Raw genomic sequence first — 72,089 nt, 5'->3', positions numbered from 1 at the left:
CACCACTGCCTTTCCCAGCACTGCTTGTGCATTTTTTAATCAAATGTCATCTGCTAAAAAAGCATCAGAAGCAGCAGTAAGAACTCAGGCCAACCCTTCTCCCAGAGAAGCAGCTTCATGGCCACAGTCTCAGATGCCTTCTTGTTTATTAGTCACTCCCTTTGGCTCCTAAAGTCCTGAGTCTCTTCAGCTCTGAATCCCCAGTCATGCCGAGCACTTTGTTTGCCCACCCTATACAATTTTGTCATGAAGGCTTGGCTAGGCACTTTCAAATTTGCTGATATCCTGTAGCAAATAAATCAGAGCCAGAGTGGAATGGGAATCTGTGGAGATAAGTCATATAAAATGCAATTTTCTAGTAGGTCTCAAGCCACCTCTAAAAAAAGGCAAGTAAGATGAATGCAAACTCTTTTGAGACTAAGGAGTGTAAATGTATAGCATCAGATAGGGGGGCTAGAGCAATTTGCAGCACATTAGACTTCTGTGCTGAGTCTCTATTCTGCAGTCAGCAGCAGTCAGTCAGAGGTAAACACTGTGCCCTTAGCATTAGCATGCTCTGAAAACAGAGATTAAATGCAGTGGTGTTAGAACCAAGCACTGACCTGGGTTTCAAACTGTTCAGCAGACCAAAAGCACCAGCCACCCATGAGGGTTTCTCATGGGGAATCAGAAACTGCCTTAATGCAGGGTCCAAAGATCACAGTCTTGAAAAAAATGCAGTTTTTCCTTGTCCAAGTCATATGTAGAAAAGACAAAAAAGAAAGGAAAAAGAGGAGGGAAGTGCAGTTTTGTGGCACTTGGTTATCATAGATCAGATGACATAATGAGATTATTCATTGATGCCTGTCCAAAATATAGGATGCTACTCTGAGAACCCTGGTCTAGTGGAAGATGTCCCTGCCCACCAATGACCTTTAAAGCCCTTCCAGCCCAGAACATTCTATGATTCTATGATCTGAACTGGGTTGCTGGCATGTCCAATGCCTTCTGGAAAATACTGAGGGAATCCCAATGTGTCAAGAAGATTTCATCTAAGGGGATTTTGAGGGTTACACTTTTCATGTAGACTAAGCAGATTTAGTGGCTTTGGTAAGTGAAAGCAGCCATGAATTCAGAGATAACTTTCATGTGTGTCACATGAAACACTAAAGCATGTTTTGAAACTGGTGATTCTGGGGCAGAGAGCTTTTACTTATATCATAACCCTGCTCACTGAGGCTACCCAGCACAGCAGATTAAAGCATTCATTTGAGAGCCTCTCTGAGCTTCCCACAGCCTCCTGTCTGCCAGGGTGGTGTGCAAGGCAAAGGCTCTGGAAGGCTTGAGGGCAGATGTTTCTGCCTGCTCCTTGCCATCCCACAAAGTGAGAGCCTGGGAGCAGGAAAGGGGAAAGCAAGTGTGCCTTTCTTTGCCCCATTGTCTCCCACAGGGAAGTGAGGCTGCATCCTGAAACCCTGCCTCAGTGACCCACTAAAACATTCAGGGTTTTAATCTGTAATTTAATCTGTGTAGAGTTTAGCAATGCAGCCAGGCAGTAGGGTGTCTCTGCCTTGAGCCATGATGCGCAACAAAGCAATTCCTGCTTTGGGTGAGAGGAATTGTTTTTATGACTGCCTCCATCAGATAGAAGAAAGAAATGGTCTTGCCTGGTCTCTGGGATGGTCAAGTAATTGTGAGCAAGCCTTGACATGATGATGAGCAAATAAAATAAGTAGGAACAGGTTTGTGTTCACCCAAATGAGGATTGCACAAAGCTTCCTTTTTCCTGCTCAGTTATCCTGGTCTTTGCAACTAAAGGAAGTGGAAGCATAAAGTCTGAGGGAGCATGAACTTGGTTCAGTTTTTAATCCTAACAGAACCTGCCTTTTAAATTACAAACGAAATCCATGTTTTATCAATCTATGCTTCACAGTCTTGCTGAGATTTTTCACATTCCTTTGCTAGCCAGTTTAATTAGAATTTTAAGGCTTTCATGTTCAAGGTGTCCACTTTGAACCGATTGGGTCAGGAGAGTTCAAAGAAAAGGATGAAAAACTTCCAAAGTCTCAAACAGAAACAAATCCCAAGCCCTATCCCAGCTTCAAAAATGCTGAGAAAGTTTGGATTTGTAGGCAGAGATTTCAGTTTGAGTTTGTTGGCAGAAATGAGAGTTATGCCCCCATGGGGCATCCCCACATGTTGTGAGGCTGATCAACCTTCCCACAAATCCTGAGCCAAAAGGGCTACTCCAGAGATATTTAGGGTGGAAAAAAGAATATGCCCACTATGCTTAGACTTCCACTAGTCTGAAGACTTACACCTGGAGAGCTGTTATCACTACTGAGGTACAAAGATTTATGAGGTCACATCAGGCATCATATGTGAGAAATGTCAGTGCAATCTCTTTTTTGGAATTGTAACTTGCCACAATTCCCAACAAAACAAAAACAGTAAAAGTCTAAGAAACCATTGATAAATAAAATACAAATTTAAAATTACCTTCTACAATGTAGTGCATGTTCAGTGACCTGTCTGCACATACATATCCAAATTGTTACAAGTTGCATGTCTGGTTTTGAAATTCCTAATGTTTATAGAGTAACAACGGACATGACAAAATTGAGTGACAGGATTTCTAGTATTATTCAAAGAACAGAATATAAAGAATTATTCCTACCCACTAGTGCAGAAACACAGAGCTAAATGAATAGAAGAATGAATACACACCCTGTACAATCATTCCTCCCTCCAGGCGAGATTAGATGTCTGGTTAAACTGTTCTGCATGAAGTCTCTCATGCATAGCTGTGCACATTCTGCAAAGACAACAGTCTCCCTGTCCCAGCAAAGATGGGGCTGAGCCCTACCAACAGCGTCACCACTCCAGACAGTCAGGCTTGGGAGTTTTTACCCATTCCCAATTTACAATTCCCTGCCAGCTAAAAGGGGATATACCTTGTAATTACCCTGAACCCAGTCAGTAGCAGATGTTACAGTGGAAGGGTACACCTCAGGCCTGGGGTCAGAGCCAGTCTAGCCAGCATCATTGTGGGGATGCTCAGAGTTTTCAGCTTTTCCTGGTAGAGCTGTATCTGCCTGATGTTGCTGACACAGATGGACATAGGACTGTGTCCTTGCTTAAAACAGGGGAGCAGCTGTGTTAATAACTTCTGTTTTGTGGAGAACACCCAGAAAGTTCAGTACAACTACTGTCATTCCTCATCAAAGGCTGTATAAACTCTTCTGCTTTGTGAGAAGGAGGACACTCAAAGGAATGCACCTCTTGGCTCTGAAAACACACAGCAGCCAAAGCCCAAGGAAAGCAATCAAAACTCTAAGGAAAGATGCTGATTGAAAGAAATATTGAGGAATATTTGAAACAGTGCAACACTGGAAGAAGGGAAAGTAGAAAAACTCTTGTTACAATCCAGACCATAGAATCACAGAATAATAGAATCATTTAGGTTGCAAAAGGACTTTTAAGTCCAGCCACTAACCCAGTACTGCCAAGGCCCCAGTAAACTATATCCCTTAGTACCCTGTCTACATGACTTTTAAATACCTCCAGGAATGGTGACTCCACCACTTCTCTGGGCAGCCGACTCCAGAGAACATTTTGACAAATGTTTCAGTGAAAAAATAATTCCTAATATCCAATCTAAATCTGCCCTGGTGCAACTTGAGGCCATTTCTTTTTGTCTTCAATTGCTTGTTTCATGTGACCAGCCCTCACATTGCTACAGCTGCCTTTCAGGGACTTTTGAAGAGTGACGTGGTCTCCCCTGAGCCTTCTTTTGTCCAAACTAGGCAACCCCAGTTTCCTCAGATGTTCCTCATCAGGCTTGTGCTCCAGACCTTCCCCAGCTCCCCTGCCCTGCTCTGTACACTCTCCAGCCCCTCAATGTCTTTCTGGTAGTGAGGGCCCAGAACTGAGCACAGGAATTGAGGAGTGGCCTCATCAGTGCTGAGTACAGGGGGACAATCATTGTCCTCATCCTGCTGGACACACTATTGTGACACAGGCCAGGATGCCCTTGGCTTCTTGGCCTCCTAAACTTTTTTGGCCACACAGCCAGCTCATGTTCACCCTCAGGTCCTTTTCTGCCAGGCAGCTTTCCAGCCACTTTTCCCCAAGGCTGTAGTGATGCATGGGATTGATGTGACCCAAATGCAGTACCCAGCATTTGGTCACATAAGATCAGTAAAAGGAACAGATGTAAATGGTATGGGGGAAAGGACTGCAGTTTTCTTCCTTTGAATCTATTATTCTCCTCCTCCTCTCTATTCTCCTTTATTTTTCCCCCTTTTATTTCTTTTATCAAGAGAGTAATGTTGGGATGCAATGACACAGATATAAATTTAAATAAAATGTCAAATCTAAACATGGTATCAGTAACTGTAGAGCTGGTCTATCCTATTCTGTGGAGAAGGCCACAATAAGTTGCCCCCTAAGAATATTACCAACTATTTCACTATCACAAGCATTGGCTGATCAATGGGAACTTTGAGGAGTCTTTTGCAGGTGTTTGTGTATGAGAACATGCACATAAGAGAGACAAAGAGCAGGAATGTGCTGCTGTTAAATACCTCAGTGTGTCCTGATAAATCCAACATGTGAACTTGCACTTACTCTGCACCACAGAAGGCATGCTGCCTTATTCCTCTGGTACAATTGTTTTGGTCCCCTTATCAGAGTATACATTAATAGCTTTATGCTACTTACATTGAGAGCTGGAAATTGCTAAGACTTGCAAAGCTTTATCAGGGAGGAAATAAGAATGGTAGAAGCCACAGAAACACCCTACAGAGAGATTTAGCTCCTGGCTGCATTTTCACCTTTAGTCTGTTTTTACAGGCACTTGCTGTTTTGCTTCAACCTGCAGAGACATCTATTTTCAGCAACTTTGCTTAGTGCAGGAAAAAAAATGCTATTCATGTTCACCTACATTAATTAACTGAGAATTAAATCTGCTTCTGAAATCACATCAAATTTGTAGAGCAGAATAGCAGATTAGCCTGAACACATCAAAGTGCTGAATGAAGCTGCTCAGCTTCTGTAGTAAAGCAACTTATATGATTGCTTTGTAAATCAAAACAAAGAAAAAAAGTGATTCGTTCAGTTCTTTTGGCAGCTTTTCTGTTTTCTCTCATATATTTCACCTCTTGATTCCTTAGCCACAGAATACTCTATTCAAATTATTGAAGCCTTTAGAATAATGAAATATGTATCAGGAAATATCAGTAAACATAATTTAAAACTACACAGTTAATTAGGACACTTTCTTGGAGAATTAATGCAATAGTGGGATCTGCAATGGCATATTTCTGCTTTTTCATTCTTCTTGATACACTGCAAAAATCATCCCCAGAAGGACAAGAAAAAGCTTCTTCCAAAACTGGTGACTTAGTGAGACTCAGAAATTTCACAGTCATGTGTTTAGAAACACAGTACCATCTAACAATGTTTGAGGACCTAATATGGAAAAAAAATCAGTTAATGATCCCAGTTCTGCCAGTTTTCCTGGTAGAAGAAACTGGGGCAATATGAATTCTGTGCAGCTGTGACTGCACTGGACAAAACCTGCATGAATTACCTCTACTTAGTGCAGGGAAGATTTAGTTATATCAGGACCAGGTAGCCCCAGGTCTCTGCTCCCTTAGTTGTCCTCCATAAGCTACTGCTTTTTGAAGGCATGGGGGAGAAAAAATCCATCCTGTTGGAAGGCAAAAATAGGGTGAATTGCCATCTCTGCTGAGTTCATGTTATTTTACCAGAAACCTTTGACCAGGGTCAGCAGCAAGAGCAGTTTGTCCTCCTTTAGGAAATGTCAACACAGACTATCAAATCCAGACAGCTGTGTCTTTGATTTGTTGTCCACATTATTTGGCACAAGAAAAAAAAGGCCACATCACAGTGTTACAGCAGATGGATGGGTAATGAGTGAAAAGAAGAGGGTTGGAGACATGCCATCAGGTAAATCTGCACCTGAATACTAATCTCCACCTATGGAAAATCCCCATGTCCTCCATACTCAGTAGCATAAATCCATTACTTCTCTGCATTTTGGAAGTTCCATGCAATTGCAAGCCATCTTTCTGAAAAATTAAGAAGTACCCCAGGAAATGCTTGCAGAATGAAGACAGGGAGTGGCAAAGGTTTGGAAAGGCTGCTCTTCAACAGGGAAGTAAGTTGTCTGTGGCATCTTGTTCTGGGAAGGGAGCAGAAGAGTATGACATGAGCCTTAGGAGACAAAATTGTCTGGGAGGATTGAAGAATTGTTGTAAGTGTTGTTATATTGTTGTAATACAGAATCTGTCTGTCTTCCAAACAAGTGGGGATTCTTTGGTTTTTCTGGAATTCTTTCAGGTGGCACATAATTAAATTATGGGCCTTTTGGCTGTTGCAGGAAGGTAGAAAGCCAAAAATAGACATATCTTCAAAGCCAACTTTGCAGACCTGCAGAAGGAAAATCTTTTGTGTTACCCAGAGGCAAGCCAGCACCTTTGAGCCCAGCAGACCTCAGCCCACTGCCACAGAAGGCATAAAGCTGAGGAGCATTCATCACACTCTGCTTGTTCTGACACCCTCCCCTCATCACCAGGTACTGACCCATGCCAGACACAGGGTGGGGAACCTCTCAGACCTGTCCCAGCAGAGATTGTTCCTGAATCCTTACATGAGACATCTTTGTAGTGCATGAGCTAAAACCCAGCAGGAACCTCTATCAATAAACTCAATAAATCACCAAGAGACATGGCTATATTTAAAAAAAACCCAGTTATTTGGCTCCCACAGGCAGTTTGTGAAGTAGTCACAGCAAAGCAAGTGGAAGGATATATGCAGGAGCCATCAAATTCCATTTTGAGGAGGGAAGATTTCAAAGAGAGTTTGGACTAGGGAGAGCTACAGCTTGGAAATTGTAAATAATTTCTTTAACTACTCCCTTTTTTGTGAGTTGGGGAGTTCATTTTGTTGAACTGGCATATTTTCAATCAGTATTGATACCACTATCACTAAGAAAACAGGACCAAATCCTCAGAACATGGAATTCATCACCAACACATTGGCTAATTTAAGTCCACTTAAAGCCTTTCTTCATCAATTACCCCACCTGCAAAAATAAAAGAATTATTAATCCTCACTGTGACACTTCTAAATGCTTTAACTAATTTTGAGATTTATTTGTTTATCAGCATTGAAAAAGCTTCATATAAGTGTAAAACAACTAGGACAAATGAGAGTTCAGAACTTTAGAAAAGAATATATACTTTATTTTGTCCTAATAAATACCTTGATAGATTTCACATAAAAAATACCTTAGTAATCTCCCTGCTCAGTTCAATTTTCTCCTAAATTAAAAAGCACCAGAATACAGCTGAGAAAATAAGCTCTGGCTAGTTGTATTTTGTTTACATTTTATTTCTGTGGATCAGCTGCAAAACAGTGTTAATGCTATTCCTCTTTAATGAACTTTTATACTAAGGACAGGCAGTTTATGAAGACTAAACCCTCTGAATAATATTGGACTTCACAATAAGTCAGCACAGTAGGACTAAAATGCTTTATTGGATCTTATTCACAAGAGGTTTATACTGTACTGCTGATATCTTCCATTCCACTTAATCACTTTTATGAACACAAGCCAAGTCCCTGCTGCAAATTGCCACCAGAGAGCTTAGGAGTCTAAATGATACTCCACTGAAGCTCCAGAAAGTCTCTTTGTTCTGGAGAAAACATACTAAATCATAGCAACCTAACCCTCTTATTTGCTTTAGAAGGTATTTGTGTCCACTCTTCTTTGGTGGGATCATGAACAACATCATTACTGAAATGCACCTGACATTTACCTGTATTGCCACAGCCTGCACTGTCTGTAGGTAGCTCAGTAAGCAGAAGGACATTTATTTGCATTTCCTCAGGGCAAGAAGTTTAGTAACAAGGTTTTGTAGCCTAGGTGACTGTATTAGCAATTTTATTACATTACTGCTCTGTTCTGTAGACATCATCATGCTACTAGTGACTGTCACAAATGTCAGTAGTTATCTCCCAATTTATGACAGCAGTTACACTTTTAAACTAGTTTTTACTTACCCAAGCACTCCTTTACATCAGTAGCAACCTGAATCCTTGTGTAGCAGAGGTCTGAGGGATGTGACAGGACACCATGCCTGTGGTAAGGAATTACACATGCCACGAGCTGTACTCTGGCATCCAGATCAAGTGCTGTAACTGATTGTGTCCATAAAGCTCCCAGGCTGTTCCCAGTGACTGGAGGAGTGCCAGCTGATTTAGGACAGAGTGGGGCAGGAAGCACCCCAGCAACCCAGCAGGACCAGCATCCTTACAAAGACATCCACTTTGGCTGTCAGACCCTGTGCTGCAGCTCTGCCAGGGATACTGGCACTTTGCTGGGCTGTTTTGAGATGCTGAGGATGGTAAGATGCTCAGACACAACATTAATGGGAAGAGGCATCAGTGGCATAGAGATACCAAAAGGTAAGATGTTTTTCCATACTGACAATGGATTTTCTGAGCATAGTAAAAGTAATTGAGAATATCAATACTGTCAGCTTAGAGCTTCTGGGTAGTGCAATGAAAACATCAGCATGTTTTCATTTGCATGAGGATGCAGGAATGCATCTCTAAGAAGCTACAGTGCATTCAGATCACAAAGGGAATGCCCCATGCAGTGCACCACTAAAGAGATTTCATTCCCTCTGGAAGGGCAAGGAGGGAAAAAAGTCTACACTCCCATGAAGAGAACCTTCTTCACAAAAGTATACATTTTAATTGGCTTTTTTGTAGTCATCATCTTCAAACAACACTGAAAGTCTCTTCTGACAGTAGCAAAACTGCTCCTGCCTTTATTAATTGATGAGAGTAAAAGAGAAAGTAATTAAAAATTCCATGAAGCCATTCATTCTGACTGTCCCATGTGTAGTAAGACATTCTGTCCCACTGTGCTAAAATTAACTGTTTCAGGGAAACATGTAAACAATATGAACTACAATCAATAACATCTGTCAGCAGCATTGCAGAGTGACAGTGAATCTTGCCAGATTATTTTCAGTTCTGGTGATCAATACAACCATTTAACACACACCTCCTGCTTTGCTCAGGCACTGAAAGGGCAGGCTGAAACCAGTTTGCTGCACAGAGCTCTCTCATCACCAGATTTATTTGGTCATGAGCATACAAGAACTTCCCAAGTTTGATCCCCACATTCCTCAGATTTTACAGAGAAATAGTTGGTGAATTGTCTAAAAATATAATCTGTTTGATGAGTGTTATTATCACATATTCCCAAAGCCTGATGTCTTCTTTTATGGGCCATGTGAGTAACTTTCTTAATCTTTCTTTCTTTTGTTCTTTCATTCTTTCTTTTTTCTTTCTCTCCTTACTTATTTATTTATTTACTTAAAGAGCAATCCCATTACCTTTTCTACTGATCAGGTCAGTCTGAGTCTGCCCAGCTTATTAGCTATTATTATGTCAAAATACTTAGTAATCCTCTCTGATCTCTTCTTAGCAGTGCTGCCAGGACTACAATACTCTCATTTGAATATGCTCAAACATGCAGAACAGCACAGCTTGCTTGCCAGTTTTCGATTTTAATTTCTTTATGTCCAGAACCAAGGCAAGTCTAGAAGATATTATTCACTGCTTCTGACCTTCCACAGGGGCCAGGCACACAGTGAGGCTGCTCCAGAGCTACCTGGGGCAGGAGGAGAAGGGACTCAATGCTCCCTAACTCTGATCCTCAGCTGCCCACAGTTCTTTCCCTAGTAACAAATGGGAGATGCTACCCATTCATGGGTTCCCTTGGGACAGGACTGGGGTCCTGCTCTTGGATCTTAGGTGTGAGAGGCAACCTCTGATTCCCCAATCCTCAGTGTTTATATTTCCTGTGCTTCTGTGCCTCAGACTAAGCACAATAGCAGCTGCCCTCCTGGAAGTTACTGATGGGTAGCTGCTTCCTGGGTTTTAGCCACAAGAGAAGATCTAAGAGCAGGGGACGAAAACAAACAGAAATTAATATTAAATCTAGGAAGACAAAAACACTGCAGTGCCAAATTCTCCTTTGGTAACCCAGTACAGATTCATTGTTTACATCAGCTAAGCAGAAGAATGGAAGCTGCTGACAGAATGGGAGCTCAGGGGCATGTGAGTCACCACTCATTGAATTTCCATACTCTCCTGACCTAGTAATGTTGTTGGGGCATTCAGCACAAGATGCTGCTTAAGATGCTTTTTCGACCCAATAAATGAATTTTTGCTGCATACGAGAGATTTCCAGAAAGCTTTTCTAACAGTGGAGTACTCAATTCAGAGTATCAGCTTGAAATCAGTCAGCCCAGATCTGAGGCAAGAACCACTTGCCAGGGAGACTGGCTGGGGTAAAACAGCCTCCTAAGGGAAGCAGTGGAAATTCCATATCTTGACACATCACAAGCTACCCTGACAAAGCACTAGCACATGCATAAGAAGAAGCAATCCTGCTTTTCACAGAGAGATAAGTTTAAAGATTGAGCTGCTGAGATATTTTAGAGACAAGTGTGATGTGAGGTCTAAAATAAACAGAGCACTTCATTGCACTATCAGTAATGAACTGTAGAGAAGTATCCTGGTTGTTGCATTTTGCTAAGAGGCTCTATCCTGTAAAACACTAAACACCATAAATTCTTGTTAGAGAGAACATACAGTTTTTTCTAGGGGAAAAGGAGAAATAACTCTGCAATTATTTTTTAAAAATATACAATAAAACAAAACAAAAAACAAGCAAAAAACAAAAACAAACTAACAAAAAATCACTTATTTATGTGTGTTCCCACTTTGGAAAGATAACTAAAGAGGTGAATGGAAAATCCACCACCTAAACAGTGTGTTACTCTAAAAGACACTTTTCTTCAGCGTACATTTCAGTTGTCTCCATATATGCAATGCAAATACCTTTGGTTTCAGCATGCTATTCAAATGTGAATTATGGAGAGAATTAATTTATTTCAATAGCTAACCTTAACTGATTCATAATAATTCTTTTGGTGTGAAAAAAAATTTAGTCTGCACTTGGCTCAGCATACACCAAGTTTGTTTGGTCTAACTCTAAATACTTCAATAAAAACTTTTTCTGATGTAGAAGTTGGAATAAACATCCCAGCCATTAAAAAAAAAAAATAAATAAGAGAATAGAACTTGAAGGTAGAATATTGGATTGGTTCCTGGAGTACTTACCCATAGTTTGCATAATTTGTGAATGTAAAGCATTTATCCTAAAATCCAGGAATCCATACCAAGTCATCTTATTTTCTAATTCTTCAGTAATACCTGTGGTTGCCTGAAACACCTTTCAGGGGACATGGGGAAGACAAAACAACATAACTTTTCCTGTAATTAAATGGGAAATCAGGAAATATTGTGGTAATATATCACGTGGGAGAGAAATCTCTTTCCATTTGTTCTGTTTAGTCAAGATTTTTCTTCATATAAGTGAAACATTTATTACCAAAAAAATCTACCAACAGGTCTTTATTTAAACTTATATTTCACCTCATAGACTTGGGCACATACAAAGCATATTTTTCCACTTTAAAGTTACAATAACTTTGGGCTAAATCTCATTATTCCCCTGGTTGTGTCTGCCCAACTTTTTCTGTGATGACATAGTGCTGCAGTTGCATCAGTAGCATATGGACAAGAAGTACCAGCAACAGTCTTGTATTTACATGACTTTGAGGAATCCTTGGCCACATAAAAAAAACAAACAAAAACCAACCAACCAACTAAATACACAAACCAAAAAGAAACTCCAAGGAAACAAAGAAAAAAATCGTCCCCAACATAAAAACTAAAACAACAAACTTTCAAGGAAGTTTTAATTGAATTTTTAATCAAAAAAACCAACTGATATAGTGTTTGCAGTACATGAAGCCTTTTCAAAAAAGATGCATAATTCTAGCTAGACACAAAATTGCAAAGTAAGTTTTTATTTACCATCACAATCCAGTGACCTATTGGCATTGGAGTGGATGAAAATATTTCTGATGTCTTTGCAGGAATAAAAATGTTATTTATTGTATTTTCATGTTTCTTGCTGTAAATATTTTCCTCATTTTTTTGGAATCACATTAGTCTGATTTTTGTGATCTGCTCCATTTCTATGCAGTTCTTGAACTGACAGAGACACCTCTGTATATGTTGTGATGTGTTTTATGGTAATCACTACTATCTGATCCATGCAAAATCATTTCTCTCCACCTTCCACAAAGTTTTCTGCCTTTTAGTGGGTATTTCCCCACCTCTGGCCAGAATATGGCCACTGAGTCTGTGGTCAGTCATAGTCCACAGAGACTGTGATAAATCAGCCAACTGAAAATACAGAAATTGTGCCTCAGTGCAGCCTCAGGTCCCTGACACTTTTATCTGTTTTGCATTGCACAGGACCAGTTTGTCTCAGATAATACAGACTGTGCAGTGAGTGCTGTTCCCATACAGCAAGTTTTAGCCTTTGTTAGACACAGAGAAAGTGGCAAACTCCACATACCAAAAGCTGAGATTAGAGAAGAATGTAGTCACAGTTCTCCTGACCACTAAATTTCTAGTTTAACTTTTCATACTTCAGCAATGCTTTGATAATTTCTGTATACAGTCTGTAAAGAAATGTAACAGGTTTTGGTTTTAGAGGAGTTATGTAGGATCCAAATTGCTTCTGGCTTTATCAAGATATAGACCTTGATTTCAAGCCATAATGTGTCTCTGATAAATGAAATGTCATTCAGAAAAAGTAACTTAGATCAAATCCCTCAAATGTTGCTCTGGGTGAGTGAGCAATCCTGGTGTCTTCCTGACTTACTCTCTGTTCCCCACCCTGAAGAACCAGACCCTTCAGCCTTTGAACAGCAGGTCAGCGTGGAAAGTGGGGGCACACACAGTGTTATGCCTGTCCTCTGTCAGCCTGCCTGGGACACTGCCTGGAGCTGCAGGGGAGGCTGTTCCTCCACACAGCTCCAGACTCAGCAAGGAGCTGCAGCTCTGCTCTAGCCACAAGCTGCTGAGCCAGCTGAAGACTTCCAGCAAAGACCTGCTCTTAAAATATCTCAGCTCTGACAGAAGAATCTGTCTGGACTCCACATGTCAAACCATAGCTTCTACCCAGTACTCACTGACCCTCACATACCTGAGAGCATCACACATTCGCTCTTTTTATAGCAATCAACTTTTTTCCATATGTTTCCTTGTTTGCATAAAATTTTTTGTATGGCTTGCAAAGCAGAGCTGTGAAGAATTATTGTGTTTTGAGTAGCAATCTCGACCAGGAAGCCAAATCCAAGATTATTTTTTTCAAAGCATTCAATTCAGTGTAATCTCCAGGCAACACAAAAAGAAGAGTCTTATTTCTCCCAGGCTTGGCAGTTACTCTTTGTTAAAGGATTTATCTAGTCTGAATTTTGCACTTAAAGCTACATTTAATCAACACTTACATTGCTTAATATTGCACTATGAACAGTTGACTGGCTAATCCAATCTTCTCTTTCTCTGTGCAGCACTAAAATGAGAGGCCTCTTTTAGAATGGGGGTGGCTCATCACCTGAAGGGCTGGGTTTAGGAGAAAAGGCCAGTCTCTGTACAGAAAAAAACAGTGGCCATGTAAGAGGCTCAGCTGGAGCTCTGGAGGGCATTACACATGAAGAAGACACAATGTCCCCGTGGCACAAGCTGGTACTCATTTAATGTCTGTGACACTCCTTTAATGTCTGAAAATAATTTTGAGTTCATGAGGAGCAAGGACAGTTTAAGCCTAACAATATATCTACACAAATCTCTATCTAACACTTCAAATCAACTTATTTAGATGTTACATTTAATGCTAGTGTCCATGTAATTTACAGTTAAACAATTCAACTTCACTGACTCTAGAATTTCTTTTACCCAGGCAATGAATCAGAGGAGCACTAAGAAGTGTTTTGAAAAGCTGACAGACTCCCTTAGTCACACCTCTGTACAGGCACACAATTACAGAATCCCAGACGTAGGAAGGGATTTCTGCAGATCATCCAGTCCAAACCTCTGAGCTTTGAATACCTACAAGGACGGATTTTGCAGTCACCAGGATCCTCCCCCAGCTGCCATGATTTCTCAAAGTTGACAGAGAGGGACCTCAAAATGACACCAAAGAGCTCCACAGCATCCTTGTCTTCTCCCTGTCTGGTCCCATGGACTCATGTATGTCCAATTGCCTTAAAGGTTCTCTGACTGTATCTTGCTTTGTATTTTACTCCTGTAGACTCTGCAAAGAAAGGAAACAAATGTTTATTCATTATTCCTTATAACATAAAATTGGGAGGACAGAGCTGTGAATGGGTTCAAAAAGAAATTAAATAAAGTAATGAAATAAAAATCCATCAGGATGCTGATAGCACTACCTGATACCAGGCAGTCAGACACCAAACACAGGAAACCTCATAATATGATAACCACATTGCTTTCCTTTTCCTTGTGTCTGGTCACTATTCTTGTTGGCTCACACTGGAAAAGAAGAGATCTGACAGACTTCCACACTACCAGACAAGTTCTGGACTAAAGAAATTTTGCTTCCACTCAGTAAATTCTTGTTCAGTGTGTTTAATATTTTTTCTCTGCAATTTAAAATGTGAGTTTTATATTACAAGCACTCCAGTGATGCAGGTCCCAATGTGAATGCCTGGTCATTCAAATGAACAATTCTGTGAAAAAAAATGCTTTCATTTCTGTAGCTGTCCACCAGCACAAGCATCATGCTCACTGGAATGTAGCAGCAGAGAGCTGAAAGCACTCTAAAAATAGGTTTTAAACAGCCAACATAAACTGCACTTTCAGCACTGACAAGCACTGAAGCTGTCTGGGGTTAGCTGCAGCTCTGCTGATGATTTCTCCCACTCCAGCAAGGCTTCTCAAGTAAGTCTTATGAGCCATTTCATGCTGGGTAATTACAGGGTGATCTTGAGTCTTTAAGGCAATTTGTTGATTCCTGACCTTAACAAAACTACACAAGATTTAAATCTGTCTCCACTTTAAAATATTGTCATGCCCTCAAGCAACAAGTGGGGGACTGCTCATCTCAAAGCTAGTGTTTTCATGAGGATGGCAGAAAGCATAATATGAGGTTGTGGTTCCTACAGATCATTTTATGAAGTCATAGAGACCTTTCTTGAAAGCAGTGCTGAAGAATAGAAAAGCATTATACAAACTGCATCCTTAAGAGAAAGCAGAGGTGCACAAAGGCATCAAATTTAACTTAATACAGATAGATCCTGTCACAAGGGGGACTGCTACTATTAAATAAATAGATCACTCCACTGAGTTATTTTTATCTCTAAATTTTTGCCTCAGTAGTAATTTTCAAACAAAGCAAAAATACCTATTACTTCTGATTTTCAGCATTTTTTAATGTGTGTGTTTAAAATCTCATGAATATTCTGAGGGCTGTGCATGTGGAGGTCAGCAAGGGACTATGCTGGCACTGCCCTCTTTAATATGTATATTAGCCACTGGTGGTTGGGGAGATTGCTAAGTGTGCAGCATAAGCAATTTGCCAAAGCCACAACTCTCTGCTTCCCTGCCATTGAACATAGATAAAACAGGATTTTTCTTTATTCTACAAACTAGATTCTTGCCAAGACTGGAAGTCAATTCAGCTACAGGACAGGTATTAGAAAGAAGCAAAGAAAAAGAGAGTGAAATAAGCAAAATAAAGAAGAAGAACAGTGCTGATGTTAGTTAGCTATATGTTATTTATTCTCATCAGTATAGGTTTCATGGCAACATTGATGGAATACAAATTGACGCAAAATTCATGTAAATTTATGTAAATGCATATATAAATGAGTTGCAGCCCTCAGGGTCCTGGCAAGTTGCCACAGTGGCTCTGAGCAGAGCAGAGACTTTGCACCACTGTAGTACTCTGAGAGGTGTTATTGTGAATTGGAGTGTGGTTTTCTGGGAGACATTAGCAGTTTTATCAGTTTCTACATGGAGTTTGCCAGAGGCAAAAGAAATACCACTTTGTGAACTTCTGGCTTCCTATCTGAGCTAGTAATAGTACTGAGCCTACAAATAGCTCATGTGTGACCATTAGAGACCCTTTCACTTTCTCAGCAGAGTTTATAGGCTCTGTGAGACAGAAACACGCAGCTCATGAACATGATGAACTTCACCAGCATTTCTCTGAGATCTGTAATAGCCATGAACTCAGAAATAGCTGCTTCATGACCATTATAAACTCCTTTGGCTTCTCAGTGGACCTTTCTAATAGCCATGAGCACAGAAATAGCTGGTTCACAACCATTAAGACCTTTGTCAACATGCCCATTGGGAATATAATGGTTGTAAGTCCAGGAAAGCTAGTTCTCAGTTTTTGTACTTTTTATTTTTTACTTCACCATACTGAAAGACAAGCCATGTAGCCAATATTTTGCCAGAAACAAATAATGCCATCATGCAGGCTTACTTAGCCATTCAGGAATAATGCAACAGAATAAAATACAATACATTAGGGTAAATGGCAGAACTGGATTTAGATAGGTTTCCAAAGCCTGTGGCTTATAACTGATGAATTCCTATTTATCTGCCATGGTATTTAGCCCCATTGGATTGGCATTTATAGAATCCAATCACATCCCCATTCACAAGGGCAAGGGACACTGCACAGGAGATGTCAGAGAAAATACCAGGAGCAAGGATAGGGTACTAACCTGAAAGTGTGATGGGCTGTTCTGGGAAGCAGCTCTTCTTATTTTCCCATAAAAACATCTCAGGATGAATTGGACACCTCTATGTCCTGTCTAGGTAGGAAGTCTCTCCTTATAAAGGACTGAGTGGGGGCAAAAAAAGCAAAAAGGTACTGGTGGCACAGGGGGAAGCATTTAAGTGTTGATATGCTCTTCTCCCTAATGCTTTGGGGAATTTATTATTTCTTTTCATAAGGAGTGTTTGTGCAAATCAGCCCCTCTGGGGCCTTGTAGTTGTCATCTTGGGACCCAGTTCTGCTCCCACTGAAGTCAGTGGCCAAATCTCTATTGAGTTGAAATGAAGCAGCCCTAGGCTTGTCAGTGTTTTCTCCATATTTCCCAATAAGAAGTTTTTCTTGTTAAAGCTCTGACATCACATGATGCAACCCACTGTAAAAATTATGCTCTCATTGTGTACAGATGTTCAGAATTAGAGAAGTGATTTTTAAGTGATAATAATATTTCTCTGTGGCACATGAGCTGAACATTTCAGGATAGAAAGCCTCTGGAGAAAGCAAGTACTAACACATCAGGCTTCAGAGCAGAGATCATGTTCCAGCAATTAAACATAACAGAAATCAACTCTTAAATAATTTTACCTTAGCTTTCACTGTTTAAAAACCCCCACCTTTGGATTTGGTAAAAGGACAGATGGGACTTTCAAGAAAGCTAAGGGATTAAATGAAAGATTGAATGGGCAAACAGGCAGGAAAACAATATGAGAAAGAGATGCTGAGGAGTGTTGTTGTGGTGGTGCTGGGAAAGGACATTAGTTCCAAGAGAAGAGATGATCAAGGGCCTGATCGTGCAAATCTTGATTTGCTTATGTGAATGATCTCACTGGTTTTAGCTGGACTCCACACCTGGGGAACTATCTGTGGAATCAGATCCCAGTGTTAGAGAGCAAGCACCACCTCATCCACTGCCTGCCTGCCCTGCAAACATTCAGCTAGAGGCACAGATCAGGGTTAGAGGGAGGTGAAAGAGGAGGAGGAGGACGGCATGCCAGAGTAAGAAGTGACAGTAACACAGTAGGACAGGTTTCACTGGTGTTAGCAGTGATGACATTGATGCCACCTTTTCACCTCTGGGTCTAAAAGCAAGAGCAGACCCAGGTATTTGAAAGCCACACAGATGGGGACATGGTTCAGTGGTGGACTTGGCAATGCTGGATTAATGCTTGGAGCTGATCATCTTAGAGGTCTTCTTGGGAGTTTACTTAAGAATGTATTTTAAAAATTAAAAGCAGTTCCTGGATTGATGTTTACCCCTCCCAAGGCTTAGACCAACACTGCTAAAAATATGAAATAAACGTGTCAAAGGAATAAATGTGTCAAAGTAAGAATTTAATGTTAAATACTCATTTCTTGCATGTCCTTTGTACTCCTTACAGTATCTGTACAATATCACAATTTAAAAATGTCTTTGAATGCTGATTTCTACTGAAACTAGGAGTAGGAGTTAAGCACCTAAATGTCTGACAGCCTAAGTTCTAGTTCACTAATATTATAAATGTAACAGTGATCTATCTGTTTTCTCCTGATTATGCTTCATCTAGTTTCTCATTGTTTATGTTGTTCCACAGCAAAGCTACCACATTAATAACAGGTATTTATATACAGGAGCTATCAAAAATGTTTTCCATTAAAAGATTTTCATTTCCAAAAGCTTTGGACTAAGTAATAAGTTTCACACACATTAGTTAGTGCAAAAAGTTGTGTTTACTGCAGCTGTATTTTCCCTAAGACCACAAATCTATATTTATTATAGGTGCTAAGGTGCTCCTGTCCTTGATAGAATAAAAGGTTACTTTACCAGCCCTTAGAAAAAAGGCAAAACAGTAGATGTCTTTTATTCTATTGCATAACCTGCTGCTAATCACAGAGCAGCTTAATTGCTGCTGTGAGAAAGATAATGCTTTTTGTTCTAACATTATAGACACTGGTGTTTTTCAGAAAAGCTTAAGAAAAGGATTTTTAAAAATCTAAAGCAAGAATAAAATTATACAGGTAAATTGCTTATTTTAATAAGATCTACTGTGCAAAAATCTGTGAATGGTAAAACAATTGCAATCACTTGCTGACATGCAATCAGAAGAAAGTCAGGCAGAACAAAACTATCATCTATTAACACTTTTGGGAAATGGGGACTATTTGATGCTAATCCTTTATGTGTTGTAGGTGGTGAGAAGGTAGGGAAAAAACCCAACATGAAAACACAGTGAGGTGACAACAGAGATATCTTTTAAGGTTCTCAGCAGCATAGACTAAAGTATCCTTTTCTCCTGCATGTATAAATATATTTTTCCCCTGCATTTAAGTTTAGTTTCAGAGAGAAATATCTCAATAATGACATTGTGCCAGAGAAATCTGTCCTTTCACCACCTGAAGTTTAGTTTAATCTGTCTGAGGCTGTAAGAATCAGATCTATTCTTAGTAAACATAATGCTAAAAAGCTTTCTTTGGTTTAATTGAGCTCATTTGACTAATCACTAAAGATAGGAGATCAAGGCATAATTCCTTAAAAAATATGATAAATTGAAATAAATGAAATAAATATTGACAATATTGGCAATATTTTCTACAGTGGAGAAGTATGATATTATTGATTCTGATCTCTCCCTCAATTTGAATGAATATAAATGTTATTCCATGGCCACACTAAAGTTTCTCCACGTTTACACCAGTATCAGTAAAATCAAGAGCAGACTATTTATTCATCATCCTGAAGAAAACACCTAGCTTTTCACAATGGCAGATTATTTTGTAACCAAGTTTTTTATGACCAGACTTCTTTCACAAAATATCAAGGGTAATACTGGGAAGTGAAAAGTGAAACCCTGAGACCCACTAAGTGAAGACAACAGTCCTCACTAAGATTCCAGACCTAGAATCATATATAAGGATCATATTACTTGTGATCAGCAAGAGTCTCTATCTTAAACTAAAAATTCTCTGTGCTGTATAAATCTGATGTGTATTTTTGAAATACCTAATATGTGTCACTGCCAGTGGAAGTTTAAAATGTAAACAGGCATAAGAACATTTGGCAGATAACCCAAATTACAGCCTTGCCACTGCAATTTCATTATAAAGGAGATATATTAGAAAACTAATATATTAGGAAACTAATCCACTAGGTGTGGAACAAACTGAAAATTGCCTTTAAGCTCTAACAATGCCTGAGTTATAGAATTTATTATTATTATTATTATTATTATTATTATTACTATTATTCTTTTAAAATATTTAAAGTCAATCAAGTGCATATCTGAACTCTAGAATGAATTATTATCACTGTGTCACTGAATTGAAATATGTTAATTATGTAGGAAGGATCCATTTGCAGAATTTCTGTGTAGATAGAGATGTACCATATACCTGATCTGAAGATGTTCACCTGTCATTTAAAATCAGATTAATCTCTTGAATTTCAATACATGAGTGCAGAACCATGAATCCAAATGAAAATACTCTAAGGCAAACTCAGAATCATTTAAATTCCAGTTTCTTTTCCTTAAGGGATCTACAAGTCCTTGGGACATTATCCACTAAGGAAAGAGAGGAAATCTTCTACTTGACAGTGGAATGTAGGACACTCAACAGGCTAAATATATTCAAGGTGAAATTTTGACTTCAGTCAAGGCAGCAGCAGAACTCCCTAAGACTTTCAAAGGCCAAGATTTTCCCTTATGTCATTATAAGTGTCTTTGAGCCCAGCTTTGTAAGATGATGAACACTCAGAAGTGATGACTATTCACAGTGACTGCCAGAATTATTAGCTTCACTTCAGGCATATCTGAAATGTATCCTCTCACCCTGTAGGAGATGTTCTGTACATGTGGGAACAGGTCCTTCATAAACCAGCAGTAAAGCCTGTCTTCCATATCAGAGTATTGTTTAGGGATGCAGAAAGTGGAACAAAGGTTCAAAGCAAGAAAAATCCCCTGCACTCATTTCTTCCAACCATCCTCCTCCTACCCAGGAGTAATGAAAGAAGTCCTTTGTGTTACCTCCACAAAGAAATTTTTCTAAGAAGCAGTATTTTCAATTTTCCTTACAACATATATTTTGAATTTTCCTTTAGTAGAAAAGTAGAAGAGGAAACAACAAGACCATTTACAAGTTGGTTACTAGCCTCCCAATTAAAAATCAAATAAAAATAAAAATCACAGGACAGCAGCACAGTAAGGAACAAGGAAATAAAGCAGAAAGGAAAACAAGCAATAAAACTTTCCTATTGATTTTGTACAACAGTACGGATTGTTCTTGGAACCTGATTCAGGGTCAATTGTGAGTTATGGGAAAGGAAAAAAGGACAAAGTACTAGTAACAGATAGAAAACTGTTTCAAACATGCTCTTTAGACCTTGGGAGGAAAAAAAACCAACAGCAAACTGAGGAATCATGCTTTTTATTTAAAGGGAAAATATGATGGATCATTGTTTACATCCCTGGATTAAGACAGAAGTATCCTATTAGTTAAAAAACACACAGAACCCAATTTCAAAATCCATATATATTTTTTTTTTTTTAGTAAAAAATTAATTAGCAACACTGTAATTTCCTGCTAACTCTCTCCTGAACAACTTCTTCAGGAAGATATCTAAATGGACTACAATTTTTCTGTATTCCTACTCTCACCTCTACATCTGATCTTATTTCCTGGATGTTCAGTCTTGTCTCTATTTGCTAAATCTTCTTATCCCTATCTCATCTGGGGATTTATGGTCACAAACTCAAAAACTTTCACCTTAACAAGGTGTCTAACAGGGAATATTTATAAACACAGGAAGATGTCAGCTAGAACAAGTCATAAAGCTGTAGTAGAACACATTCTGACCAGTCAGCAGCAAAACACATTCCCCAGCCACCAACATTCTAGCAGCACCTCTTCTGCAAAACCACCTCCAGTTACACACCTTGCTGAAACCCTGTAGTAAATTAGGTATCACCCAAAGTAACTAGCAGGGTATCCATGTGGTTAGTATGGTACCTGCCTTGCAGGAAAATGTTGATTTTGCTCCATTTCTGTTGCATTTCTACTCAGAGCTGGTAATTCTGTGGCAGAAACTCTCTCCCTCAGTGGCTCCAGCCTTAGTGTTTTGTATCCTCTCCTTGTCAAAACAGAAGCATTAGGAAAATAAACGTCCTGTGAACTCCACACTTGCACCTGCTTTTTGTTCCTCCTTGCTTTGAAGTTTTGGTAGCACATACTTTATACATTTGTTAGCTTTTGGTGATGACTTGACTTTTTTGAGGCTTGAAAAATAAGTCTTCATGACCCTGGAATGCCTACAACAGTTCAAAGTGGCAGACTGCACACATCTTTGGAAACAGACAAAGAAATTCTTCCAAAAAACATCTAAGACAGATGAAATAGCCTCATAGACACTCATTTTCTGAGTTCTACCTACATAACATTGACCCTAAGGCAAGTATGTATAATGTCACTTCTGTGGGTCTATCAATCAAAAAAATCATAAACCTTATTGTAACTGTTTGGAAGCTCTTGTTTTCTACAAGAAAGAGCTAGACAGACCTGTTCAAACATAAAAAGGCTTTTAAACTTCACAGAAACTTTCCAAAAGGATTTTGCTGAGGTTCAGATCAAAAATTCAATCTTGATGCTTGTAATCGGCCTTAGTATATTGAATAGTGTAAGATAGAATCACAGAACCAGAGCATTAGAAAGAGTCTGAGATAACATTGGTGCCAGCTTAGCAAAGCATGAGCAGCAATTGTAAACAGCCTGTGCCTAGCTTAGCTTTAGTCATGGTAACAAGAAATGAGAACCCTGGAAAGCATCAGTAGTGAGAACATTCATATTTTTAAAGCTGAATGAGAGCTTTCAATGGCTGAAGGTCAGAAAGCTGCTCTGGTTGTAAACAAAGGACACTTCTATCCCCTCTGGCACTGAACCTGCATTCCTGATTAGAATCCCATCTGCACAGGCCCTAAAACCTTCTTGAAACTCTGAGGCTGAACCAAGGTTAAGTTAGGTAGAATGCATCCTAAATATCATGCACCTGCAGCAACATCTACAACAATTGTCCTTCCTTTTTGTTCCCTATTCACACAATTACAAATCTGATATGTTCCATATCACTGTAATAGAAGCTAATAACAGCTGGCCTGTGCTGCATTGCTCTTTATTTGCTTGTTCTTATTTAATTCATTTGAGATTAAAAAAAAAAATTATTCTCCTACTATGAGACTATGATTCATCTGTGATCCAGTTCTTTGAAATATTTTTTTTTTTCCAAGTTACATCTAAAGTTCAGCACAAACACTCTCTTATATCAATGAAAGACTTTGAAATACTGGTTGACACTGCTTATTGAAAGTGATTTTATTTGATAGTGGTGTTCTATACTTCAAATAATTTTTATTAATTAGGGAAGCAACATTAACTTTTCAGTTCTCCAAAATAAGTTAAATGTGGCAGTGACACAAAAAAGAAACAAACAATCCAGGATTTAAGGATCATCACATCCATAAGAAAAAATGCCTTGGTGTTTTTAGTTACCCTTGAATCAACTTCATCCCAAGACAGACTTAAAAAATAGGTACAGAAATAGATGCAGAAAATTATGGAAAACAGTTGTTTACTGTGGTTCAGATAGAGGCACATTGATTACTTGGTTTAGATTCAAATTTCAATCAATAAATTAGAGAATAATAATTATGTGTCTGTACATTAGAGCTATTCAAAGACATTTCACCTCTGTTTCAAATACTAAAATGCTCCCATGCACACTCTTAGGATGAAACCATTGTCTTTTGGTCTTAGTAAAAAATATTGTTGAATTTAGGCCACTGTTGAGCTCTCATTCAAGCTCAAACCTTTACCCTATCACAGACACCTGTGATCTGTAATTGAATCAGACTGATAATTGTGACACTGAGGAGTTAATTGCCCTCCCCATTTAACTTGGGGAGTTAATAGGGTCCCTTTCAGGTGAAGTCCCCTCCCCATAAACAGAAACTTGCTAGGGACTATGTACTTAATATAAACAAGTCATTAACATCCTGGGGAGACAATGTTCCCTCGTGCCTGGTATTCAAAGAACTCAGTTCTCATTGTAAACATTCTTTAAACCAAAAATTCTGTATCCCATGTAAACATCTAAGATGACGGTGGTATTTTATACAAGCCATAAATTACAGCTATAAATTGCAGCATGAGGTGCTCGTTACATATTGTTGATTGAGGCTGGACATAAAACTAGACAAAGATCTACTGGGAAATAGGAGGTTTCCTTAACCTGGACTTTGGAGAATATTATACTGTATTTCACATTCTCCTATGCCAAGCAATCACAGCCATGATGATGATGAGCATTTCTTTCATTCCAAACCTACAAAATGTTCTTTAATATATATATATATATATATATATATGCATAAAGTATAGGTCAGTCAGGTGTAAGAAACAAGACCCACAAGCTCCCACAGTAAAACTGCTTCTTTGTTAAAGCTGGATCCCAGGGAAAGCTGACCTATTCCCAGCTGGCTCCAGTTCTCAATTTATATGATCAAAGCTGAAAACACAGCTGTCACCTTGATGTCCTTATCCTTTTGTTTTCACTGTAAAAATTTATACTTACATCAGTGGTTAGAAGTTCTGCTTCATCTGCTGCTGAACATTACCTGGTTGTGTTCCCTGCAGGCTTTACTGGAAACAAAACCTAAATCCACGTAACTTAGACATTTGTTTTCTCTAATGTCAAAACAGTAAAGTACTTTCTTGCTTCCCTGTTCCTGGACATTTGGTTCCCTTCTTTGCAAATCCACCTGGTTCCCAGCTGCAGCTCGGTGCCCTCCCAGCTCTGCTGACTAAAGGGCTGCAGGGCTGCCTTGGGCTCTTTCAGCTGCACTCACAATCACCAGAACCAGCAGAGGTGGTTTCTTTAAAAAAAAAAACAAAAAACCAAAAAAAAAAAAAAAAAAAAACTTCTGAAAAGGAATTTTGATCATTTCATTGGTCCAGTTTGCAACACATCTCTACAAATAGTTGTATCAGCACAGCTAAGAAATGAATAGGAGAAACATTGCACAGAGGAATAGGAAAATCAGAACCTCTTAAACTGATTTTGATAATAGAAAAATATTACTGGAGAATGTCACTGGGATGAAGTTTTTGGAGGCTTTGAAGGCTTTGTTGGCTTTGTTCCACAGGATGAGCCAAATATCTGTTTTGTTACAGGAAAAGAGAAAGCCTACACACCTTTGTCATGGTGCACTGGACACATGTGTCTGTCACTTGTGCCAGATGTGCTGGCTGTCTTGCAGCACAGAGGGACAACCAAGAAGTTTAGTGAATCCTATTCATCAAAATTATATGAATTCTCAGTGGAAACAGAAATGTGGTGTTGTGGGTCTGGGATTATCTTCCCCAAATGATAGTTAGCTTAAAGAGGAAGGGAAGGGAATTATGCTTGTGAGTGGGAAAAGAAATGAGATGTGTGGAAGAATCAGGGCTAGAAAATACAAGTGGAAAAGGACAATTATGGAATTCATTCCTTCAAGGGTAGCAGGCTCAACTGTGTCAAGAAAATTTGCTATTATTCTTTTAAAAAAAGGAGCACTAATAAATTAACCATTGCAACCAATAACAGTTATTCTCCTGCAGTCAGGTTTCTTGTATATGAGATGGAAATGGTAAGCAAAACTCCTCTGTGTGATGTTATTTTTACAGATGTGTTTCTGTTCTACTGGCACTTCAACAGGTGAGGACAAGGGGCTGCACCCCAACCTTGCCAGGCTGGACTTCAGAGCAAGCAATGCAATGAAGCTGTAAATATGCCCATTGTCTGACATAATTTTTAAAACTGTCTGAGAGGCAACTTTTTGAAATTGAACCATCCTTTAGGGGCTCCTCTTCCCTCCAGAACCTCCAGCACACAACATGCACTTCCTTCAACTCCTCTTAAACTATATTTAACCAAACAGTACTTGTTGCACATGGCTCTAAAGCAAGAAAAAATAACAGGATGCCATTGCCAAAAGTCACTGCAGTGCTGCTGTTGAGGCAGATTTTGTCTTCTTTGCAATACCTACATGATTCAAAATAAGGATACACCAGTTTTTTTCAAGAGTAATAGACTTAAAAAGAAAAAAGGAGTAAGAACCCTAAAATCAGCTGCTCCAGTGACAGAATGTTATCATTGATAAGTTACTAAAATCTCTGTCTGTTACACACTTGAAAATATAGTTCTGATTTTTTGTCATTTTCATAGAAGAGACTTTGGTTTTCAATGGCATGCTCAATTTTTTACTCCATTGCACTGGAGTTAACGCTTGATGGAGCAAACAGCAGTCAAGCACACAGTAATTTAGCCTGGAAAATCCAAAATAGATACAGAATCCGGGCAGCCTGAGAAACAAACCAGAGTTCTATTTTCATGAATAAGCAAGGTAAACAGCAGCAGTGCCAGAAAATTGCTTTAATGTGATTATGCAAAAAATGTTTACCTATTTACAAAATTGTGAGTGAATCCAGAGTTCCTCACCTACAGCTTATTAATGATAAAACAGGGAGACATTCTCCAAAGCACTGTCTCATCCTCCCATTGGGCTGGATTCTGAGAGCATTACCTGATTTTCTACTGATCTCTTTGAATTTAGAGTGATCAGTAGTTTTCTGAAAAGGGCCAAAAGCTGAGTAGCTTCAATGGTTTTGCTGCAAACAACTTTGCCTTCTGATTCATTATTAGTAGTAGTAGTAGTATCACACACCCTTTTAAAATTATCTTTTTCCCTCTGTAAAAAGTAAATAAACACCAATAATTTCCCATTAGGAAAATTTTTTTCAGTTTTTCAGTCTCTTTTGTCAGCACACATCTGAGTACTGCTGCTGTGTCTGACACTGATAGCCTTTGCTCTGCTTACTTTAAAGAATAAAATACTGCTGTTTGATTTAGTTTTTCATTTTTAATGTGTAAGCCCTCTCTTGATCCTGCATTAAGAGAAAAGGAACGGAAGTTACTTTAAATATCATGCAAGGTGCCTCTGAAGCCAGAGTTGTAGATGTAAATCCCTCTAGCAAATTTAGATAACTGAGATTTATTGGGGAAAAAAGAACAATAACAACAAAACATCATGTGAGCACCGAGTTGTTCTGGCAGCATTAACACAACAGGTGTACCTTAGCCCAGCCAGTCACTTTTTATTTACTGTCAGAACACTTGTTTTAGTGCTTCTATCTGCATTGCACCACTAGAGCTTTTGATTCTAAAGGTCAGCCACCCACACCAAAGTTCAAACAGGCATTTAATGCAAACAAAAAATCAACTCAAAGGTGGCTTTCATCAGACCTGGCTTGAAATAGCCAGGCAGGATAAAGTGCATTAACATGCAGGTTCCAAATTTTAAAGCAAAAAAAATATTGTCAGGGCCATATGAATTGCAAAATGAGTAAGCTATAAACATCTGTGTTCTTCCTTAAGTTTGTATTTGTTTAAAGTGCTAAAGCTATCAGAGTTACCCAAGGAGGGATTTGTACACGGAAGGAAAAAAAATTAACAGAAAAACGTAAACATTTCATTCTTCAGGAAGAAATATGGACCCTGATGCTCTCTCAGGAAACTGAAGCTGTGATATCCACTCAGCATTTATTATCAAAAGAGAGATTGTCAATCCAGAGCCCTGCTATTGGAGGCTGCCCCTTCCCTGTATCCCCAAAAGAGGCAGAAAATGAGCTGCTGTGGGTATGTTGGTTGTCTGTACACAGCTCATACACACAAAAATAGGACAACAAATCCCTTCATCTCTCCCTTCTTTTCTCAACTCTGGAAGGCAGCAGAGGAAGCACAACAGCACTTTTCAAAACCTGGTGGTCCCACTAGGCAGGAGTATTCCTTCCCTGACCAAATGCCTGGGCATTATGCTGATAGATGAACAAACCCACCAATAAGTCCAAGAAGACTCCAAATATGGTAAGAAATGTGAAATTAAAAAGGTTTTGGGTTTGTACAGGACCAAAGCACAGCAACAGGTGCTCAAGATGTAAAATCAGTCCCCTTCAACATGGAAACAATTTCTGTGGGTTGTTTGAATTGGCTGATCCTCAGCAAGGGGAAGATGATGTTTATATAAATCCTACCCTTGATCCCAGATAACCACACAGTGACATCTTAGTCCAAATGAAATGGGGCCTGATCTTTCAGACTCTTCGTGTGAAGACTTCCTGATTAATTCCCTGCATCAGAAACAGGTTATTTATCTATTTTCAAGTGCATTTGTCTGATGCAAGTATTTACAGTTCTTTATTAGGCAGGTCCATTCCTTGGACATTTTATAGGATTTCAAGATGCTCTAATCTACATGGGGATGTTGGAAGCACCTCTAGGGATGTACAGCAATCCCTGACACATACCTGACTGTGCCAAGCAAAAAGGAATAGATATTTTAGGTGGGCTTTCCAGTACTTTACAGCTTACACAGTCATTTACAAACCCAGAGAGCAGGGATTGCAAACTCCCTTTCCAAAGAAGAGAACAATCTGAACAAACCTGAATGTCAAATTCAATCATGCTGAACATGGGGAAGTGGAGTCTGACTCAGGAGTCACCATATCTAATCTTCAAAACTTTCAGGCTGGTTTATATACAACAAAGCAGGAGAGAAAGACAGACAAAACTCACCATATTTTTTTCTCTTCATTTTTTATGTTATTTTTGAAATTCAGACCTAGGGCAAATGGTCTTAGTTTTTAGCTTCCTGAGTTTGAAAAAAAAAAAAAAAAAAAAAAAAAAAAAAGAGTCCAGCTAAAATTTGTGTAATTTTGCATGTTTTGTGATAATTTTAAAAAACAATAATTATTCCCATTGGAGGCTTGGCTTTTTTGTTGTTTTTCTTCTTGTGAAAAGTCAAATGATTTTGCTATCAATGGAAATGAAATTTCAAGTGAAAAACAACTTTTAGTGTAAAATCTTCATCAGTTCACTTTTGAATGCAAATTATGCAAATGTTTGTACAACAACATTTCAAGGTACATTCATACTTCCTTCAATGAGGATATTCAGAGGCTTAACTTTCAGGGTTTGTTCAAGTATTTTGCTGCAGAGGAGCCCTGATGCAGAAGGCATTGTTGTGGTGATTTCAGACCTCCATGCAGGAAGGAAATTGCACATGTGGCATCTTGCAAAGGACAGAAAATAACACTGGCTTTTTCAAAAAAATGAAATAGTGGGTTTTTCCTTGGATACTAAATGGACAAATTAGTAGTCATTGACAAAGGCAAGGAGAGAAGAAAAATTGTAAAGAAAATGAACAGTGGAAGAATAAATGTCTTTCTCCTCACAAGCTTTGAAATGCTTTCAAACAAATGCCTTTGGATCAAGAATTTCTGGATTATTTTGCAAAACAAAGTAGAACTACAAATGAAAGCAATACTGACAATAAAGGAAATGTTTCCCAACACATAGTAAAACAAAAGATTGGGGGACCAGAGGGGAAATGGGAAGGAGGAAGAAAGGCATTACCCTATAAAAGAAAACAAACAGAAAGAGGGTTTTAAAGGGGTGGAAAAGGCTATTAAGAAGGGAACGCACTTTTTCTTCCTGATGTTTCAGTGGTACTTATATATTCTCAGCCCTTCACAACCACAATATTGATCAGTGTGTTTGATAAAAGAACTTGTATTTTTATCCTGCTATGCCACTGTTTTTGCATATCAATAGAAGTGTTTCACTCCAGCCTTAAATATCCATATGTTGGTCTTATTTAACAAGAACAAAGGACAAAAGCAGTCTCCCATTGCTGTACAGTCCACCTAGAGCTGTCTACAGGACTCCAGCCAAGATCATTAGCCTTGTAACCTACCTCCTCCAGACCTGAGATGCCTGTGCTTCAGCTGAGCTGCACCAGACCACCAAAACCAGCCTGGTTTTGTTGGGGGCTGTCTGCCACCTACCCTTGGCACCCTTGTGACTGGAGACTCCCTTTGCTACTTTCTGAAGCCCTTACACAGCCCATAAAACCCATAGTCCCTCCCTAAATCTAGGGTGTCTGGATGGATTTTTTAAAATTGGTATTTCTGAGTGTGAGAGATTGTGCAATGTTTGAAGACTTCAGTTTTTGTGCTGAACTGCACATATTTTCACTGAGGACTGCTGGTCATGCTGGACCTTGCTCCACACATGGTTACCTCACTCAGACTCATTATGCAAACAGCTGTAGTCTAAGTATGGGGCAAAAGCTGTCCTTACACTCATAAATGCCTCTGGTAGAGCCAGAGACTGCCTGAGACATCCCCACACAATACCTGCAAAAATGTCTTCTGTTGCAGACTGTTACATTAACCTCATCTGCTTTTTGGGTTGGAAGGCTGCAGGAAGAAGCAGCAGCCAGATCACCTTTTTTTTTCAGATCACCATTCCTACTGCTCTCTGGCTGTCTCCTGTTAACTACACACACGCAAGAACACTTCAGTGTAGGCTTCATGCCTTAAAGCACTCAGGACCCCATCAGGGACTGCTCAAGGGCACTATTGTCACAGACACAATGAAGGCCCCCCAAAAATGCAAAAATGTGTCAGTCCCTAATATCTCTGTTTAGAGTGCAAGCAAAGGGAGAACAACCTATCTCAGACTGGAAAAGACTTGCTGCAGTCAAGCATCAATATATAAAGTTACACCAAAAAAACCCCAGTAAAATATAAATAGATTTATTGCCTGTATTCCAGGAGCCTGATGAAATGGATGCTGCTTACCGTTGACCAGAGAAAATTCTCAGACAGAATACAATTTTATTCATGATTTAACCATTCAGAGACATTAATTTCACGAATGCTTTGGTCCAACACTGAGGCCAAAAGATGCAATCTCATTTTTTTCTGATTCATCATTGCCCTCTCCCTTTATGTGGCATTCCAAAGGTGCATGTTGCTGCAGTGGACCAGAGTGGACCCACATTTGAGCTATCCAAGCTCCTTTTCCTGACTCAACTTTCTCATGGGTGGGTTTCCTGCCTAGCACACTGTGCAGCTGGCATGAAAACCTCAGGTGGCACCAGGGATTGCACAAGCTCAAGGGGGAAACCCATGGCAGGGTGTTGGAGCAAGATGATCTTTCATGTTCCTTCCAATACAAACCCTTCCATGACTCTAAATGTGCACAGCAGCAAAGAGAATGCACATCTGCCTGTTCCAGTGGCAGTGCTAGTTTAACTTGGCTGGGGATGACTGAGCCATCAGAGTCTTTCCTTCTGGCTGTAGCCTCCAAATTCACTAACCTGTTTTGGAAGTACATCCTCCACAGCAACGAGCTGTAAACGTGTTAAGAGACTGTTACTTACACAGGATATTTATAAAAGTGATGGCATAAAGATTACACAAAGAAAATATACAGAACATGCAGCACACATATATTACATGAGTTTATAAATGTTTTTAGCTATGTTAATGCTGAGTGTCCATTAGGTATCTACTATTACTCAAAAGGATACATTTTACAAACACTGGATAACAACACATGATCCTAAACAGGGAAGGGATCTAGGTTAGGACCCTCACAATCTCTGGCTGAAAAAGACCAAGTGAAAATAAATACCAAAAGAATTAATCTGATTTTAATAAACAGTTTAAATAAATAAAGCTGAGTTCTGGGTAGTTTTTAATAAGGGGAAAAAAATCCAATATTTTTCTGGGACCAAAAAGCAGCAAGACTGCCGGTAGAGTACCTGGAAGAAGAATGAGGAGTTAGGCTGTGCTATTTTAAAAGGCTGCTTTCATTGACTATGAACTACTATTGGGCTGCAGCACCTTAACACTAGGAGGGTATTTTACATCTTTTTCAATTCCTACAACTTTCATATTTCCTAGTACCATTCAGACCAAATATTAAGTATTTCCTGTGTGATGCTGATAGTTCTTTCTTTTCCCAGGATGGACTGATCTATTGACAAGCAACTACCTGGATTGGACTGCTTGTATTTACACATTGCCATTTGAATCCCCTCCCTAAACCCTCTGGCCACACTGCTTTGGGTGCAGCCCAGCACACAATTGGCTGTCTGGGCTTTGTGAGCACATTTTTAGTTCATTTCCAGGTTTTCATCTATGTGAACCCCCAAGTTCTTCTTTCACAGAGCTGTTTTCAATGACTTCTCCCAGTCTGTGCTCATGTCTGTGATTGCCCCAACCCAGGGGCAGCACATTGCACTAAATATTTAACACGTCTATTTTCCAGACAACAGGACTTTCCCAGCAGACCACTCTGGAGCAGAGATAAGGAAAGGAGCAGCATGAGACCTGCACCAGCACCTTCTCTTCTTCCTGTCTCCTCCTCTTTTATGTCTAGAACTATTTTTTACTCTCAGCCCATGCCTTATTGAGCTCCTCCCTTCCAACCTGGCTTTCTGCCTTTCTCCTTTTTCTGGAAACATGGCTTACCTTATCCCTACCAGTCTCTGTATCCCTGTAAACAGGGGATGGGGTAGAAATGTTGCTCTTGTTTGGAATTTTTCCTGTATTCTGACTGGTTGTTATCTTCCCTTGTAGTGAGCAAGTGGAGTCGTTTCTGTACAACATAAGGCTGACTATTAACTGACAAGCAGGCACACTACATCTGCTTCTTGTCCCCTCAGGCAGTGGTCCCTAATTCTTGGCTCAGAGATGACATGTTGAGCACCAAATTCCTCAGTGTTACTTGCTGACATCAGGGGAAGTGGAGTACAGCATCAGACATCACTTTTGGAGTGCTACTTCTTCAGCACATTAGCCCAGGCTTGCAGAAGTTGGGGGTCTCTGCCTGGGATTAGACACTGGCAAATGACATCAGCAAGAAAAAATAACAGAAGATGGAAAAGGTGCTGGATGATCACAAAAATAATCTTGTCCAGTGCCTGAAAACACCCTCAAATAAAATCACAGGCCCTCAAATTCTTTGTTTTCAGTGCCTTCCATAAACTTATTCCTCAGATTCATAAGACAGACACCATTGCTGCACTAATTATGGGCTCCTTGTGCCATACTGTATTTCATGAAGGTAACTGGGAAAGCCATCTCTTTGTTTGACACAAAAAGAAACAAAAAAACCAAACCACAAACTGAAAAAAAAAAAAGTCTGGAAACATAATAAAGTAATTAAAATCAGACAGAGCTGTTCACCTGGCTTGGGATGATTCTTTTCATCAATTTATAAAGAATTATCTAAAACAATCTGAAGTTCGGACTGGCCTCACACATCTATTTATGTTTTAAGTTTGATCAGAAAATAAACTTATCTGTTAAATACTTGTTAGGTTGCAATGCACTGCTGAACCATAGCCACTGACAGACTGGAGAGATTTCTCTGCTATACTCAAGTATAATAATGATGATGGAAAGAGGCTACCTGTGCTTCTGGTATAAAGGGCAGCAGCATTAACAGCTATTCAGCAGAAATGAAGGGCTGTCCAGGCAAAAAAAGACAGATATACAAGTTAATCTCACAGATACAGAAATTCCAGTGAGCCAAACTTGAAGTGAAACATGCATTTACAGACATTATTGCAAACATGCATGTGCCTGACACTCTCCAGATTTGGATTATACATTTCACACACAGATGACTTAATTCACTGCACAACCCAGTGGTGGCTAAGAGAGAGATGACCTTAAGGGATGTTTGGATCTCTACTCCACATTCAGAAACCCTCCCCAGGCAGGGCTAACACTCTCATACAGGTCTCCTAGACAGAAGAGGAGGAGAAATGCCTTTACTTGGCTCTCTCCTTAAGTGTAAAGGGCTACCTCAGGTTCACCTTAGCACACTAATGACATGCTCTCCTTCCTACTGAGTAACTTTTTAATACTCTGCAATCTCCATGCATCTCTTACTTGTGCTGTGAACTGATAATACCTGCAAGAGCACAGCTTGCCTTGCACGCTGCCAAGGCTAGCCTGGAAACTCTTCCCTCCTCTTCTCTGCTTCGTGTATCCTTTCCTTGGTAGGCAAATGTCAGCAGTTGTAACCCACTGTGGGGAGGCATCTGGCAGTGATGGCTGCCACAAAGGAGGAGGCTCTTACTGAAGATGCTCTGCCAGCAGTGTTATGCAGACTCCCCTTCTCAATTCACATTTCTTGGCACCTACACCCCTGTCTGACTGACTTTTAAATGGGCAAAGAGTCAATCCAACAGATGGGCTAAATGGCAGGCAACCAAGATGCTATGAATGTACATTGTCTGGGTGTGGGGAGTCAAATTGCCAGTCAGGGATATCCAAGTTAATGCCCATCACACAGCTATGTGACGACAGCACAGAGATATGCCACGAATAGCCAAGTTTAAAATGTCTTCTGTAGCAGCAGCATTCTTAGACAGAAAAAATACAGTGGATGGGTGTTGCAGCTGACCATGCTCAGGGGGAATCCAGGAAGGAATTGTGATGGAGAGGCGAGTTCGGAGAAGAACGACTTTCACCAAGTCACTGTTGCCATCCTCCATCATGACTCCTGCCAGCATCATAGGAGAAGATTTCATGCAGCACAAGGCAAGCAGCAGAGAAAGTATATCATTTGTGTCTCAGGAGTTCCTTAAAATTAGTACAAAATTCTAATGCACTACATGTTTTTGCTAAATGTCTCACGGTATGTGGTGGCCTCTGCATGCATGGTATGAGCAGACCAGCCTAACAAGTCTAGTTACCAAGGAAACAGGTTTTTAAACTTGAAACATAGGTATTCATGATGACAGAGATCTTACACTTTTTTGGAACATGTCTCTCTTTTGAAGAGTGAATGTGGAAGCTGGCTTTCAAAATCCTCCTTGCTGTGGTCATGAGGCCAGTGGAAAATGCTGCATTGCTGACCCTGACTCACTGGTCCAGCAGAATTGGAAACAGAATATGGAACAAAAAATCATTACACATCATCCCCTAATGCTTTACCTTAAAAGAAAGGAAATGGGGGTGTTAATTAGACAAGGACTTCCTTTCTTTGGAGGAGCCAATCAATCACATTTTTCCCATCCTGAAAGGAGGAGATTTATTTTTTTTTAGCATAAATCTTTTAAGCCTCAGTGCTATGGCTTTATAAGAAGAGGAAATTGATCTCAGCTATTCCCTGACAGAATGGCACTGAACAGAAAGTGTCTTTCTTTCAGAATGTATTCATTAGTTCCTTCTCTCAATCTGACCTTGAATGCATGATTAAATGATTAAAATAATTTCACCCCAAAATGTCAGTTTGTAGGACAAACTTAATTAAGCTCCAGGACTGTGGAATGGGAAAGCTTGTGCTATGCTTCTTGCTTTGTGTGAACTCCTATGCTTAAATAATCACACGAGGACCATTGTAAACCCCTGCACTATGTTGGACATCTGGCCTCCCTGGTTCCCCTGTACCTGGCAGGCTCTCAGAGGCAGGCATCCACAGGTTACTGCTCCCTACATGTCTCACTGCCCCAGGCACTGCTCCCTTCCCTGAAAGCAGAGTGAAGGGAGTGCACTGTAAGCAGAGTGACTCTAGCATCTTCTCATTTCACAGCCCATTGAGAATACACAAACTGACCACAGAAACCTTGAAAAATCATTTGATGCATGCAAGGGAAGGGAATCTGCTAACTTCGCTGTTGTCTCACCATTTAAAAACATAGAAAAAAATGTTACACACTCTGTAGAACAGTGCAGTGAAAGTTGTGAAATTACTACTTTCTTACCATTTTGTTTGATGCACCTGTCTACACCATCAAAAAACCTGAATCTGACTTCTCTGCTAAAATAGCACCACCAATTTTGGCAGTGGTGTAATATTAATGCCGATCAGCATCTTCAGCATTGCTTCTTTAAATTTGTCAGGTTTTTTTATCTTAACCTGGCAGTTCAGAAATATGGGGCTTCATTTGCTAACATTCATATTGCATCTAGTCCTTTTGCAGGGCCACTGGTGCTGGCAATCCTTGATATGTCACATAAATACACCCTTTATGCAAGGCTTGAGAGAAAACCACAGCAGGCTGAGTATAATGCTCAGTTATAGCTAAGGAACTGTATTGACTTCCATGGGGCTGCACAAAAATAACTGCCAGCCAAACTTGGTTCAGAAACTTAAAAAAAACCTTAAAAACATAAACCTTTAACCACAAATGATATGTGGTTCATTTTGCAAACAATTACTTAGCTCGCCAATATATTAATGATAAAAAACAAACCTCCCATATTCCCTAGCCAACAGAAAAAATAAACAGTTCTAGAAAAGCAAAATTGTCTATGCAGGGTAAACAACACACAAATAAATTTGAACGGGAAAAACATATTAATGAATATTCTTTTAAGAGGTAAACAAAGTGCTGGCTTCTCGCCAGGGAGGCATGCACAGAAATGAGGCAGGGGATCCCTGTCAGCCCAGCAGAGGCTGACAAAGCCTGTTTAGTGTTGCATTTGAGCTACAGGAGAGCGGCGAAAAGGATAATGTAACACAGCTCTTTGTGTAATGGAGAAGTAGAAGAGAGTTTTATTTAAAGAAACACTATACTTTTATATTGGGTAGTTCGCGCAATACAGAATAGAAAAGGCTCATTGGTCTAAGAAGGTAACACTTTTTTGAAAACATGCTTTTTGCAAAAGATCAGGTGTTTCGTAGGTGTTAAATTATTGTTATAATTCCTTGTCTTTGAGCAGCCTGAGAAGCCCAAGGCTTTAAGGCTGCCCTTTCCCTGGCTCCCAGCAGTGTCCCAGGACAGTCCGTGCTGTCGGTGGGGCAGCACAATGCGATGAGAGCCGCACACCCAGCGGAGCCAGCGGGGCAGACACCGCCAGGGTCCCACACACTGCGGAGAGCAGCAGCAGACCCGCCGAGCCGGGCGGGATGGTTCGTGACATTCCCGGGCGGGTTGGTTTCTGACATTCCCGAGCGGTGGGGCTGGGAGGAGCCGGAGCCGAGCCGGCAGGTGATGCACCCATGCCATGAACTGCCCCGGTGCCAGTGGCTCAGGAGTTGATTGCACTGCTTCCATTCCCACCACAAAGGTGTCCTGCTTAATGATGCACACAGTCTGCTCTTAGCTGGAGGGGCTATTTCTTCCCTTGTAAGGCTCCTGAAAAACCTGCAATGCTAAAGGAGATACAAAAAGTCCCACTTTTCTTCTGCTCAAGTCAGACACCTGTCAAAGCCTCCTTGCAGATTAATGTAGTGAAACAGTTTAAAAGAGCTTTGCAGAGCTCTTGTCTTCACTACATCTCAGTCCCACAGATCAACGTGATGATTTACACTGACACACTAAGAGAGGAGCACAGCCAGTGTTCCAGGCTCTGACACAGGAAAATGAAGTCTGGTGGCTTGAATTTGAATTCAGGGTTATTTGAATTATCATTCAGGCAACATTCAGAGACATCACCTTGTAGATCTTCTGTGCTTGATGATAAGTAAAGTAGTCACCCACTCATTAGCACAACAGGACAACCAACATCCTCCAAATACATTGACGTCTGACAAACTATATTTGAATGTACACAAAGCATGAAATTTCTTGTGTGGTAACAAGAATAATTAGGCCTTTGTAAAGAGTAACTGTTGATATCCTTGTGCCACTGCTGCATAAGAGGAGAAGCAGAGCATTTTTCTGGATAGTGTGGGAGAACACACAGAGTGATGATGCACCTCAAACCGAGATAGTGTATCACTGCTTTATATGACAGTAACAGTGTAGAACAATAGAATACCTGGAAAATATAACTTGTCACAGGACAGGGAGTTCAGTGGCTGGAAAGTGTAAAGACAAGCCAAGCATGAATGAGCTTCTGTCCATGGCCCCTGGGTGTTTCTCCTAATCTGCATGCCTGTAAATGAAGAGCAAAGATTGTGGACATGACCTGGTAATGGTGCACTCCAGGTACATCATGTAAGTGTGATTGTCCAAAAATAAAAGAGCAAGTTTTCAAAATTAAAATTATGCTGTCTTGAGTTTTGTTTTGTGGTGCCTCTTCTCTGGCTTTGAAGGCAACAGACTACAGCTGACAAATTAGAAATCTCCTTTGGTTTTTATTCTCTTAGAACACAAAAATCCTGGGGTCTGTTACCATCTGAGAAATACAGGCATAGTCAATAAAAAAATTAAATGTTTATACAGCCACTGTCTTTCCTGTGAAATAGTAAAACATTATTTGATTAAAATAATATAGAATCCAGCACTGGGATATTAAACATGATGCATCGCAGGCAAAGAAGGAAAACATTATTCCTCTTCTGTCAAGTCTGTTACTATGAAAAGACTACTCAAAGTAGAAACACTTTAATACTTGTTCTTAGATAAATAAGTTTAAAATTTAACTTTTACTTTTATGAAACCTTTAGAGAAACATTCATTTATCTGCAGCTGAAATAAATACTGGATTGCTTTATTGATTCATTGGCTAAAAGCATAGACTTGTGAAAATTCCACTCTGCTTCCATTGACACATTGAACCAGAATTTTTTTTTTTTTTTAAAAACATCATTTAAAAGCATCTAGCCTTGAGAAAATGGGCAGTCATTGTGAGGTTTGGCCTTCTAGAAAAAAAATATTCTTCATGTATCCCACTTAAGAACCAAGATATTTACATGGAACAGCTTGATAGACATGATAAATAACTGACTATAATTACATTTCCTGAAGTACTGCTCAAAGGCAATCTTATACCATAATGCAGAACAGCCTTTAGAGGACATAAGGTTTAAAAAAAAATAGATCAGAAATACACAAACAACCTCCCAAATGAGTCTGAATCAGAGCTGCAGTAAATCACCATGAATGCAATGGTGGCATATTCCTAATGTGGGGCCACTGGGACCAGGGCTCCAGAGTTTATCTTTGTGCAACAGCTTGTGATATTTAAACTACAAATTGGCAGCAGTAAAAGGACAACTGGTGGTCATGTTGTAGCTGACCAGTAGTGAACTCACTCCCCAGTGTCTGTGTTGTCACAATACTTGATCCCAAGTGTGAGATAACTTAAGGCAATCACTGCTCCATAGGTAAGGGGTAAATACCTCATAGCTACCTCTGGATTGGATTAAGTAAAATAATAGATGTGACACCATTGCTGTCTTGTATCTCTTGTTTCTCCTTTATCTAGGTAGCTTGTTTAAGTGTATACTCATGTATATGAACCATGACACCTTCACCTAATTTCATCACACAGCTCAAGTAAAGGCATAATATACCCCCTGTCCCTGCACTTCCTTGTCCTTTTGCAGGATGGTCCTCTCTCTTCAACATCTGCATCTAAATCAGCTAAATTGCCAGAAAAGGGCCAATGATACAGAAATTATTTTTCCCCCCAGAGTAACTGCTCTGTCAAAGACAGTTGTAATATATTGTAACATCAGATAATTAAATTTTGCCTTGAAGACCTTCCTTATAGGGGATACCAGAACACCTTTCCACGGTCATTTAGTGTACTTGTTCAAAAAAACCATTATGTCTTGGTGAAAGGAATCTTTTTAAAGTAATTAGGAGCATAAAAGCATATATTAACTCTACACTTTTAAGGTCAGACTTTTACACAATAATATTCTAGTGGAGATGTAGTTAATACATCCCTTCATCAATTGATCTTGTATTTTGAATTATGCACACACTTCACTTTTTGCAGGGAAAAATCTTAAGTCATATTACAAGACCTAAGTCTGGACCCTTTTGCTTGAACCAAACTTCCATGTTGAAGTTTGTCTATGTAGAATGGTAGGCCTGGATGTTCAGCTCTGCAATATAACTCACACCAATGAATGAATTGTTCAGTACACCCACATTTTCAGACAGAATCATTATTTAATGAGAAGGAAAACTCCTTTAACGAGCAGTAGCAGAAATTTTAAAGGTTGAGGCAGAAAAATATACTAATGGTTAACTGCTGTCAAATGTGGGTTTTGGATTGAACTGGTCCATCTGCAGAAAGCTTGTTTCCAGCAAAGGGAATCCTGTTCCTTTATCTAGTCCCTCCTCATATTCACATTAATGGATGTTTCAAGGTGTATCTAACTCCACCTTCTGCCTCCTTCATTTGAGACATGTAAACATAGCCTGATGTTTACATCCTCTTCTTACATAAGAGCTTGCATTTTAGCAGTACTGCTCCTCACCTTCTAGACACACCTTCTACATTCAGTTTAGCAACTACTGCTGCATTTTTATGATAGTATTTATTAGTCACTTTTAGCAGAGGGGAAAAGAGAACTTGAAAAGAGAAAACACAATGAGCCCTGTAAAGAAATACTGAAGATCAAGTGGACTTTTCAAAAAGTTTTTGGCAGCTGTGCATTCAACACATGACACTCTGTTGCCTAATAAAATGCACAAAAAATGAGGCCATAGCTCATGTGAAGCAATGTTATGTGCCATGTCCATCCCATAGGCCATGGTTTCCCCATCCCTGGACTGAACATTATAAAACATATGTTTAGTTGGATAGATAGGATACATCACATTGATAAATAAACAACAAAAAAAAAAAAGTTGGGAAATAAAAAGCCCTACTGGGACCTATATTTTCAAAAATGGATGATTACATTTTCTGTCCCTATTACTTTTTTATCTCTGCAAGAGCTGGCTGAAGCTGAAGTTTCTCAAGTTGGAAAAGCCATCTGGAAAAGGCTGAAGCTGTAGTAATATACTAAAAGATTTGTTCTGTGATTTGCCTCCTACAAAGCATTAAAGCTTGCACTTCCAGCAAAATTTGTTCCCTTTACACTATTCGGCAATGGCTCTCCCAAAAGCAAACCCCAGAACATTCAGATTATTTCAGAATAAGCACAGCAAGGACCTACACCCTTTCCTATTCCCATGCTGTTTGAGAATAACAAGCAAGCTGAATAACACCTGGACATGTATCAGCCCTTCTCTGAACCGTGTACCATGAAGAGTAAATGCAGGTTCTCAAGGAAGCTGGAAGCCATGAACTCATTCTTGAGAAGTACAGTCACTGGAAAATGACTGAAAAGCACCACTTTCAAGTCCTTGCAAACATTGATCTGTCTAAAAGCACCCCACAACACATTAATCTGCTGAGGGAAGCAAGTATCCAAAGCTTTCTTTTATTTTCTGCTTATCACAAATTGTAGTTTCCAGAGGACCTGATACTGGAATTCCAAATGTCTTATCAAAGACATTCTTCTTCTACAGTATTATAAGGTACCAGTCCCATAACCTGTTGACAGCAGAAAAATGAGGAAGTTCTTTTGGATAGCTGCATTTCTCCAGAGCAATTTCTAAGACTAAAACAATTGCTTTTTCTTGCCAAGAATGTAGGCACTACAAAACTCAGTGTCCCATTTTCTCACACCTAGAAAAGTCTACAGACAAGAAGGTCAGGACAGATGAGAGAAGGAACCAAACATTCTCTCTTGGGGAGCACTTACATTTATTTCTGCACTTTGTGGCTTATATGGACACTCCAGTAGCCACATGATGTTCCTACTGCTGCAAGAAAGAGAACTGCTCTTTTCCATTCAAGCCACTTTCAAAGGAAGGATCTCACCACAGTGAACCAGGTTTTATTCTTTAAAGGCCAAGGTGTACAAGTATGGTCCTTGAACCAACCCCAAAACATCAGGCAACCATGAAAGTACCAGCTACTTACTGGCAGATGTGGCCAGAAGAATACATACATATTCCAAGGCAGGACTTTGCCTCAACACAAAAGACAGTGAGATCATGTCTTGCCCTTGCATCTGATCAAAGATCTGTCACTCTGACACTCTTGAGCTTAAGCAAAGGAGTTCTCACCAAGACTGCTGCAAGACAGACATCAAGCTTTTTATGAAGCTACTGTTGCTGTTCCCCGCCCCTCACTGCCACATTCCCTGTCAGGAGCCTGACCCACACCCATCACTTTCCTGGGTGCAAGGAACATTGAAAAGGGTCTACTGACAGGTGTAAGAGACACTCCTACCGACCAGCTCAGGCTACAGGATCCCTGAGGTGTTTCAGACTGCAGCCCAGGCTCCCTGCATGCAAACCAGCAGCAGGAGACAACTACAAATAGCATTAGGTTCCCACTCTCCTTGTGCCAGAGTAATGACTATACAGCTTCTATAGGGAAAGGCTGTTCTCGCCAAACAGGCAGCCAGAAGGACTCCCACAGTCTTCCACTCACTTTTAAAACTGGAATTAAAAATTAAGATGGTTTCTTCTCCTAGTTATTTCCTCAAATACCCAAACTTTACTTTATAAAACCAACAGTTTTATCCTTAAACAAGATTTAAAATTATTTAATGATGTTTCAAGAGTTAAAAGAAAAGCAATTAAGTGCAGTGCAGTAAGATTTATTCACAGAAAGTGTGTTTCCATTCAAAAGAGAATAAACTGATTTTACATAAACAACCAGAAAAATCCACTTCACCCCCAGAGAAAATAGGCACATGAATACGTTACTCCTTTCATAAATAACGTATTTTATTGCATATGGCTATTAAGGAGAGCATCCATGATCAATACAGACTAAATACAATACACTACTCTAGTTCCATTTATTCTGGTCTCCAGCAGCATCACATTTATCCTTATATACAGCGTGTACATTGGAAGACACAGCAAGATAAGTTAAGTCTCTTGTCATATCACAATAGCAAGAAATATATTTAACATCTTGATATCCAGAAACAATACGTACCCAAAAAGAAAACACTGCTTAATAACTGTTAAGGTTATATAGCAAAAAATATTTTAAATTTAAGGTAAGTCAGGCAAAATGTACAAAGACCCAATATACATTGTGAAGTTTTAGCAAACATAACATTTATACATTTTGGTTCCATTCTGTAAACTAAATTAAGAATGTAAGTATTGCATATGCCTTTGTGAAATATACAGGATAGAGAATATTTTCTTATTTTGTCAAGTTGTTTTTTGTTGGTTCTTTTTTAAAGTTACTGTATGCAGTTTAGCCATTTGTTTTAGTGGCATGATTTAATTGATACAGAGGGATATTAAAAAATAGAGGCATTCAAAACACTGAATTCAGCAGGTACCACACTCAGTGCTGGCGGGGGGCAGGGAGGGGTCAGAAAGAAAATGTCAAAGGTATGCCGGTTTTTTAGTTCCAGATTGAACAAGCAGCATTTTAGAATGTCTTAGAACCATTTCTAGCATTAGTATTAGAGAAAGAAGAAAAAAAAAAATCTATCAGATCAGTTATTTTAATTGATTTTAGATCTAATATTGTATTAACCTATGCATTGCTGTGATTTAAGATCCCAAAAATTACACTGAAAAATAAAGTGTACCATGGAGTAGGGAAGGAATTAGTTTACATTCATCTTTGTCTTGTAATACAATCCTCAGTTCTAAAAATTCAGCATGTAAGCAGGAAGACTGCATTGCCGTTCATTGTATTTTTAAGACATTGACTCTCGTCTTCCTCAGAAAAAAAAAAATCCCAAAAGAAGATAATGCATTGTCAATAGTGAAGTACAGGTTTCACCAAGCACAATGATTAAAGAAAAAAAAAAAAAAAAAGAGAAAATGAAAGAGCCTCACATAACTCATAATTTAGTAATACTTACATGTCTATCAGAGCAGGCACTGGCGGGGTACCCTCAAAATGTACACAAACACTTCAATCAAAGGAGAAGCAAGGTGGCATGACATGACATTCTGCTAGCCTGATGCAACAGCTCTATGTGACTTGTGACAGTAGCTGCCACACCACTCAGATTTTCAGGCCACTGGGAATGTGATGCACAGTTAGCCTTGAAAAAAACTCAGGCCAAGTGACTGCTATGGTTCTTCTTCCCTGTAATAGTGCCTGCAGCTACAATGGTGCTTTCTTGGTAAAAGGCAAATATCAGGACTTTATAGATGGCAAGATAATACTGTGTTAACATTAGCTCTTGAATCTGCCAGATACCCATTATCATCCCTGCATTCCTAGCATGCTTATGTGGATTTTTGGTTACAAGAAATGCAGCTAAGAACAGTTAGCTGACAAAAGTGAGCTTTTAAATAGAAGAAAAGGCTTTTGCAATCTGAAGTACCTACATAAACACCTACATAGAGAGGATTAAACAATTGTGTCAAAGGTACAGAGATACCCCTAATACATGTTGATGTTTTTAACTTATGTTGTTTCAGTTATACATTTTATACTTTTTAACTACTCTGAATCCTCTGTCCAAGTCCGATTCACAGAGTTTCATCCCATTTTAGACTTTTCAGTGCCCTACTTAGGCTTTGTCTGAGAAGTAAACCCTGCAGCTAGTGATTCAAAACCCAGCAGCAGCAGCAGCTGTACAAGTTGCAAGTTCAGTAAGGCTGGCGACCGTTCTTGAGAAACTCAGCACAGAGAAAAAGGAGTTCCTGTCGTACACCAATACTGCAAATCCGGCTTTACTTTGAACTGAGGTAGGTAGTACTGTCGTAGGCTTGAAATTATGCCAGTAAATACCAGATCTTGCTGCTTCAGCAGGTGTTACAGAATCCCCTAATATGCCAGAGAATAAATACAGTCTGTCCTTGAAGAAAAAGAAAATGAAGGCATTGGCCATTAGTTAAAGAGGCCGGCAGAAAAATTCCTATGATTTAAAGAGCATCTCCAACTCCTGTTGAAACAGCAGCAAAATGATAACATAGATGCCATGGACAGGTAATGAGTTAGGTAGATTGCCTTCCCTTCCTCCCAGATTTGTTGTACAGTTTAGCCCACAACAGTTAAACTACTGTTAGGACCAACACTAACAACAATAAAAAGTAAACGTTAAGCAGCTTCAGTTACCAAAAACAAAAATTAAAAAAAAAAAGAAAACAAATATGCCGAGCAGCTTCGTTGAATGTTGTACTCTGTTGCTTGAGGTCATGATGAGAAAACTAATTCCTTCACTCTGAAAAGAAAAATAAAAGAAAATCAATCAAAGCTGCAATTTTATATATATATACACACACACATGATACAGACAATACAAAAAAATAACACAGATTATTCAGAATAGGTTTTCATGTTGGAAAACAAACCCAGCTGTTCAGTAATTGCTTTCGTATTTGTATACACCATTAAGTATTGCAAAGGCAATGAAGGGATTATTTCCCAGTCTAACACCACTCCCTTTTTCAGAACCTTTCAGCTAAGGCTCTTCAGGTCAGCAAACTGCAGGGAACAGAATGGGTTGGAAAACCTGACACAAAATCTCCTCCACTCAAGTTGTGACCATCACAATTGTTTGCATCAGTGGAAAGGAAAAGGGGTTGGAGAAAATAGGTACAAGTTGAACTCTATTTTTTGTCAGCTGGATATTACAAAATGCTTTCCATTAAAAACAAGATTCAGAAAAAACAAGTTGCCTTGACTTTAAGGAAGAATTCTACTAAAAACAAAAGCAAAGTAGAGAAAGATCCTTCTTTTAATTTAGTTCTTTGATTTACTAAACAACTATTATACCAGAAGTAAAAAAATGAGTAGGTATGCAAAAGGAAGGAGTTTTCTCCCAATTACTGACTACAAAGCTGCTTTAAACAGTCAAGGTGAATTATGCAGTAAAATAGAAACTGATTACAATGAGACCCATTCTATTTTAAAGAAAGCAGTGCACTCCTTTAGTGTTTTTTCACTGCAAAGAATTAGTGGATAGTATGTGCCTACCTCACAAAGGGACCTTATTATTTAATAACTCACCACATTAAAATTATTTGATAATGTGGCCATTAAAAAATAAAAATTTTGTAGTTATAATTTTCTTTTTTGTATGTTGTCCCCAAGTTTACAAGTTAAAGAAAAATTTTAGTTACATGATGTATTACACAAGTTTTCTTGAAAACTGATGTTATTTTGGGAACACTGTTACTTAAAAAAGTCTATAGTTTTGACTGTATTGATACAAGAAGTCGGTATTCTATATATTTTAATTCCTTCGGGACCATAAAACCAAAATAAATTAGATACAAAACATGGATGTCAAAGCAAGCCGAGTACTCATCTGTGCAAGTTTCAATCCACACAAGCTTCTGATAAACCAATACAAAGCCTTTTCCCTCAAGTTTACCTCAAAACAAAGGCTGATGTATCTTACATATATGTAAGACTTGTTAGATTGCTTTCAATCTCTGACAGTTAAAGATTACTTAAGGTATTAGTCATGCTGAAGTCAACTGGATCCACTATATGATCAAATACTTAGGATATTACTTGGGATTTTATTTCATGCCACATCTTAAGATGAATTGATAGCTTGCCAAGACCAAAAGTGCCTCATTGCCCCCATCCCCATGCCATTTATTTGCTGCCATTCTTCTGATCAGAAACTAAGTCAAATCTACCCATTCAATCTTCAGTAAATGAGTTTTCATTGTTTGTTCTGGACAGGTGTTTCAAATTAAGAACTTGAACTATGATGCATCTGGGGAGAACTCCAGATCTGCCAACACCATCCCAAAGGGCTGCACGGGTGAGCATGGGGCAGGATGGACAGCTCTCAGATGGGAGTTCCTCTCCATTTGAGGAAGAAGCACTTAACAAACTACTTTGTCCCATTTCTGTTCAGGGAAGTAGCACAGCTGCATCACGTAGGCAAACAAGTGTTCAAACTCTGTGTTTGCTAACTCTGTGTTACTGCTTTCCTCCTTCAAACAGAAACCAACACGACAAAGAGATTTCCATTCTCCAATGTAAGAATGAGCATGAAAGACAAATACAGTATTAAAAAACATTAAAATCCTCAACTTCAGATACAAACAAGTAGAGTTCCAGAAGTATGCCAGCCTAGGACAGACATGAGGGAAGAGTCTAGCTGATGCTGTTCTTACAGTATAGCAGGCACTGTCCAGTCAGAATTAAACTGGAGGAGGTGAAGTGGCTGATGCTTCAAAGTACTTCCATAACTGAGTTTGCATGGTTTTGTAGGTGGATGACAGGAGTGTGGGCACAAGCCTAAGACCTCATGACACAATAAACACATCATCCAATGAGTCTATAATGATGACCAATAAGTAAAAAAAACCACCCCAAACATAGTCTTCAATAATAAAACTATTTCCTCTGACTTCAATAAGCTTTGAATCATGTTTTGAATAAGCTTTGATTCCATAAAGGAAAAATAACTACTGTTATCACTTGACCCATGTCAGCTTCAGAGGAAGCCTACTTGGAAAAAAAAAATTTGCAAGTTCCATGCCAAAGTAAAACTAAAAACTAACCAAACAAAAAAATCAATATAATATTTATTTTTACCCCAGCATCTTTTATTTATTTCAAGCCTCAGGTCAACATTCCACTCACACAGCAAGTCACAGCAGTATGAACTGTCTTTATCCAGGAACTCAAAATTCCTACAGGGTACGAACATATTCTTTGGTAGCCTCATTCCCCATGGGCATGCACTAATCAAAATACAAAGTCCAGCACTGTGTCAATACTGAAGTTTCCTCTTGGTTTTCGGCTTTATTAAGAAAAGCACGCATGATCATTGTTGAGTTTCCAAACTACTTAAGTCATCTGATTCTACCAGTGCTTCTCAGGGAATAAATCAGAGAATAAACACACACACAAACTGCTATGAAACTACCAAATACTCACAGACTTGCTAATATACTGTGAAGAGAACACAATGGTTAGTCAATTAAAGAAGATCTACTCTGCCTATTAATTTTCAAAGTCACTAAGCAGCAAATACAATTCTTTTTTAATTTCTAAAAATAATTCTCATCTGCTAACAAGCACACAGGCAGAAACAGTTATTCATGTGGCTTGTAGCAAAACACGTTGCTGATTATTCATGATCAGTAAATTTATTCCAGTGGCAGAGTGACTGCCAGAGCTCATCAGGCATTGGACACAGAACCCCCAGCTCTGCTGCAGGCTTCTGCCCTGACTCCAGGCAAATCACTCTGGCTTCACCCCTTTGTTTCTCCTCCCCACGTCATCTGCCAAATCGATTAAGGCTGTGATTCTGCTAACTAACTTTTCCTGGAAGAACAATCCCATTGATGGAACCAAACTGGAGGTTAACAGCACGTACATCTGCGGGCGTCAGGCCAGGCCATGAGACAGCACAACGCAAGGAACTGAATCCCGCTCAGAGAGACACGTCTGGTACACCAGACACTGAGAGGGGACGTATGGCCCTGGGCGAGGCTGCTGGCCACCCAGAAAGGGCCAGTGCACCCTCCAGCAGCAGGTTACACTGCCCTCCCAGCCCTCAGGCTTCCTCCAGCACCAGGCATGGTGCTGGCTGGGCTCTTGGCAGGAGATGGGTCAAGGCACCACACAGGATGGAGCCTGGAGCCTTGGCAGCGCCCTCCCCACGCCCACAGTGCCTGTGCCTGCAAGAAGGGCAGCAGAGAGGGGGCTGAGCTGGGCAGAAGAGCACAGGCCTGGTGGCAATAAACTCCTGCTGACCAGGCACTGACGGCAGAGGTGGGCTGGTTGCTCAGCCAGCCTCCCAGGGCTTCCTCACTCCACGCACACACCACAAGGTCACAGACTTGGCCAAGCATCCAAATGCAGATGCAGCCTGACTGCTACCCAGGATACTACTGGGAAATGGGAACCAAATCCTGACCTGGCTCCAACTATCACTGAGCAACACAATGAATACTGTCCTTAACACCATAGGTAAGGATAACAGAACAACTTGCCGAGCCATGGCTCTTCTCGAGTAATTCCAGGGACCTATGCTCCACTTAGCAGGACTACTCTTACCAAATAAAGCTGAGCACAGACACTCTTAGAGGAACAGGTTTCAAACAGAGCTTAAACATTCACTTTACCAACACTTTGCAGGAAAACATGTAGTAGTATGCTCTAAAGTTTACAAAGCTCACAAATAATATCCATCCAAAGAAAAACGTTTCCACATTTGATGAGAAAAACAAGTTAAACCATGAAATGAAAAAGCTACATTATTTTTATTTTTTAAACAAGTCATGGTTGTTCATAATTGGAAACACGCTGCACCAAGTAACAAGGCTCTTTCGATATGTTATTCCACTAAGAAACAGTACATGATGTTGTTCAGATATGTCTCTTGTTTTATGAATTTTAAAAACCAAGCATCTGGTCAACATAGATTCTTCATTACAAATAATACTAATTTTAAAAAAAAAACACTAAATTTCTTTATAGCAGTAAAGCAGGGATTTTGCATCCACAGTAATCTAGATTAAAATGGGCTTCACACTACTTTTGAGTCAAATGGTTAGAATAGTATCACTTTGAACTGCATTAATATGACTATGGGGAAAGATTAACTTCTAAAGTGGGAAACACACTACTAGATTATCTGGAAAAAGATGTTGCATGTCAGTACCTGCAAATGCCTTTTGGGTTTGTATGCCCAAGCATACTGTCAAGAAGTTAAAATGTTTGTCTGCTGTCATGGACCAATCCCCCAGAGATTCTAATGAGCATCAACTTTTAACCAAAGGTACTAAAACCCAAAATTATTTGTATTTGATGCATATATTTACATGATAAATACTTATTTTACCTATGATCTTGCATTGGAGTTTCAGCAGTTAAGTCTATAGCAGAAGTACAGATGAGAATGGGGCTATGCTTAGTTGACTTCAGAATTTGATGTAATTCGTGTTTCATATAATTTTGTCAAGGTTCTTATAGATTTTGTAGCACTATGTAGTACTAACTATGTGGAAAATAAAAGGATTAAACTTACAAATGTAATTATAATGAATTTATAGTGCTGGTCCAGAAATACATTTTCCATATCAATTATAATAAATACAGGCACTTCCAATTTAAAATTAAGAAACTAGACATGCTCATTTTTCCCAGGATTAATTTAATACAGCTGCTATTATATCTCTTAATTTCAGAGCTACAGCCAATGTGTACTATTAAACAAATTCGTATAGATGGGATTTAATCCCATGCTTAGGAATAAAACAGACAGAAACCCCTCAACATAGTACTATCTAAAATATGTTCAATTATCCTCTTCCCATGCAAGCTGGGTACACAACCATTCAAAAGCATTACATGAAATGAAACAAAATCAAGCAGCTTTCTCTGAGTAAACAAAATGATAGAAAATAAAAATGTTTAGTTCTTCTGCCCTTCCACTGGGAGCTTGTGAGAAGGACAAACACACAGGCAGAAGCAGATGTGGAAGATACATAGAAAATTTGCCACTGGAGAGATTTGTCTGTGGCACTCAAAGAGGCACTCCACAGTACACACACAGCATTTAACCATCATGGAACAAGAAGTCTTGCTCTTGGTTGATGACCATTATCATACATGTGAAATTGCCTCCCACCTCACAGCCCTCACACTATTCCCATGTCAGTGCAGATTCAAGATCCAACACCACAAACACGGCCTCAGTGCAGCTGTTGGCTTGAATTTACAGCTGCATTCACTACACCAAGGAGAGAGCACAGCTTTTCCCAGGTGCAGCCTGCCAGCAATGTGGGAACTCCTGCAATACCACTTTGCACACAAAGTGAGGCTGGAAGTTTCTTAAGAGACAGGATTTTTGCAAAACAACATGCTCACCTTCCAAGCGATAAAAAGCAAGGGTGGAAGGGATCAGTGACTAACACACTGAAGTACCTACCAACCCCATCTCTGGAGACACAACAACTGAATCAGCATGCCTGCCCCAAAAGCACATACTAAGCAATACTCAGCTAAATTCTACCAAACTCTGTGTGCACCTCTGTATTTCTGATCTGCTCACCCCATGAGAGGCCAGAAGCCAGCCATTCCAACTCCTCAGAGTGGAGAGAAAGAAACAGTGGCTTTTAAGCAACAATTTTTCTGCCCTATTTTATACTGGGTTCTGATGAGTAAGAGTTCTGAAAGATGTCAAACTTTGTGAGGTATACAACTTGGTATTCATTTTAGGAACAGAGACGATATACTTTTATACACCTTTACAGCTGCTGGGAAGTTTGCTCAGCTAGGATGTCATAGGCATATTTACGCCTGTTCTAATTTATATCAGTAGTCATTAACAAGGTCAACAAGTTTTTACAAGGAAGAAGAGTTCTTGTGAAGCAGAGCTAGATATTCTCTCACAACTGCCAACTGAAATGCCATCAAAGTTAGTTGTCCTATTTCCAGTGAGGTGGAAAAAAACTACAATCAGACTTCTGGTTCAGATATACAAGTGAGAGCTTGACTGCCATTCAAAAGTTTAAGAACTGCTCATGAACCACTAGGCTGAAAACACATGCCTGAAAACACAATATTAGAGTGTTCTCAAAGAGCTTAGAAGCATGTTTTTTCCCCTCTCTCACTTGGTATAAAAAGCAATCTTTTCCACTGGTTAAACTGAATAAATATTCACATTAAAAATTTAAATATTCATAGAAACAGGGCTAAGGACTCATGCAAATTGTGGGAAGTCATGTTCAGTCTCTCTTTTCATTACATTGGATATCTAAATATTCCACGAAAACAGTTGCAGTAAGAAAGAACAAGAGCACTCAACCAAACAATATATGGTTAAGACACCCCATAAGGTGATGGGGGTAAAGATGATTGAGATATTGTTTCAGCCAGAAAGGTACTGAACATTGGTCAGTCACAGGTAAGTGCTCTTGCCTCATAAATATTGTGGTGAGGGGAACAGAAACACTACATCCAGGCACTCTTTCAAAGCCTAATCCCTGCCTCCATCACTGCCAAATGGCTCAGGCACCTAGTATCAAAAGAGGCTTCAGATTTACAAGAGCATCCTAGAAGAAGCCATCTATTTTCCAGAGAGCACCGTGTTTTAAAACACAAGGTTCTCCTCAGCTTACACCATCAAACACCCTCCTGTTTTGTAAACTGACCTTCACACAGCTTACCAAGAGACAAAGACCCCTGGCATGATAGACACTAACTTAGGCATCTCACCCACCTGAACATACTGGATGGGTCACACAGTAAATGTTAGCTGGCTACTATAGTTTTTGGACTTCCAGGTTAGGAGATATGCCCAGAGAAATGCATTTTCTTGCAGAAAAGATACAGAGGAGAGAAAAAGAAAGCAGGGAGGCATAAGAGGAACAACTTGGCATGCACAGGAAAGCAATTTTTTCCCTACACTTTCTCTTCTTGCCACATCCTCACTTCAAACTCTTGAGCAACCTGAAGTAGGATAAAGATTTTAAAGGATTATTTTCCAATTTTATCAATGCTTTTTTTAGAAATCTTTCATGGCTTCACCTTTGTCAATGTGAATCTGTCAGTAACAGAAGCAGGGAAAAGATGAAGCCAGGCAAGAAGTTCCACCATGTTCCATGATGAAAATACATTACCACTCCCTGAAACCATTTAGTGAACTGAGCAATACAATGCTGCACTGAAGCAGGTTATACCCTCCCCTAATCCAGTTTCCTCTCTCTGACAGTAAAAGCAGCTGCATACAAAATCCAAGATATGGATTTTGCAAATGGAGAACCCAAAGTTCTCTTTACTTTCTATTGCTTTACCTATAAAGACAAGCCAGCTTGTTAAAGACCATGAGCTAAGCTCTTCTTAACTTCCTTGGTACTGTAGACTAGCAGCCCTTGGCACAGAGAATACTTTCTGAAAACCAGAATCACAAACTCGGCAGGGTTGATTTCCCATCCCTGTTGGTTTTAACATCTTCACCTTTTTCAGCCTTAATACTTATCACTCTACAGAAACCAAGTCTCTTAGAAAACAGCCACTCAAACACAATCCCCCCAGCAGACCTAACCTGTTTAAAGTATGAAACATAGCAAGTTCTCAGAGCAGTGTGCTTTCAGAGCACTTTTCTTAAAGCTTCAAAAATATTTCTTTAAAAAGATCAAAAAAATTAGTGTCAATTACTTGCAACATTACTAGCTCCATGCAAGATGCACTTTCTTCCGTAATTGTAAGAGCTCTCAGTAAATATTTACAGAGATGGAGGTGGACTCTACTGTTTCACTACTTTTTTCCTCCTCTCCCAAGCGCTCTTACACTGGTGTCTTTGTTTCATTTTATGGCTCCCCATATTTGCTAGCAGCAAATATATTTATAAGCAACCAATTACACTTATTTTTCTAAAAAAGGCTCACCAGTACCAATATAGCATTAAAAAAAAAATACATTTTACTTATAGTCACATATCTGACCACACAGCTATACAACTGACACTATCAGCTTTCTGAAATTGTATTATGCTGCCATGACTGTTTCTATAAAATGACTTAAGATAGAACACTTTAGAGTTTGGCTCTAATCCCACAATCCTTAGCAGAGAATTCCCCTAAATTTCAGGGAAATTTTCCAGCACATCAAAACCTGCATGCATTTTCTACTATTGCCAGCATCCCAGGTCCTAAACAGCTTTAAAGAGATCTCAAATAGGTGAACACCCCAGGACATCTTATTAAGGAACTATGACTTCCTGTAGGAAACAATGCAGTAGCATCTATAAAGCTATGATGCTGTTCGAGAAGAATAGAAAGATCACAGGCACTGCCATGAAAAAATGCTCTGCAGAATGCCAGTATTTCCCTGAGGCATCTGCACCTTTAAAAGCCCAACTTTGTTTGCAAGTGCCAAGGCCCTGATACTGTTGCATAAGTCACATATTGGGATTGACCAGGAAATAATACTGAAAAGTGTTCAGCCAACGGTGCAGAAGCTGCACAGCTAGGGAGAACACAAATCCCTTTTAATTTCACATTTACTGAACAAGTACAATATATCATCAACTAACTAATGCACAGTCCAGGTCAAGCAGAAATACATAACAATGGCAGCTGATCCACATACAAATACCAGTCTTATTTCAAGCCTTTTCCCTTAAAATAAGACTCTGCACAGCAAAGTTGATCTCACAGGCTGCAGATGTCTGTAAGTTAGATGTTCCATTTATGCCAAGCATATAGGCTCCCTCTATGGTCAAGGGAGGTGGTTTTGTGCCAATCTTCAAGTCTGGCTTTGACCAGCCTCTTCAATACTTAAAAGGCATCTGCATCCTTTTAATGACTGCTTACAGAAGACAGATCCTTCTTTGAAGAGGAATCTTTGGTAGGCTCCTAAGGTGCAAATGTAGGGATTACACAGTTATTATTACAGTTCTGCATAAAGTGCAACAGCTTTGACTAGATGAAAGGGAACCACCATATACCTAGAAATCTAAACCAGGAACACAGACCCTCAGGACATGCTGGAGACACTTGAGTTGCAATCTGCAACACAGAAGACATTAAAGCTTCACTCATGACAAATACATGAAGGTCCCTTAAGATTCTCATGTCCTGTGGTTAACCTATAGCCTCTCCCTTTTAATTAGAGTCCTGTCCATCAGACCAAAACAGGATCCCAGCACAGCTGAATTTCACAAAACCCATTAAGAAAAACACAGATAAATTGCCTTCTTTGTAATATCCTCCCTCAGCTTGCAAATAATCCCATCCCATCTAGGCTAAACAATCCTACCAAAACATTTCTACAGTAAACACAAGCTGCTTGTTTACAAAGAAAAAAAAAATCAAGCAACCAAGCAACCTGAGGCACTAATAAAAGATACAGCAATTTTGAGTGTCTTTCATTCTGATACCTCAACCTATCCAACAACCATCATTAAAAAAAATTCAGATTCAATTTACATTTGTGACAAGAGACCACACTTTCCTATAGACCAGGAATAAGTCTTTGACAAAATCATATAACCATGTCCACAAAAGATGTATGCAATAAACCCAGCACGAACAGGCTGTAAATAACTGGTTTCTCTGTATCAAAGCTTTTCAAATTACATTATAAAAGAGTCTGTGGACTGTACTAGACATCCTTATTTCCAGTAGTTATTTTTAGCTATAATACCTTTAAAAATTAATTGAAGCAATTAATTATTACTATTCCAGAAAGATATTATGCAGTTACAAATGGCCAAAAAAAGGACCTAAGACAATCCAGGACAAAGATGAAAAATGGTTCTGAGCTTCCCTATTAATATCTCATCACTGCTACAAAAAATCTTGGAAATCTTTTTCAAATTAGAAGTTCCAGAAACAGGGAAGTGAAAGAATAATGCCACCATATACACCAATAAAAATACATCTACTAGGAAAAAACCTCCAGTAGCACATGATTCAATGAAGAAACAGAATTTCAAACTTAAAAGACAAGCTAAGGCTGTTAATTCCAGCCATTACAGTCACAGTCACTGTATACTATATCCTCTACCACTTATTTTCAACGTTCTTCCTAAACTAAATCACAGAATTTACAATTGCCAAATATGAGACAACAGGCTTTTATGTATCAAGCACAAATAAGGCTAATTCTTACCTGGTGTATGAAAATAATGTGTATCTGATGCAAATAATGAGTTCATATATTCTGACACATCCTGAAATTTTTAACTACAGAATCAAAATTAACATCTTACTCAGGTATACACACACACAACACAGCTATATGAATGAATAAGATAAAGACACTTCACAGCCCAATAAAACAATGGGTTTACACGGTAAAAAAATAAAATTAATACTGCAATAAAATTGAACATACAGATTCAATAAAAGACTTCTTTGTCCACTGTTTTGAAGTGTCAGTTGCTCAGGTAATCCATAGAAAACAAACTGGAAAATCCCTCAAATGAGTGCCTTATAAAGGGGTTAAGACACCTGACTAACGAGGGGATGCATACACTTCATTCCAGTAGGGGTGGAGATTTTAAACTTCCCTCCTATGTACCCCTCTTAAAATAACTCAGTATTTCCTATGAACATGTTCTAAAGTTTCAGCACCTTTTCTCTTTTTATTAGTATAAAACCTTCATTCTGTTTCTCCTATGCCTTATTAAGGATAGTGCTTAAGTTAGCAGCATAAGCTGCACTAAATCATTGCTATTTTTCAGCAGAGTAGAATACTTTATCAAAGTAAGTGGAATATCAGCCCAAATCTACTTGACACAAAATATCATGGAAATAACTCCCCGTATGTGTTTTTAAAACACTATAGTTGAAATGCTACCACCCTGTAAAAGTGACAACAGCCAATCTATGAGAACACAGAAAATTGAAAATGTCTACTGAGAAGTGAGAGGAATAGAAAATATTGCAGCATTTTCTCTTAATATGACAACATAGCATCCACATGGCCGGTATGGCAAGTTAAAGCTTGCCATGCTCGTGACTGATGAAGCAGACTCAAGGAATAATTTCAAGACTCAGAAGACTCTAAATGACCCCACAATGACTCCATCAAAGAGCAGCCTGGCATCCCAACATCCTACACAGCTCATTCACAGCACAGTCCTGCTCTCTCTGCATTCAGGCACACCAGTTCCACTGTGCTCACTCAAGCTGCAAGATGTAAGCTGCTGTTTCAACTTCCTCACACAGTCAAGTGTACATGTACTAAAATAAATGTCCATCAATTTACTTCCTGAGGGCTGAGCCTGACTTCTATTGAAAATCAATAATATTTCACTACTATCAAGTTCTGATCTTTTTGTTTAATAACAGATATACTATCTCATGTTACCATATCTTACAAACCTTTCAGTTTACTGAGCCCTGAATATTCACATTAACAGTGAGAAAGGAGTAGTGTGGGAGAAGGGAGGACCTAAACTAGAAACCACTAACTTTGCTGAAATACATCAGTGCATTTGTATCTGGAAATCATCCTACTGGCTAACATTCCATGTCCAAGCATCATTAATTTATTTATTTAGAGCCCACACAATGTACCATTTATATGAAAATACATCATTCAAGGTTAAAGTTAAAAGCTCATATTATACTGAATTTTCATTTGATATTTGAATATTAAAACAGAATCATATAGTAAGTCACTTTTCTGTAGGTATCCAAAAAAAAAAAAAAAAAGCAACAAGTGTAACTTTTTTTTGTTATGTTAGAGACAGTATCATTATATAATTTATATAGATAAATATTTATATTGTTTAGATATATATATATTTGTATTTGTGTATAGTTATTTAGGTATTATAGTTATATTTCACCGATTTTGGCAGAACTAATTGCTCAGGAATGAAAGCTGTTGTAGAAGATGCAGGGTCTAACCTCCTAAAATTTTACCAAATGTTTATGATGCAAAAATGAATGATGTTACAGCACAACTGAGTGCAAATGACTTTCAGAACTTTACCTCTACCTTCCAGTTCCAAATCTCATTATTCCATTATAAGAAGTCTTTTTTAGGTGTAAGTGAAAATTTTGGTTAGACACATCACTTGATTTTGGTCTGCCTTTTGAAGTAAACTAAAAACAACTCACTGAAGTTTTTGAAAAAATCACTACTAGAGGAACTAAGAAATTCACTCCCTAACTTCTCAGTAATTCAAGCATGGAGAGATCACAGTATCTGAAGCAGTCAATTTGGTGATGCAAAAGTTTTGCATTGGCTAGAAAACTGCTGAGGTTTGCATCTATTTGTCAATTTTACTCTTATTCTTTTAAATAATGTAACATTACCGGTTATTACAAGTAAATTTTTATAGCCAAAATTATCTCCATCAGTAAAGGCAGAGTAAACCCAAAACACTGTTTTCTTGTTCTTAAGCAACTATTCAACGCTATTGCCTTCTACAAGAGTTAAGGCTAACCCAGTCCCAAAAGACTGTCCTATGTCTTGCTCAAACAATATTGTGTCTTCAGGTGAGAAAAAGCCTAGATTCAAAGCAAAACCAAACCAAACAAACAAATCACCAAAAAAACCAACCAAACAAAAAAAAAAAAAAAAAAAAAACAAAACAAAAAACCAAACAAACCAACCCCAAAACACCAACAAATCAACCCAAAATAGAAAGTCTTCATAATTCCAATTCCCTACCTTACCTTGACAATGTCACTCAGTTTAATGAGGTAGACATCATGACAGTCATAAACACTTTTTTAAAATAATATACTGCCTCAGAGGACACTATGTAAGAGACAAATCTAAACCAGCTTAGATCTTATTTCATTGATGTGATTTTCCCACTGTTACTGGAATGATTTATTGATTTGTCTTTGAAGAAAATCAAAGTCCTCTGCCTCAAGTTGCACTTACAGTGGTGTTCTTAGCCTACTCTAAAGTACCCGCGAAACAGATTTGGAAATTGAAACTCAATAGAACAGTGAGTTTTATACCTCACATTTATCATCATAGCACATATCAAACAAATTCTACTAAAGCATCACTTGGAGAAAGCTTGGAAAATTCTCCAAAGTGCTCTACTGTTTCTAAGAAACTTCTGCTGTTTCTGATTATCAGCAAGTTTGCTGTTTTGGCATCACACTACAGCCCCAGTGCCTCCATTTCTGACCCCTTCAAACAAAAACAAGCTGCTCAACAATGTCTAATCCGTGCGTCATGTAATCCTGCTTAATACCCTACAAACTCTGGGTAATATTTGGGTAGTTTTTAAATTTAGCAAAGAACATCCTGGCCTAGTTCAAAGATACCCTTGCCTTGGGTAGTGTCCCCTAGAAACATCGCCCACACTAGTTTCAAAGAAGAAAAGCCAACGCGCACACACACGTAAGAGAAACGAACAAAAAATGAAATAGAGGCTGTGGTCTAATGTCATAACGAACACACATAAAATTACAAATCAAATTATTGGAATAGGAATGCACTATGCAAACACCACTCAAACAATCAGAGAGACATTCTGACTTTGTACCAGCGCTCCTGGCCCCATTACCAGCGCGTGCTGGCAGCGAGGGCAGAGCGTGCTGCAGAGGGCAGCGGCACAGCCAGCAAGCCTCCCCACCAACACAGCTATTCACACATGCCAGCTCCTGCTCTGCCAGAGAAACAGAATCCCTGCTCTGAGACACGCCTTGCTTCCTGAAGCATCGTTACCTTACAAGTGGCTCATACTACAAACACTACCAAACAGGTCTAAACTTAGTCCCGTTATGATTTTTCAGCATGCTGTCCTGACTGTCCTACCTAAGATCTCTCAGACCCTTGCTGAAGGACAAATATGTTCCTATTTTGTTTAGGCTGTCAGGCAGACAGTCTCCAATCATTAGCCTCTTGTCAACAGCGATGCTGGGATAGATTACTACTGTGTAGTGCTTGCAATGGCAGGTGCATGGCCCTGGGGCTGCCATCTGCCAGGAAGGAAGTGTTCTCCTCTAGGATGCTGAAGAGATTGACAAATAATGTAAACAAAACACTGAATCATTCCTAATCTATGCAATAAAGCTATTACATTACTCCTCTGCAGTGTAGATGTTACCATCAGAGGTGGGGGCTTAGTTTGTGGCCTGGGCTGTTTTTCCTAACTATTTTTGTGATTGATTTACTGAGATTAAAAACACACTCTGAAATAACTTTTATTTAACTGAGATGGGCAATTCTAAATTTGAAAACAAACAAAAAAAGCCACCCTACCATAAAAGATGTTTATTACAGAAAGTATCCCTCCACTGTTCACTTGTAACAGGCTTCTTTGCTGAGTGTGTTTGCCCTGCACTGTGAGCAAGAACTTAATTTTTTAAACTTATTATTTTTGATACAGCTATATACAATTTGAGGTCATCATCACTGATTTAAAAAAAATTGTCAACATTTTGAAGTGTTTTTTAAAGCGAAAATAGGAACAGAACTCCAAGTATTGTCCTTGGTCTTTTAAATTAATTTCTAAAAGGATTTCTCATCATCAGGCTGAAAATCTTTTCTGAACAGTCCCAGTTTAGTATCCAATTTGTCACCTCAGCTACCAAGTAATAGCATAACTCCATGGAAATAAGGAAATAACTCACCTATTCTTCAGGAAAGTTGCTCATTACTGTTTAAGTGGCTGCACAGAGATTACTAACTACTGCTGTCTTTGAGCCAGCCTCAAATGTTACTAGATGTTTTAGCACTTTAACACACCAATAAATACTTTTAGGGGACCCTCTATAAAGACATAATCAATCTTTGGATTGATTTTTCTGTGGTTTGCATCAGACTTGTAATACCCAAGTCTTAAAAGCTTGTGTCAACTACAAAACAACCCTGCAACTGAGGGGGAATTCATTCTACCTGTGTTAGTGTGGAAACTGCAAATGCAATCTAAACCAGTAATCCTGGCTCCCTGCAAAGCTGACAGAGATGCAGGGGAAAATGCACAGTACTTTGTACCTTGCATTTAAAAGACAATGGGAGCAGTCACATTTGCTGTTTCTGTTTATTGCTGCTGGTTCTCCAGAGCCCTGGCACACTGACTAATCCAAGAAGCCCACATGCTAGATAGCTAAAGGCAGTTGACACAAACACAAGTGTAAAAAAACCCAAAACAACAACAAAACTAGTTTTCCTTTGAAAACTCCGCTGCCAAAGAGCCAGAGTTTTCAACAATCAGCAACAAGGGGACTATTGAGCTGAACTTGGTTTGCCAAAGCTGACACACTTGACCCCCTACATACATATGCACAGAACTTTAAAAATAACTACATGCCAGACAAGAGACACAAAGAAAACATAACTGAACTTCAGAGGTCACTACACCATCTTCTAAAAACTCAAGGGATAATACTGATTTCCATGCATACACAGATCACTTCTAAGCAAACATTGTAAGAAACCACAAAAAACCCCAGAGTTGTGAAACTCTAATAATTACACATCCCAATTTAACAAATCAATCAACATATACACTTTAAACTGCTATTACACATAGTTTATCAACTTCAAACTTCCACAAAATTTGCTATACCATGACTAACATAATGAACATGGACAAAGAAAAAGAAAACAAACATACAGACAACTAATATAAAAAGGATATTATATTTCAACAAAATTAGAAGAAAAAAGCAACAGATATAACACTTTTTTAGATGTTTATTACTTTAAAAAGAAACATATTAATGATGCTTTTAGAGGAATAGACAGAAAATATCTGGATGTACCTATGCTGCCATTTAACTGCTGAATAGAGAGGGAAGTTAAATTACATACAGTAACTGGTTACATTTTTCAGTGGATGCTTGCTGTGTTTCAGCTTCTAAACCACTTCATGCTAGCCTCTCCTTTAAAAAAACAAAACAAAACAAAACAAAACAAAAAATCTACTATGTAAAACATGCCCTAATATTCTTTCTGTTCAAATACTCCTTTATTCTTCTTACTTACAAATGAACATTAGTCTCTGTAGCTATCTTGAAAGAAATCAAGTAATCAGAAGCAATCATCAACCTAAGCATTTCCTCTGCCTTGAGCAATGACTGTACTGGTTCATTTTAAAACAAACCCACCATTCAATTTGGTCTATAACAATTTATCTTAAATGACTCAAAGTAACCAAGACATTCTTTCTATGAGCAGGATAGCTAAACATAATTTAAAGTATAAAGCAAAAAAAAAAGTCTAATAAATGTCATGATATTCTGTAACAAGCTGACACCCACATAATCAACATAATTTAAAATATTAAAAGTTTCATTTAATCCTAGATAATTTCAGTTTAATTTCTGTGTTTCACAATTGGCACTTCTAGGTTTAGATCTAACCATTTTGTTTTGGATACCTGCAAAGTGCCTTTTGAAAGACAGTAAGTGAATTTTGAGGTGTTTAATAAAAAACTTCAAATTTTTAATTCTATGTGTGAGGTAAAAATTCAAGCTATGTAAGTTACTAAAAATAGCTCACTTCCTTCTGCAGTTAGTTTGGTGCTCTAACAAAATTGGACAGTAAGAGAAACTACTACAATGAGTTTATTTTTTAAAAAGACTTGAAAAGATGTACACATTTCTAACATGGCATATAGTTCTTTCAATTCTTTTAAGAAGTCATTTTAAAATCAGCATTAATTTTGTTAAAAACATTCTCATGTCACTCTGAGAACCAAAACTTTTTGGCTGTTGACATATGAAGAGTACGTCAAAAAAACAACTTAGTAATATAACTCATTGGGTAAAGCAATCCCAAAGAAAAAGGAAATAAAGTTTATTATGTCTTCTACAATCTAAAATGCCATTAGAAAGACAGAGGAAGACTTTTATTAAGGTAGGCTGTTTTATTGTTTAGATGCAACCATAAAACCCTCACAAAACTAAAAGCTAATTGACAAGGTGAGTGCAAGATGAAGATCATTATTATCAAAAATCATCTTATTACTACAGTAGATGCATTACAGATGATGACTTTTTCAAACAAATCAAGGCAAAAGAAACTGACACAGGAGGGAAAGAATCCTCAAGGCTTTTTGCATTATTACATGTAGTACCTGCTCAGTCTTAGAAAACTAGACCAACTACTAAAAACATTTACAAGTTAAAGCTACAGAGCACTCTGTGAATGGAAAAGAGAACAGAATTAAAGATAACCCACTCTGGTGTTTTATATTAAGGAAAATTCCCTACTATACACCGACTAAATTTAATTAAGAATTCCAGGATTACACACAAAATCTTAACCCCACTGAGACAGAAACAAAACCCCTATTTGACTTCAACTTTGACTTCAGAACTAAAATTCATCATAAAAAAGTCACATCGTTGCTGAGTGTAATCTGTCATAAATATACCATAATAAATAATTCACAGAAAAATGAATATAAACATCTCCATAAATAATGAAATTCATACACAGTCCATATGTTTCTAAGCCAAAGAGTAGTCATAATTTAAGAACAAAGGTTAGTTATCAGCAAGTAACAAGTTTTAACCCACCAATAACAGCATTATTTTATTTACATATCAGATGAAGGCAATTGTTTCTTCAACTCCTAAACATTTGCACATTTTTAGAAAACAATAAAAGTAAATGAAGTGATAACTTCAAGCAACCTTTTAACTGCTCTGTTTTGACAACAGCTGTGGATGCACTGGGCTCTTGCCATGACAGGATAATATGGACAGATTTCCAAAAGCACTCCCTACAACAGAGGCAAGTTACTGATAGCAAGTTACATGTGAAAGCCAGCCACTTTTAAATTATACAAATCATTTTCCTTAAAACATTTATCCACATGAAAATACAACTACTGCTACAGACATAAGGAAGAACTCAAACTGATTTTTACATGCATTTTGCACAAATCAAAATCCTTAAAGAAAAACTCAATAGGCTTTTTTTACATGTATGTTGCACAAATCAAAATATTAATTTTCTGAGAAAGTGACCAAACAAGGAGCTTGTTTGTATATTCTGTATCTCAGAGTCTCCTGTTCTAAACATTAAACAGAAGTCAATTTCCATTTTTAAATTACTAGAAACCACTCTTGAAGTAAAACTTCTCACTTTTCTAATGTAGTTAAAAACAAAGTTTGAAAAGAGTGCAAACTAAATAAACAATGCTGATTATATAAGCTCTCTCCTGCAAAGCAGCAATTTTTTTTTCAGAATTAGATTTTCTTAAATATACCCAAATTACTGCTGTTGAAATAATCTTGTCTATGTGCAAAATACAGTTTTCTTTAAACAGAGTATGTTTCTCAGTAAAACATGAAATTCTTAGTAGCCTCCCAAATCACAATGTTTGAAACTCAAATACATTAGCAAAATTCTGGGTGACCTTTTTACGTACTGGCAGAAGACCTTCCATAAACAAACTTCAGTGTGAAATTCCAATGAAAAGCAAAAGGGAAACTAGGAAACTTGCAAAAGTTTATTATTTGATTAAACTTAAGGCAATGAAGTCGTTTATGATGTATTTCTCCTTTCCCACGCTGTGACTTTCCCAATTTGGCTGCCACAAGTGCAATTAACCTGATGTCCCGTTTTTGGTACCCAACCCACTGCTGGCTGAGGATGCTGCTGGGCTGAGGTTCTTCCTTACTACCTTGACCTGACTCTGGCTCCATCCATCCCTCCATCCCTGCATCCCGTACCTCTGAGTGCACCCTACAGGCTGGCACCCTTCTCATGGAAGCAAGGTGCTGGAGAAGACAGCCCACCTCCTACAGATAGGGTCAATCCCAACGAGCCTCCCCGCACCACTCCTCCATGTGATCTGCGTTTAGAAGCTTACGGGAAAAAGGAAAAACAAACACACATGCAGATTAAATATTAAAATAAGGCAAGCCTATAACCGTCCTTGGACAAACACAGGCAGCAGCAGCAGCAGCACCGAGCCCTCTCCGCTGTGCACCACATTAACACGGCTGGGTTCCCTGCATTATCCTTTTGTTTACAGGATGGGAAGGACGGCGGTCGTTTCCCCCCTCCTTATCTCCCGCCCGCCGCTCCCATTCCCGCGTGCCGCCATCCGCGCCGGGTTTTCCCGGCAGCCGGTGCCCGCCCCCCGCCCCCCCCAGGGTCAGCAGTTTGGGGAATGCTGTGGAAACAGCTCTTTCCCAACACCGGGCTTCAGCTGCAATCGGGGCTGTAGGTGGCTCAAGACAAGCTCCTCGTTTCTGCGAAAAATCCGTTTGCAAAGCAAAGGGGCGTGATGTTCTGCTGGCGCCCGGGACCGCCATCCATCCCAAGGCCGGGCAAGGGGAGCGGGGGCTGCAGCATCCGCAGCGGGCTCGGGCAAGCCACAAGGATCCTGAAAGCGACCCCAGCAAAACTAAAAGCAAGAGACAAACAAGGCTCTGCCCTCAACCCTTCCAGTCATTCAGAATAAGCCTTCATCTTTTCAAACTCTGACATTGCATTCAACAATCCTCTCGTCTTAATTAGGTTCAAAGCTTGCTCTGCAAACGGTGGATCTCTCATCTTTTCCATCTTCCTGTACTTCCTATCAAAAGAGAAAATATTTTCTTCTTCAAAATCAACTAGCTACTAAGGAAACACAAAGAAAAAAAAACCTGCAAGTTTACAAGGTTCTTCTTACAAGCTTCTGCTGCTCACTTGTTATCGATGGACTGCGAACAGAGAAGCAATACAATACACCTATTCTCCAAGCAAATACTACACGGCTTGTTATTTCACCCAGCTAAAGCCATAAGCACAAATTAAAGCTATCTATGCATAGGGGTTTCACTACCATGTCTTGCATAAATCCAGAAGAATCCTTAGAAGTATCTCATTAACTTTTCCTCGAAAGACTGGTTGGTCTGTGCCCTCCTCAACCAGCTCCAGTTGTGTACAAATCCTCACTCACTGAGAGAAGGTGGAGTACTATTCCGGGGAAGGAAGGGAATTTGTTTCTTTCCTTCTTTTCTCAGCACCTAATAACCAGCATCTAATTAAAGTAATAGCTATATACTGAAAATTGAAATTCTCTCACACTAAATTCCAGATTTCTTCAGTTTGACACCCAACATTTGCAATCCATAAGCCATCAACTGTAACACTGTTACACACCAACACAGGCTGGGCCCTTAAGTGAAATATGGGATACAACAGCTCAAGCATACAGTGACTTCTGGAAAAAATTTCCATTCTTTAAATTCACATTCCATGCTCACTATGACTAGGCGCTAAACTTCTGCAAGACATAACGTATTTCAAAACCATGATATTAAATTTATTCTCCTCAATTCGATATTACAGACCTTCTCAGCTAGAGAGACAAGTTTCTGTAATCAGATGTCCTCAGTCAAACAATCCTGTTTCTAACTGAATCATTTCATATTTTTAAATAGTATTTAGAAGTGGCATTAACAAACTATTTAGGTCACATTTCCTAAACATTTTTTCAAAATCTTACTTAAGAAAACTCTGAATACAGCCCAAACATAGAAACTGTGTAAACAGCAGCTTCTCATGGGATAAGTATAAATACATAATAGTGGCACAGTAGTATTGAAACATGAAAAAATATTCCAAAATTAAACCTTTTTCCTCATACAAAGAGCCACCAAGTTCCTCCAGGACTGCTTATTACAAGACATGTAAAAAGGGATAAAAGTGATCTTTAAGAAAGCCAACAGCAATAGTGCTCAACACAACAACACACAACCTTGTGATGGTAAACACAAACAGGCACAGCAGGAACTGTCAGACAGCTACTCACCTTTCACAGCACTGGTTTCTTTCAGGTTGTGAGACAGAAAGTCTATGCTGGCATAGGTGCTCATCTCTACTCCATTGATGCCCCCATTCAGGAGGTGCCTAGCTTTCAACCTGGATTTGTCACAGTTTGCCAGGGACCCATCCACCACATCAATGGCGATGTAGTTGAGGCCATTCTGGAAGCCAGCCGAGGTCTCCCGGCACATGGGACTGCTACCCTGCTCCTCCTCCAGGCCTTCGCTTTTCCTGAGGGACACGTTCTCCACCGAGGCCGAGTTGTGTCGTTTGGGGTTGTGTGCGAAGGAGGGGGACACTGGGGTCACAGTGGTGGTGGAGGAGAAAGTTTCTGAGCTGTGCCTCCTCCGCCCCTGGGGATCTGCCCGGATTACTTTGGCCCCCCGATTGGGGTCTGGGGGAGGGCTGGAGAGAATGAAAGCCTCCACCCCAGAGAGGGTGAGCCTCTTCAGGCCAGACGTGGGGCTGGTGACCCGGGCACTTTCTGGTTTCTGAACGATGGGTTGAGGTGGGGTAGTGGCCATGCCAAAGGTCATCTCGGTGTAATCGCCACCATCTGACGGGCTGGACGAACAAGCCACCTCCACAGCCGCCTTCAGGTAGCGCCCATTGGGCTGGCTGGTGCTGGAGGAAGAACCTGGAGAGAGAGCTTCCAAGGAGCCAACTGAGACCGTGCCTGACTGGGAGGGTGACTGTGACCCAAAGTCAATGTTCATGTAGTCAGAGAGAGGGGAGCGCCTCTGCCCCGTGCCTGAGCCCAGGGAGGAGGCTGGGCTGTCAGCAGGCAGCGAGGGGGGAGAATAGACGGCAGCATCCCCGAAGTCGATGTTGATGTATTCACCGGGGCTCTTGGGCTCCGGCGGCAGAGGGTGCTCGTTCATGCAGGGCAGCACCGTCCGCAGGGTCTCCAAGGAGAGGCGGCTGGGCCGGGCCACCCGCTGGCACCGCTGGCTGAGGAAGCTCTCGGTCCGGCTGTGCCGCAGCGGCGAAGGCACCGAGTGGCTGGAGGGGGCGAAGGTGCCCGCAGGCAACTGGCTCGCTCCACACACCGCCTCCTCCGGGATCGTCCTCCCCGGGGAGTTCATGAACACATACTGGTCGCTGTCCTTTGCCAAGCCCTGGCTCTTATATGAGCGGGGTAGGGAGCTGTAGGAATAGCAGCTGGGCTTTGGGGGCTCACTGGACCCATGCCCTGAAGGGGCGAAAAAGAAGTCTGGGGGGGTGAGGGAAGGAGCTTGGGGACCATTCTGGGGGTCCCGAGGTGACATATTGATATAGTCGCCGTTACTCAGCCTTCCATCTGAGCTCTCCACAGACAACTTGGAGCCGCACCACATCCGCATGTACCCGCTATCGTCAGGGGAGCTCTCCCCAGGCGAGCTGGTCTTGTAGCTGCTCCCGTTTCCCGGGGACCCGCTACCCACCCCTGCCCGGGGCTGCAGGATCTGCTTGGGGGCAGACACGCTGGTGGGGCTCATGGGCATGTAATCATCGCTGCCCCGGCTTCCCTGCCCCAAGGACGCAGCCACGCCGGGGGTCATGGGCATGTAGCCGTCATCATCTCCTCCTCCTCCCCCTACCGCTGGCGGGCCCAGATTGGTGCTGCTGCTGCCGGAGCTGCGGTGAGAGCCGATCTCGATGTCCCCGTAGTCCTCGGGGTAGGGGGTGTAGGTCACTTTGGGGGAAGCGCCGGCTTGGCAAGAGGAGAAGAGGCGGCCGGCGCTGCCGGCGAAGGTGGCGCGCATCAGCGTGTACTCGTCGAGGGAGGCGGAGGAAACCTGCGGCGCGGCGGGCCGCTGCCGGCACGGCGTGGTCAGGGAGTAGGTCCGCTTCCGATGGCACCTGTCGCTGCCAGAGTCGGGACAGGGCCGGTAGCAGAGGCGGCCACTCGGGGGCCGCTCCATCGCCATGTATCCGTAGAGATCGGTGCCGCCTCCCGGGTCCCGCACTGGGGGGGTTTCCGCCACCGACTCGGGGGTGTTGCTGCGGTTGCTGGCAGTGGACGAGGAGGAGAAGGGCCGGAGGTCACCGCCTGGGCTGGAGCCGTACTCGTCGAAGGACATAAAGCCGGCGTCACTGGGGGAGCCGGACACGGAGGCGCTGCCGCTGGACGGGCGCTGCGGGTGATGCGGGTGGGCAGGCTCGGAGCCGAGGCCGCTGCTGGAGGAGAGGCTGATGGGGCTGGTGGCGGAGGGGGGCGAGTGGGAGGCGGGCATGGACATGGAACGGCTGCTCTGCAGCCCGCCGCCGCCGGCCAGCACCGGGAGCAGCTTCCCCGCCTGCCGTCCTCCGCCGCCGCTGAGCGTGTGCGAGCGGCTCAGGGGTGTCCGCACGGGGCCCGGGCTCATGGGGCTGCCGGCCGCGGAGCCCACCCGGCAGCCGTCGCCCTCGCTGGCCGTTCTCACCCGGCACGGCGTGCACTTGCTGCCGGCGCCGGCGGCCAGGCTGTCGGTGCGGGAGCGGCGGAGCAGGCCGGTCTGGCTGGGAGGCAGGTTGACCAGGTGATGGTGCCGGCGACCGGGAACGGTGATGGGGTGGGTGGCGGAGGCACCGCTGCCGCCGGGCCCGCCGGCCCCCCCGGAGGAAGAGGAGGAGGAGGACTGGCTCTTGCTGCGGGGCCGGAACTCGGACAGCTCCTTCAGCGCCTTCATGGCCTCCAGGATGGTCTCATGAATGTTCTGGGCCACCACCGAGTCGTCCGCCTGCATCCAGAGCTCGCCGGGGCCGGTGGCGGCCGAGCGCCCCACCTCGATGAAGAAGAAGCTGTCGGAGTGGCCGCAGCGGCGGATGTTCATCAGCTGCAGCGTAACCGAGGGCAGCTCGCAGTTGAGGCGCACGAACCCAATGGTGCGGGCCGAGAGGCAGAGCCGGTGGACGCCGGTGAGGTTTTTACTCTGCCCCAAGCCCTTGGGCTTCAGCGTCACCTGCCAGACCTCTCGGTAGGCAGCGGTGGCCGGAGCGATCAACCCGTAGTTAAGGTCTTCGCCGGCGGCGGCCAGGGAGGCGGCGGCCGCGCCGCAGGAGGCGGAGAAGGGGGAGGCGAGGTGGCGGTAGGGGGACCCCTGGCAGGCCGCCTTGCCCTCGTTGAGCAGGTCGGTGAGAGCCCTGTACCAGCCTTCCTGCTCCTGCTCGTTCTCGGCCGCCACAGCGAAGTACTCGTCCTTGGTGTAGAGGGCGATGAGGTACTTGTGCTTGGCGTCCGCTCGCTTGTTGATGTTGAGGCAGGAGTCCAGGGCGATCACCCGCTTGGGCGCCCCGGACTTGTTCCTCCATTTCTTCTCGCTCTCGTAGTACTCCAGCCGGGCGCCCCCCGCCTCCTCCCCGCCGCCGCCCGGGCCGCGCAGCACGAAGAAGCGCTTGTGGCCGTGTTTCTGCTTGCGCAGGTACCCGCACTTCCTGACGCCCTGGTTGTTGTTGTTGTTGTTGTTCAGGTTGGGGCCGGGCGGGGAGCTCAGGGGGGGCAGCAGCCCCAGCACAGCGGGGCTCGCCATCCCCAGCCCCGCGGCGGGAACGCCGCCCGGCTCCTCCGGCTGCTGTCGCCGACGCTGAGCGGATCCGGAGCCCGAGCGCCGCGGGGAAAAAAAAAAAAAAAGAAAAAAAAAAAAAAAAAAAGAAGAATAAAAAAGGGAGGATGAAGGGAAGCAGGTAAAATAAAGTTATTCCTTCGTAGAAGAGCGCGGTGCCCGGAGCCGCAGCAGGATCCTCCGCTGTCACCCCTAGGCAGCGGGTGCTGCCGGCGGCCGCCCGGCGTCCTCCCCGGCTCGAGTACCGGCGACGCTGCTGAGGTTCTCCGACTGCTGCTGCTTCTGCCGGCGCCGGCGGGAGTTTCGCCGTAAGTAACACATCGCGCACCGAGTGCCCCAACTAAAGAGCAAAACAACACGTGACCGCCGCCTCACCGAGGCGCTCACACACCGAGACGGGGCGGGCCCGCCGCCGCCGGCACCGCCCCGCATTGGCCCCCGGGCAGCGCGAAGGACGGCCGCGGCCCTCAATGGGCCGGCGGGGCGGGCTCTCGGCAGCGAGGCGGCGCGACGCCGTTGGACGGCAGAGCCTCGCCCCCCACCCTCTTCCCGCCCCTCCGCCTTCCCGCCCACAGCCTCCGGCCCCCTCGGGCGCAGCGCGGCCCGGCGCTGCCCTCCGCTCACACAGCGCGGAACGTGCCGGGGGCGCGGGCACGGCGGGGAGACCCGGCGCATCCGGCGGGCCCCGGTGCTGCCCCTCGCCGTCCCTCGGGGCACGGCGGGGCGCCGGCGGAGCTCGCCCGGGCCATATCAGGTGCCGCGGAGCCGCCGGGCGGAGCTTCCGGCCGTGCGCGAGCGCCGGGCGCCCCCCGCGCGCCCCCGCACACACGAGCGAGTGCGTCAGCCCTGCCCGCACACGCGCGGCGGCTCCGCGCGCTCCTCCGCGCGCTGTGTCACCGCTGTGCCCACGCCGCCCCCGCCCCGCAGGGGCTGCCGCTGCTGTCCGTGCTCATTGAACGGCGCTAATTTATCCGGCCCCTCCGCTTTAGGGGAGTGGGGGCAGCGTCCGCATTTCCTCTGGAAAAGACCCGGCCCCGCTGGGGGATCGCGGTGATTACAGGGGCCCCAGAGACCCCCGCCGCCCGCTCCTTCACCGGGGGCTCCGCGGGGCGGGGAACGGCGGGGGCGGGGGTGCGAGGTGCCGTGCTTGTTTACAGGGGAGCCGCACGCTCGTCAGCGGGCGGGCCGCGCCCGGGATCAATGAGCGCCTTTCTCTGCCCTCCGCCGCAGCCAGGGAGCGGCGGGGGCGGCGGAGGGGCCCGGCCGGGGTGCGCGGCAGGAGGGGCGGGGGTCTGCCCAGCCCGCGCCTTCCTGCGTGGGGCGGGAGCGGGGGAAGGCAGGGGAGCGCGGGGGCCCCGGAGGGGGCTGCGGGGCGGGGATGCCGGGCTCTCGCCCCCCGATGAGGGCGGGGGATGCCGGGCTCTCGCCCCCCGATGAGGGCGGGGGATGCCGGGCTCTCGCCCCCCGATGAGGGCGGGGGATGCCGGGCTCTCGCCCCCGATGAGGGCGGGGGGTGCCGGGCTCTCGCCCCCCGATGAGGGCGGGGGGTGCCGGGCTCTCGCCCCCGATGAGGGCGGGGGGTGCCGGCTCTCGCCCCCGATGAGGGCGGGGGGTGCCGGGCTCTCGCCCCCCGATGAGGGCGGGGGGTGCCGGGCTCTCGCCCCCCGATGAGGGCGGGGGGTGCCGGGCTCTCGCCCCCCGATGAGGGCGGGGGATGCCGGGCTCTCGCCCCCGATGAGGGCGGGGGGTGCCGGGCTCTCGCCCCCCGATGAGGGCGGGGGGTGCCGGGCTCTCGCCCCCCGATGAGGGCGGGGGATGCCGGGCTCTCGCCCCCGATGAGGGCGGGGGATGCCGGGCTCTCGCCCCCCGATGAGGGCGGGGGGTGCCGGGCTCTCGCCCCCGATGAGGGCGGCCGCGGCGCGTCGCCGAGCGCGCAGAGCGGTGCGGGGAGGGCAGCGACGGCCAAAGCCGAGGATGAAGGGAAGAGGCTGCACTGACACCGTGCAGCCTGTTCCGAACCGCAGCCGCATCTCCGCCGCCTCCCCTCGGGAGCGGCTGGGGAAGCCTCTCTGCACATGCCCGGGAAGAAAAGTGAGGCCGGGGTCACGCCAGCATCCATCCGTGTTTTCCCGTTTCCCCCTGAGTCCGTCGGACACGCTTTCCTTTGCTGGCCTGCGCCGAAGCTGAAGCAGACAGGTTTGCGAGTAAACACGAGGGGAAAAACAAAACAAACAACAAAAACCACAAAGCAAATACAAAAACAGCACCACAAAGAAGCAAGGGAGAAAAAGAGGAAAGGGATGCGGCGGCTGCAGCTGCCGCCGCGCGGGGCCGTGGCCGAGCTGTGCCCGTGTCCCGCAGGTGCCGCTGCTGCAGCTCAGTCCCTCCTGCGCGGAATTCCCGCTGGTGGGGTCACAACAACTCATTTAGAAATGAACAGCTGTAACAAGAGGGAGGGCAGTGTGATTGGAAAATAAATACCGGTATGCTGCAGTAAAGCATCTTAAGAAGGAAAACATCTCCCATCATCTTATGGGAAAATAATAACATCAGCATTAGGTGGTAGTTATTTTATTTTAACTATTAGGGGAAAAAAACGGAGTTAGACAAGTCATTTGAGATCAGAGGCACCGACCTCTCCGCAGAAGCAAGAAAAGAGCGTAACCTTAGGCAGAGTATCCGTGACATCTCTGTACCTGTTGGATTCTTCACAGGAAATGATGCTGACAATCTTTACTATCCCGGCAATATGCTTTGATTTCTGCATCTGGAAAAACGCATAGAATTGGTAATTGAAAGCTTAGATTGTATGTAATGATGACGTAAGAAATCTCAGTGAGGACAGTTTCATATGAAAATTCAGGAATAGTTGATTTTCCAGCTATGGCTGTAGCGGGCCAAACTACCTCCTGTACCCACGCTACCAAAGATATAAGGGAGTTTGTTATATAAATAAAAGTTTCCTGCCACTGGGTGATCTAGGCACAAACTTTTGTTTGCAAACACCTTGGGAATCTGAAGATATTTTCCCCAGACATTTATGAAATATATTGGTGACCTTCAGCAAGCATTCGTAGGTCTGAAATGTA

At 41.5% G+C, this 72,089-nt stretch overlaps 1 protein-coding gene across 3 annotated transcripts; it reads right to left on the bottom strand.

Moving 5' to 3' along the window:
- Nucleotides 1-42,075: 42,075 nt before the first annotated feature.
- Nucleotides 42,076-69,485, bottom strand: IRS2 (insulin receptor substrate 2). 3 transcript variants are annotated; one of them, XM_079323247.1, is made up of 2 exons: nt 65,463-69,483; nt 42,076-44,519 (listed from the first exon to the last, which is right to left on the bottom strand). In XM_079323247.1, the coding sequence occupies exons 1-2, from the start codon at nt 68,965-68,967 to the stop codon at nt 44,515-44,517; spliced, it is 3,510 nt and encodes a 1,169-aa protein (XP_079179373.1). In that variant the 5' UTR covers nt 68,968-69,483; the 3' UTR covers nt 42,076-44,514. The 3 variants fall into 3 exon arrangements, with proteins under 3 accessions (XP_079179373.1, XP_079179371.1, XP_079179372.1); XM_079323245.1 differs by lacking the exon at nt 42,076-44,519 and adding an exon at nt 60,604-63,525 and having other exon boundaries at nt 65,463-69,088; XM_079323246.1 differs by lacking the exon at nt 42,076-44,519 and adding an exon at nt 63,555-64,241 and having other exon boundaries at nt 65,463-69,485.
- Between the last annotated feature and the right edge of the window lie 2,604 nt (nt 69,486-72,089).

Source organism: Erithacus rubecula (assembly GCF_903797595.1).
Source record: "Erithacus rubecula genome assembly, chromosome: 1".
NCBI classification, from domain to species: Eukaryota; Metazoa; Chordata; class Aves; order Passeriformes; family Muscicapidae; genus Erithacus; species Erithacus rubecula.
This window is presented reverse-complemented; position numbering and strand designations above follow the sequence as displayed.

Bases quoted from the DNA above. Each gene is read 5' to 3' on its own strand.
- IRS2 (XM_079323245.1), bottom strand. From the start codon at position 68,967: ATGGCGAGCCCCGCTGTGCTGGGGCTGCTGCCCCCCCTGAGCTCCCCG. The intron at 63,526-65,462 runs GTGAGTAGCTGT...TTTTCCCGTAAG, and splicing joins AGAAACCAGTGCTGTGAAAG to CTTCTAAACGCAGATCACAT.